Source organism: Salvia hispanica, chromosome 5 (assembly GCF_029641045.1).
Source record: "Salvia hispanica isolate PSC_SH4W2 chromosome 5, Shi_PSC_v1, whole genome shotgun sequence".
In the NCBI taxonomy this organism is placed as follows: domain Eukaryota; kingdom Viridiplantae; phylum Streptophyta; class Magnoliopsida; order Lamiales; family Lamiaceae; genus Salvia; species Salvia hispanica.
In genome coordinates this window covers 33,312,293-33,384,381 of record NC_142696.1, presented here as the reverse complement: position 1 = coordinate 33,384,381, position 72,089 = coordinate 33,312,293, and the positions used below count along the sequence as shown (strand labels likewise).

General features: G+C 37.8%; 3 protein-coding genes, 2 long non-coding RNA genes and 1 pseudogene across 5 annotated transcripts; 4 read left to right on the top strand and 2 right to left on the bottom strand.

Moving 5' to 3' along the window:
- Positions 1-12,374: 12,374 nt before the first annotated feature.
- Positions 12,375-14,557, bottom strand: LOC125186063 (uncharacterized). Its single transcript, XR_007170355.2, has 4 exons — positions 14,312-14,557; positions 14,164-14,234; positions 13,060-13,121; positions 12,375-12,602 (listed from the first exon to the last, which is right to left on the bottom strand). It is a non-coding gene; the product is annotated as an uncharacterized LOC125186063 (long non-coding RNA).
- An 11,885-nt stretch (positions 14,558-26,442) lies between these two features.
- Positions 26,443-36,329, bottom strand: LOC148926678 (uncharacterized). Its single transcript, XR_016130291.1, has 5 exons — positions 35,912-36,329; positions 35,762-35,825; positions 35,607-35,685; positions 34,069-34,129; positions 26,443-26,793 (listed from the first exon to the last, which is right to left on the bottom strand). It is a non-coding gene; the product is annotated as an uncharacterized LOC148926678 (long non-coding RNA).
- Positions 28,950-29,519, top strand: LOC148926679 (uncharacterized). Its single transcript, XM_089058408.1, has 2 exons — positions 28,950-29,114; positions 29,182-29,519. The coding sequence occupies exons 1-2, from the start codon at positions 28,950-28,952 to the stop codon at positions 29,359-29,361; spliced, it is 345 nt and encodes a 114-aa protein (XP_088914534.1). The 3' UTR covers positions 29,362-29,519.
- A 945-nt stretch (positions 36,330-37,274) lies between the features above and the next one.
- LOC125209973 (uncharacterized) lies at positions 37,275-40,409 on the top strand. The gene is made up of 8 exons (XM_089059214.1): positions 37,275-37,281; positions 37,378-37,456; positions 37,547-37,964; positions 38,118-38,472; positions 38,569-38,944; positions 39,128-39,377; positions 39,498-39,777; positions 39,877-40,409. The coding sequence occupies exons 1-8, from the start codon at positions 37,275-37,277 to the stop codon at positions 40,407-40,409; spliced, it is 2,298 nt and encodes a 765-aa protein (XP_088915340.1).
- Positions 40,410-46,771: 6,362 nt separating this feature from the next.
- LOC148926677 (carboxylesterase 20 pseudogene) lies at positions 46,772-47,813 on the top strand (annotated as a pseudogene).
- A 13,729-nt stretch (positions 47,814-61,542) lies between these two features.
- On the top strand, positions 61,543-67,005 carry LOC125189498 (RAF-like serine/threonine-protein kinase 20). The gene is made up of 10 exons (XM_048086770.2): positions 61,543-61,733; positions 62,505-65,033; positions 65,126-65,310; positions 65,382-65,450; positions 65,524-65,676; positions 65,808-65,971; positions 66,036-66,183; positions 66,289-66,411; positions 66,492-66,579; positions 66,645-67,005. The coding sequence occupies exons 2-10, from the start codon at positions 62,543-62,545 to the stop codon at positions 66,839-66,841; spliced, it is 3,618 nt and encodes a 1,205-aa protein (XP_047942727.2). The 5' UTR covers positions 61,543-61,733; positions 62,505-62,542; the 3' UTR covers positions 66,842-67,005.
- The last annotated feature ends 5,084 nt before the right edge of the window (positions 67,006-72,089 follow it).

The following is a 72,089-nucleotide window of genomic DNA, read 5'->3' as shown; positions in this document are numbered from 1 at the left end:
AAACTCCTATGCTAATAGCTAGACTTAGGCGAAATAACAAGAGAACGTTGCAAGAAAATTAACTGCTCAATCACCAGATCTAAGAAAACTACTCTGATTACCTAGACCTAGGAAACAAACTGACTGTGGGGACCATGACTGAAAAAGCAGGGTACGGACGAAAAGCTGGCAGAATAACTAACTCGGGTACTAACTAACAGCGACATCATCTTCTTCAACCAAATTGCGTAAAAAAAACTCATAAGGAAAACAACATGAAGCGTCGGGTTATGAGAGTTCCTCCTTTTCCTGGGTCAGGCTATTATCATTCCTGCCTTCTAGACAACTTCCCTCTGGACTTCGTCCAGCGTATTCCTCCTTTTTTTTTTCTTTTATATATATTTTTTTCTTTTTTCTTTTTTCTCCCTGGACTAAGTCCAGCTTATTCCTCCACTCCTCCTCTCTTCTGGACTTCGTCCAGCTTATACCTTCATAACCCAATTTCCCATTTTTTTTCTCCTTCACAGCTCTTCTCCCTAAGCATTCAGTGGTGGCCCTTAATCATGTGTTAGCTCGAAGTTATTTAAGGCTTATAACTCACTATTATAGTAGAGCTTCACAACTAAGTAAGTAAGGGCATCCTCCATCATTCTCACTTCACTCAGATTGACTTGGCTTATTTAAGAAAAAAGCTTCTAAGTTGAAATGCCTCCTATCTTCAATTACTTTCACTAAGGGAATCATGCCGTATTATATTCACTGGCTCATGTAACAAAACTTAGACCTACAGACTCTTAACATGCAGACAAAGTAATGCATTGACTCCTCTCCCCCACCCACTTCACTCAAGCTTGTCCCAAGCCATCGTCGTGAAGGGGGGAAACAGAGAGATCAATGCAAAACAACAAAACAGGTTACAAAACAGAACTTCTCACACTTAGACCAAGCATTGGGCTAAGTGGGAGAAAAACACAATAAAACAGAAAACACAAATTAAAAGTTACTTGGTCATGGGATGGTGATTCACTTCTGGGGCTGGCTCCCTCGAGAGCCAGACTGGGGTGGGATTCCGGGTCGGGTCATTCTTACTTTCTTCTTTGCTGGCTGCTCCAGCTCTTCCTCCTCATGTGCTGCTTGTTCGAGTACTGGCTTCCTCACTATAGATTTTGATTTAGATGGGGCTGGAACTTGTTTGGGAACGGCCGGGGAGATCAACTGCTTGAGCGATTGCTGCGGTTGCCTGACGGAGGGACTGCTCTGAATGGGCTGCTTGACTTCACTGCTGGACCCAGGAGTTGCCTTCGACTGGGTCAAGGGGAGCGTCTGCTGCATCCACTTCAACATTTTCATTGAAAACTCCACCGCTTCCGTCATTCGCTCATTTTGTTTGGCGCACTTCACCGCCAAATCTGCAATGTTGCCCCTCAGGGTCTTCACTTCCTCCCGATTCCCATTCAACTCCTTCCTGATTCCACCAAGTTCCTTTAACATTTCCCTCCTCATTGACTGCATTTCCTTCTTCACGTCCTGGACTTCCTTGCGTAGCTCTTCAATCCCTTCACTTGGCATGGCTTCCTCGGCTTCCTCCGGCTCTGCTTTCATCTTATCTCCCAACGAGTAGAAGAGAGTCTTGGTGCCGTGAGTCTGCAGCAACCCCTTGTTGAAAAAATAATCAACACTGAACACTTCTGGGGGTTCGCACATGACTTTCAACGGAGCGGCCTTAGCAATCTTAATCTCTATGTTTCGTTGGAGGTAGGCGCCGATGAGGTGGCAAGTATACATATGACGCAAAGGGTTGCTCGTCATTTGGTGGCATGCCTAAGCCAGCCAATATCCTAGGTGCACCTTCACGCCTTTCGCCATGCACCATGTGAAGTATAGGTCGGTAGTTGTGAGAGCTGAATTAGCGGTACCCATCAAGTTGTAACTGACAAACGTCTGAGCAAAGCGGAGAATTCGGTCTTCAATGTGGGAGGCCTTGGAGTAGCTGGACTTAAACGTCCCCGCCTTGGGGTGCGTGATCAGTTCCCATGCCGTTTGCATCTTGAAACCGGGTGTGTTCTTCGGCACTCCAACCATCCTATCATTCCATGCCCCCTCTTCATCCTCGGCTTGGGTAAACAACCCCATCCGCAGAGACCATTCCCGAATGCTCATCTCATACTCTTCATTAAAAAGCCTGAATGTTATAGAATCCGCGTCGAGATCAGTGGTGTTCTTCAAACGAAAGGTGGAGAAAAACTCCCTTGCTAGATCCACGGGCACCCTCTCCTGGCTGTGCTGTAATAACCACTCAAATCCTATCGAATGGATACAAGCGCGGAATTCCTTGTCACATGCAATCATTTTAAGCTCCCTCGAGCTGTACTGCTTCCCAGATTTGGCCATCTTCCCAGCGCTACATCTTTCCTTGTACACTGCGATCCTCTTTTGGTCGTCGAACTGCCTCATCTCTTCTAACAACTCTTTAGTCAGCCAGACTTCCGGACGTCCTGGAATCGGCTCCTCTTCAGCTTCTTCAGAGTCATAGATGGGTTCAGGGATGGGCTCATCTTGTTCCTCGACAGAGGGTTCCTCGGTTATAGGGGAAAGGGTCTCCTCGACCTCCTTGACAGAGGGAGCTTTCCTAGACCGGGTAGATGAGGTCGCCGCCGCCTTTCCTTTCTTCGCCCTTTCCATGGCCAAGCGGCGCTCCTCTGCCTCTGCAGCATCAGGAACTAAGTCATCGACTTCATCGAGGAGGCTCCTCCTGGTGCGCCTCCTTTCTGCTCTCTTATCAATCTTAGGTTCATCTTCATCCTGGTCGCGCACCAGGTCCACAATCAATTTCAGCCCTCCCTCGGGCTCCGGTACTCCAGTCTTGAGTAGATCTGCTTCTTCCAATAGCTTTTCCGGGGATTCCCCTTCGCGTTCCACTATCAGGGTCGCCCCCTCAATATAGATGGGGTTCTCCCCCCCAGACACCGCTTGGGGTCGCCCCTTCTTCCACGAACTCAGGGGTCGCACCCCTGAAATCAATTGGGGTCTCATCCCCAGTTTCCAAAGGGGTTTCCTCCTCAGCAACATTCTCTAAAACAGGGGTTTCCCCCTCAATCACACTATCCACAATAGGGGTTACCCCCTCCACAGCTTCATCCAAAACAGGGGTTTTCCCCTCACAAACTTCCCTACTTTCAAGATTAGGATTCTCAGTTTCTTGCCTTTCTGTCTCCACCATGGTTTCGTCGTTCGTCGGTCCGTCACCCTCCGGCCGTTCGTGTACTGCCTCCTCTTCCTCCGCCTTTTGTGAAGCGGTTCCTGCATGTTGAGATGTAGAATCTTGCGGTCCTTCTTCATGAAGATTCGCCGGTTGTGCAGCCGAGTCTGCCGGAATCGTCAGTGGTGGTACGACCGGCGCAGACGGCATCAGGCTAGCGGCGAACAGGGCATACACTTCTTTTGCTTTCTCAACGCTCCCCAATTTCTGCGTCAATTCCGCCAACAGGGTTGGGTCGTATACCGTGCTTTGTGAACTTCCGGAGCGTTGGGTTGAATCCATCGGTGCAGATCTGAAAATGAGAGAAAAACTGGTCGAATTTGGTTAGGGTTTCTATTTTAGAGAGAGACAACGAAAGTAGAGAGAAGGGAGAGTAAATTAGATTTCATCGATTCGGGATTATTGGAGAGAGAAAGACGACGGTTGCTTTTCTGATGAAAAGATGGTACGGTTGCAGGCATGATGTAAGCAACCGTACAACTTCCATAAATATCGGTCAGATTTTGAATTTCAAAATATCTTTTTCCCTCCTTGACCCCTTCCTCCAGGCTTCCCGTGACTTCTCCCTTCAGGTTCTTCTCTAGCTGATTCCCTTGACCATGTCCTAATAAAAAATGAAGGTTCCAGACTCCCAGGTCAAGGTTAGAGTATAAAATATCGGTTTCCTTCTGAGTCTGGTGCCTCGAAAATATTTTTGGATTTTCTAAGTTTGAAAAGTAATTAAACTATTTACACATTTTTCAGAGTATTCCCGAGATTCCCTGGTTCAGTTTGTATTTTCAAAATTGTTAACCTACTACTTGATCCAGGAATTCATCGGGAATATCCCCTCGTCTGTTTAGGCGATAGTAGGGAGTGCATGTAGTGGAACTTCGTCCACAACACACAACTCGGAATTATCCCTATAGACTTTCACTCTATGACCATTAACAAGGAAAGGGACAGAGTTCGGAGCACTTCCTTGGATCTCCACTACTCCATTTGCTCGGATGCCGATGATGGTATATGGGCCGATCCATTTAGACTTCAATTTTCGTGGCATTAGCTTGAGCCGGGACTGGAAAAGGAGCACCTTCTGTCCCACATGAAGTTCCTTGACCCGGAGATTCTTATCATGCCATAACTTCGTTCTTTCTTTGTACCACATGGCAGACTCAAATGACTCCAGCCGAAGTTCCCCCAATTCTTGCAATTGTAACTTCCGCTCTTCTTCGCAAGCTATCGGTTTCATGTTCAGTTCTTTCACTGCCCAGTACGCCTTGTGCTCAATCCCAACAGGTAAGTGACACATCTTGCCAAACACAAGTCTGTAAGGCGACATTCCAATAGGCGTTTTAAAAGCAGTTCTGTAAGCCCACAATGCGTCTCCGAGCCTCTTGCTCTAGTCCTTCCTTGACGGATTAACTGTTTTCTCCAATATCACCTTGATCTTGCGATTAGAAATCTCCGCCTGGCCATTAGACTGAGGATGGTATGGAGTCGACACTCTATGGTGAACACCATATTTCTTCATCAAAGCCTCGATGGTGCGATTACAGAAATGAGTTGCCTGATCCGAGACGATGGCCCGAGGAACTCCATATCTGTTGAAAATATTGGCATTCAAAAATTTTGCCACCTCCTTCGATTCGCATGTTGTGGTGGCCTTAGCTTCTATCCACTTAGACACATAGTCCACTGCAACCAATATATACGTGTTCCCACAAGACGATGGGAACAGTCCCATAAAGTCCATTCCCCACACATCAAAAATTTCGCACACGATCACCGGGACCTGAGGCATCTCGTCTCTCCTTGAAATTCCCCCCGTCTGCTGGCACCTCTCGCAACATTGGCAGAAATCAAAGGCATCCCTATTTAGCGTCGGCCAATAAAAACCGTTGTCCAAGACCTTCCTCGCTGTCTTCCTTGGTCCAAAGTGGCCTCCACATGCTAAGGTGTGGCAATGAATTAACACCTCTCTTTGTTCCCATTCAGGAATGCAGCGTCTAATCACTTGATCTGAGCACATTTTCCACAGGTAAGGATCGTCCCAAAAGTAATATTTAGCTTCACTTCTAATCTTCATCCTCTGGGCCCGGGAAACTTCGTCTGAACTTGGCATCTCTCTCGTGACCAAGTAGTTGGCTAAATCAGCAAACCACGGTTCTGCATTTAGTGTGCGCTTTCCCTTATCCGATTCCCCTAGACCGGTCAGAGCCAAAACTGCTTCCCAGTTAGGTGGTCTAGGAAATTTCCCTAGAAGGTACAAATGCTCCTCGGGGAAGGCATCGGGTATGGCCTCTTCTGTTTCCCCCTGATGTATTCTGCTCAAGTGATCAGCTACTCTATTCTCCGTTCCTCTTTTGTCTCTTACTTCCCAATCAAACTCCTGCAAGTGTAACACCCAACAGATTAATCTCGGCTTAGACTCTTTCTTAGACAGCAAGTACTTAATCGCCGCATGATCCGTGAAGACTATAACCCTCGACCCAAGGAGATACGGTCGAAATTTTTCAAACGAGTATACGACCGCCAACATTTCCTTCTCTGTGGTGTCATAATTTTTCTGAGCCTGATTCAGCGTCTTGGAAGCATAGAAGATCACATAGCTTTTTCCATCAATTTTCTGTCCTAGGACAGCTCCCACAGCAAAATCGCTCGCATCGCACATTATCTCGAAAGGATGGCTCCAGTCTGGTGCCCTGATAATTGGTGTTGATACTAACATGTCCTTAAGCAACTGGAACGCCCTTTCGTATCCTTCGTCAAAGACGAATTCCACATCATTATGTAACAACCGAGTGAGTGGTTGCGCGATTTTTGCAAAATCCTTGATAAACCTCCTATAGAACCCTGCATGGCCTAGGAAGCCTCTCACCTCTTTTTGGTTCGTAGGGTATGGTAATTTTGATATCACATCCACCTTTGATTTGTCTACTTGAATACCTCTCTCAGAAACCACGTGACCCAGGACAATGCCTTCAGTCACCATGAAATGGCATTTCTCGAAATTCAACACTAAATGCTTCTCTTGGCATCTCTGTAACACTAGATCAAGGCTGGCTAAACAAGTATCAAATGAGTTCCCATATACGGTGAAATCGTCCATGAATATCTCAATGCATACTTCCAACAGATCCGAGAAAATGCTCATCATACACCGTTGGAAAGTTCCCGGTGCATCACACAATCCAAATGACATTCTTCGGTATGCATAGGTACCAAAGGGGCATGCGAATGTGGTTTTCCCTTGGTCCTCTGGATTAACGTAGATTTGGAAATAGCCGCTGTATCCATCAAGGAAACAAAAGTACTGTTTGTCAGCCAGTCTTTCCAGCATCTGATCAATGAAAGGTAAGGGAAAATGATCCTTCTTCGTGGCTTCGTTCAACTTCCTGTAGTCGATGCACATCCTCCATCCTGTCACTAGTCTGGTGGGTACCAACTCATTCTTTTCATTCTTAACAACTTGTATTCCAGATTTTTTTGGTACCATATGGACAAGACTGACCCACTCACTCTCAGGAATGGAGTAGATAATCCTTAGAGCAAGCAATTTTAACACCTCCTTTAGGACCTCCTCTCGTATGTTCGGGTTTAGTTTCCGTTGTGCATCTCGATGAGCCTTCACACCTTCTTCTAAACGAATGTGGTGCATACAAAGATCCGGACTTATTTCTACCAAATATGAAAGAGTCCATCCTATTGCTTTCTTGTTCCTTTTGATGACTTCTAATAACTCCTTCTCTTGCTCCTTGGTCAGGTTGCTGTTGATTATTACCGGAAATGTCTCATCCTCCTCCAAGTAAGCATACTTGAGGCCTGGTGGAAGTGTCTTTAGCTCCTTTCTTGTTTCATTCGTCTCCTGGGGTAAGGGATTTTTGCCCGGTGATGCCTCCTTCCCAGACCCAGGAGATGTCTCTGGACTAGCCACGTGAGCTAATCCCTTAGATTTGGCTGACTCAGGACTTCTGTAGAATTCCATAATGGCCTCCGTGAGTTCTTCATCTGTCAATTCCGCTGTGTTTGCTGCACACCATCCTACAACTTCTCTGTCAATCGAATGACTCAACTCCGAGTTGTCGATTTGTTCCTGTATCAATTCCGTCTCAAGATACTCTTGGACTAAAGGGTTAATAACATCAATAACATAGAGATTCTCAACATCTAAAGGCCTTTTCATCACCTCATCTATGCTAAAGGTATACTTTTCCCCGTTATAGTCCAAGCAAATTGTTCCATCAAAGACATCGATAATGGTCTTAGCAGTACGCAAAAATGGTCTCCCTAAAAGTACCCCACTGGACTCAGCAGACTCATTATCATTCATCTTGATCACATAAAAATCAGCAGGATATAGAAAATCATGCACCTTGACTATAACATTTTCCAACACTCCTTCAGGGCAGATGCAAGTTCTATCTGCTAACTGGATCACTACCTTGGTAGCAACCATTCTCACCCCAGTCAACTTCTTATAGATCGAAAGCGGTAAAACATTTATTGACGCCCCTAGATCACACATAGCATGCTCGACCTTGATATCCCCTAGAGAGATGGGTAACGTGAACATACCTGGGTCGGTGCATTTTGAGGGCATCCTTCTCTTTTGTATAGCAGCAGACACAGTCTCCCCGATCACAATCTTCCCATCTGGCTTGGTCTTCCCTGCAATAAACTCCTTGATAAACTTGCTGAAGGCAGGCATTTTAAGGGCTTGCAAGAATGGCAGGTTGATTTCCAACTTGCTAAAAATCTCCATGAGATCCTCTGTATCATCCCTTTTCTTCTTCGCTTCCCCTCGGTATAGAAATGGTTTTGCTCGCTTTACTGCATTTGTGGAAGTCCCAGTCTGGGTTTCATCAACTCCCTTGTTTCCTTCCTTGCTCACTCCTTCCGGTTCTTGGTCCAGGAAGAATGGGTCTCTCGGTCAAGGTAGGGACCCCCCTAAATCTCTCTTCTGGAGGTCATCTTGAACAAGGCTTTCCCTGGGTCTAGGGTTATCCCCTTGATGCATCTGGCCATTTTGTCCTCCACTAACCTGCACGGGTACTTCCTCGTCAATCTCCACAGTCGGCCCTTCATAACCTCGCCTAGATCTCAAGGTGATTTGACTAATGTTTGCTCGGTCTGGCGGTTTGACGGTGGCGGGAAGTTTCCCTTCATTCCCTCGCATTTCATTCAAGGAAACTGCGATCTGGGACAGTTGCTTTGCCATCATGTCCATGGCAGCCTTATGTTCAGACTGAGCGTCTTGCAATTTGTGCACCACGTCATTGTTGGAGTGCAGGTTACTCTGCATGAACTGCTGTGAATTCACTAGATAATGTACCATGTCGTCTAAACTCCTCTGTGGTGATTGTTAGTCAGTAGAGGTGAACTGCGGTTTCGCCGTTCATTTTAAGTTTGAGCATTTTAATCTATGGATCTTGAGTTTGAAGTTATGAATCTGAGTTTAGTTATGGTGTTTGTGTTCATATGATTTCTGTTAATACTTGGTGAAGAAGAAAACGTCAAAATCAACTTTAGTTTGGACCACTTTACTTTTAAGTTACTTTTGCTTTTATTCCCTACTTTTCAGTTGTACCTTCCAGACCTGTCAGAAAGCCAACCAGCCACCAGATATACCTTGTTGTCTAAATTTCCTCTTTTAGTAACTGTCTACTTTTCATATACCTCTGAGACACCTTGTCCCCTATTTTCACGAACACAACCACATGCCTGTTATATTCACGCCTACTAGTCAGTAGAGCACCACCTTTATTTCTTGCCTAGGTAAAATCTCAACCCAAGCGTGGTAGCTAACCAAAAAACACCCAGGAATGTCACCATAGTATCCGAACGTGTCCATCCTTGTGGGATTCGACCCTTACCTCCATTATACTAGCCAGTAGAAGTGGGTTGAGGAATATTTGTTTGATACCAGGTCCTGGTTATCGTGCCAACGACTCAGCTGGGTCGGGAATCTCATCCTGATTAGTTGGATACACTTGCAATTACATACGTTGACCGAGAAAAAACCTGTGCTTTCAATACGCTTCTATGAAAACTTTTGAAAAACTTTTGTGAGTTGAGCTTTGAAGTTATGTGCTTTATGTGATCTTGCTCGAGGACGAGCAAGCAAATAAGTTTGTGGGTATTTGATGTGAATCAAATAGTACATTTTTATCCCCATAACTTTACATGATTTATATGGTTTAATCCTTGCAAAAATATGTTTTATAGTGTAGGAAGCGGAATGGATGGTGAAACGAGATATGGAATGGAGCTTGGATGGAGAACAAGGTCATTGACAGACTGCCCAGTTTGATAGATTGCCCAGTCTGCGTCACGAGTCCTGAATATGCTCAAAATGAGCCACCCGGCCGGGTGAATTTCATGCCTAATAATTCACGCGGTCGGGAACAATGACACAGTAACTGCTGAGTTCCATTTTTAAATAGTTTTGAGGCAGTTTTTGGGATATTCAGAGAGATTTGCATGAAAAATTATTAGAGGAACAGAGGAGGAAGATTGGAGGGCAATCACTCAGCTTCCGTCACCCCGGATGAGATTTTCTACCATCCACACATCAATTTCATGAGTTCTATGATTCTTCTTTATTGTTTGTGGATGTGTAACTAAACCCTTACTTTGCTCCTAATTTGTGAAAGATGTGAATTACTTTTGGATTCGATGGATTAGTATTAATTTATGATAAATTTCTACGGTGCTTTTTACATTGAATTATAATATCAGCCTGATTTATTATTCAATCATGTCTTTTAGTCAATGTCTCTTTAACTTGGTTAAAATGTGAAAATGTAGATAAAGAGTTTGAGATTTGTACTGTGTTCAGCATATGAATCTTGGATAAGTTAATTTACATGTCGTTACAATAATTGTTGGACATTTACTGTGCTTCCGTAGGAATGTTCAATTGATTTTGTAAATGAATCATGTACGTTGGAACTTAGAAGTTGGGTTAGAGCTTACCACGCTACCGTAGGAGTGATAATCCGATGAGTACGAATTTGATCTTAGTGTTCAGGAAGGTTAAATTCAAGCATCTGTGAACATGTTCAGTGTGAGTAGAATGAACGAGATATTTACAACTTTCATTACATTAATCTTTAATCCATTCGTTTATTGGTCCATTAAGTTAATTCACATCTGGAGCATATTAGGAGCAATGTTCTCACTCTCTTGGTTATATTTTGTGTTGTCATTATTTCTTCACTTGTCTTTGTTTCAATTTAGTTTCTCAATCAAAAAATTCTAAAATATACTTGCTTTCGAATTAGATAACCATACGCCTCCATGTAGTTCGACACCCTAAGTATTACAACTACAACTGTATTCTTGCAGTTAAGTTGTAGTTTAAGAGTTACTATGTTAAACTTGAGTGTCAAATTTCTATTGACTTTAAAGCTCTAAAAATACACATCACACGTCAAAATACCAAAATAGATAAAATATGCAAATAATGGACATGTAATGCAACTTGGACACTCAAAATGGACCAAATAAGGGCCTTAAAACAGTGAAAAATCCGAGCGTATCATATGTGCACATCGGGCGTCTTCACATTCTCGATTCCACCCCTCTCCTCGAGTCTCTTCTTCCACGTATCCGCTATCTCCTCCGCCTTCCCCTTGATGCTCGGCGTCACCAACATCCTCTCCTTCCCCAACACAGGATCCACCATCACCGGAATCAGCGACTCCAGCAGCAACACGCACGCCAACCCAATATTATAGCTATTGCTATTGCTCGCGCTGATGAAACACTTCGGAGACCGCCTCCAACACGAATCGCAGCGGATCGACTCAGCTGGAGAGCGCTTTCGTCAACTACGACCGGAACAACTCGATCTGTTTCTTCCGCGAGGTCACGAAGATCCAGAACTTCTTCGCCGCCATTCTGCGAACCCAATCGTAGATTCAATTTATTTAGACTAAATAATTATTTTATTTAGAATATATGATTTCAATTTGAAAATAATAAAAAATCATACTCCCTCCGTTACATAGTAATGGAGGCAAAACTTTTCGGCACGGAGATTAAGAAAAATTGTGTTAGGTGAGTTCAGTAAAGAGAGAATAAAGTGGAAAATGAAAAAGATAGAGAGATGAAAATAGAAAAAAGTAAGAGAGAGTAAAGTAGGTGTGGAAAAATGTATTGACTTTTACTAAAAAAGGAAATGACTCTATTACTATGGAACGGAAGAAAATAGAAAAACGCCCCTATTACGATGGAACGGAGGGAGTACTTAACAGTTAAATTTTGTCAAAATTGGGATTAAAAACATTGTCTGGTACAATTTGACGGAACAGTTAGTTTTGGACTGATTAATTGTGATTCGAGTTGAAAAGTTTGGGATGCAAAAATTCAAAAGATAATGTTTAGGACTAAAATCGTAAAATGAGCATATCTTCAGGACCAATTTTGACCTTTACTCTTAAATTTTTTTTCGTTGTAGAGTTTTTTTAATTAAATATATTTTTGTTTTGCCTTTAATTAATTTTATTTTATTTCATAAACACAAAAATTAAAAATAAAAATAAAAATAAAAATAGTGCTGACGTAAAAAATGGATATGAGCAGATTTATAAGACAGAATTATAAGGCACTATTGCAGGTATTGGGACTGCATAATAAAATGATGATGTGACAAAAAGAAAATGAAGATGAGCGAATTTATAGTGCATTGTTGTGAATGGCGTTATGGCGGAACGGAGGAAGTACAATTTCGGTCATTGAATATCGATTAAAAGTGAAGTTATCTTCTTACTTTCAAAAATTTACATTTCATAATTAATAATACTGTACTTTTTATTTCCTTTAAAGTTCATCAGATTTCCAAACCACTCGTATATAAATGGTTTTCAATTTTCATTGTTTTTCATATAATTTTAATATTATTAATAAACTAGTATTACATCTGATGCACAGATGAAAATATTTTTAAAAATTGAAATAATTAATGTGTATTGGTGAAGAAATTTATGAACTGATAATTTTATATGAATGATTTACATCAAATCTTCAAAACAAAATCCATATTGTCACGCCCGCATTTTCTAAGGATAGAAAATACGGTTGATCGCGACTAGGGGAGGGTTAAAGAAGCGGGAAAGAAAAGGGGAACAACGAAATATACACGACCAAAACAAAAGATTAACTAAGAAACTTAAAACAAACTCGAATACTGTCTCCACAAAACTAACTTCGAATAATAAGACCCAATGATAAAACAGTCCAAAGGAAATTTAGAATTTTAGCAGAAGCGTCAAGACATGGAAAAATGCGGAGTATGAAGACTCGACAAATCCAACAACCAAACAAGATATAATTTTCCAACAACTCTGCTCAACATCCTCCACGTCCATCGCCGCTCAATCTGCACATTAAGAAAAACAATATGCAGGGCTGAGTACTTGATGCACTCAGTGGACACATGCCAAAATACAGTTTGTCAAGCCATAAACGAGTGATCTTGGGGTTTTATTTAAATGAACCCAAGTACACTAAAAACATATTTTTCGTAAAATTCGGTTGCGCAACCATTTTCCATCCACATCCACCATCACCATATCTGAACTACATGACAAGGAACGTGGCCACGAACCAAGTCACTAGACCGGCCAACTCCAATGAGATAGCGCACGATCTACTGGGTGTACACCAGTCCGAGCAGGGTTTGCGGCCCTACTCAGACCCGAATTCGTTAACATACATGGCATAGCCACTTCAGATAGGTTCATTCAAATACAAAACATGGCAAGACAAACATTTTTCACCTCCTTTCACATAACAAAATATTTAGGACATAGTCCTTATTTAAAACGAAAGCCCACCTCACAAGCTTACTCCTCAATCACCTCATATTCCAACCGCAACCAACGTGCACAAGCTCACCCTTTTTGAAATAACATGATATGCAAAAATCAGACTTTGCAAAATAAATTAATTTAACAATGCATGCATCCTAAGCGTGTGCATAATTTATATTTTTTTTCTTATTTTAGAAAAACCACATATCTCCAACTCGTTCCACGATCAACTCGAAATTAAGAACTCTGGCTCATCAATTAACCAAAACAACATCAACAAAAATATACTCCCTCCCGTCGGCATCAGTCACACATACAAGAGACACTCATGAATTTAAAATAAAGTAGTTTCTCAACTTAAATTCCATTTAGCCCAAAACAAATCATGGCCCAATAAAAATATTAAATTTCCCAACACTTAAACTAAAGAAAAAAAGGGAACAGTAGCCAAAATACTCCCTGGCACCACACTTATATACACCTTCTCAACACAAAATGAATAAGAATAGTAACAATTAATAGATTTGTATATAAATACTCCCAATCCACCACGTATATCCCTATCCCACATGTAAATGTATTACTAGTAATCTAGTATATTCCCAACTCAACCCATTTTATAAAGGGATGGAATGAAAATAATTATATACTCCTTCTCTAAACCGTCGAATACTTCATCTCCCTCTCTACTGTAATTCATGTTTTCTCTCTCTGTACTCTATTTCTTCTGTTCTAATTTCACCAAATCATCTCTCAAACACCATGCTCATCTCTCTCCCTCTCTTTCTCACACAAATCAGAGATAACACAGAATGACCCCCATCACTCTCGTTCCAAAAATTGGCGACGCCTAACGCCCTCCGTCGAAGACCAATCGACGCTGTCCGCCGCCACTCTAGGCGGTCAGCTCCTCCGTCGGCAGCGCCGTTTCTCACAACCACTAAGTCCCTCTCCCCTTTTTCCCAAGACTAAACTTTTACATTTATTTTTCTTATTTGTTCGATTCAAAAATTATTGGGCAGGCAAGGAATTTTCAGAAATTCAACAAGAGTCTAAGTCTGATTTCATGAACTACTATGATTAAGTGAAAGCATGTCATAGAATTGAAAGCAGAGATTGTGGGTATACCTTCCGGAAGTAGCAAAATTTGCAGAAGAGAAGGTATTGAAATATCACACACTCTTGGTTTCTTGTTCACACTGTGATGTCGAGAATTTATGTTATGGAATCAAAACTATAGAGATTTTTCGTATATAATGCAATGTGGAGATATTACCTTTTGGTAAAGAAGAATTTGGCTTTGCTGGAAAACAATGGCGGATGAAAACTTGAACTCACTGCTTGGTATGAGAATTTGGGGGCTGAAGGGAGGAAGAATATATGTCTGCGTATTTATCAAGATTTGCATTTGTAGGAGAAAAATCAGAGAGTGGAGAGAATTGCGGAAACCGCCGGAGAGTTGAAGAGTGGTAGTTATTTTGGCTGAAATTTGAATTAATGAAGAATTTGGGCTTCTCAAATAAATTCATTTACTAGGGATAATTGTGCTAAATAAAAAAAATAGGCCCAATTATTTGATTTTTTTCCAAATACTTGAAAACACAATTTCTATTTTTTTTCATCAACGATACCCATCACAAACATCGATTTCTTACCTATCACGATTTGACACAACAACAACCGAATACTCCCAAAATTCTACTTCCATTGGCATTCCAAACAAAACAAGAGCGGTTTAAAAAAAAAATCAACGTCTTACGCTCACACGTGTTCAAAATAAAATTAACATAAAAAGGGTGTAAAAAAAAATGTGGGTGTTACACATATTCACCTACTTTCTCTACTTTTTCAGTTTTTGCATATATATTTTATATAAATTACTATATATCAACCCCGTCAACTTATACTTTGTGTTATGCAATGTTCTAATCAACATTAGTACTTTAATTTTTATTTTAATTAAAAGAATATAAAATTTCTTTCTTTTTCATTTCTCATTTGATTTGTTTATACTTTACACTATTATACATCAAAATTTATTTATTTAAATTGATAAATTTTCAAATAACACATACTTATTTAAGACATTAATTAGTTTAAATTAATACGGTGTATAAATTAAATAAAAAAATTAAGAAATCCCATAGCGTAACTAATTAATAAATATATAAACCAAGAGCAATAATATACTTGTGTAAATAATAGAGTAAAGGCCCAAAGTGGTCCTTAATATATGACGATTTTATGATTTTGGTCCAAAACATTATCTTTTGAATTATTTAGTCCTCCACAATTGAAAACGAACCGGATTTAGTCCTTCTTGGACGACACCGTTAAAAATTGACGGTAAATTCATGTTTAAGCTATTTTGATGGGATTAGGTAACTAAGTATGTTTTGTTAACTACAAGCTAAATTCTTATTAATCATTTATAAAAAAAAGCTCCACGCGGTGGCGGAGAGGCAGCGCACCGCCGCGTTCCCGCACCATCCCGGCGGCGGGAGGTACTTCTCGTCGTAGTTCTTATTCGAGAACATGGACGCGATGGAGAACGACACCGCACCACCGCCAATCGAGCAGAAGCAAGAGGGTTCCGACGACGGATCTCGACTGAAATCTTTGCTGGATCATAATATTGTGAAATTGAAGTTCAAATCGAAGAACAACACCAAATTAGGATTCGTCGACGGTGTCAAATATAAGAGATTCAATTCCAGAGCTCAAATCCCGATCGATTACTCAGAAATTCTGGAGGAAAACACCTCTCACGAGCACGATCTCATGAAAACAGCTGGGTGGTGGTCGTTGCTTGGCTGGGCAAACTAAGAAGGAAACTTCTTTGCAACCATTGTCTCTCCAAGTTCAATTTGTTGTAAATCTGAGCCATTTTCATTGAATTTCTATGTTCCAGTTTAGAGGAAGTCGGCCCATTTTTGTTGGATTTTTTTCTGTTCCATCTTCGATTTGGTTCGATTGTTAGGGTCGATTCTGGTTCAAGGCTGTGACGATTTCCAGTTGAATTGGGGTTCTTTCCAGTTGAATTTTTGGGTTCTAGGAATTGCCGGAAATTTCAGTGATTTAGTTGCACACAGCGTAAACGTTCATTTATCAAATCATTATTATTTCATTGCTTTTTTATTAATGAAATTAATGGGATTTTCATGATTAACAAATTAATTTAAGTTAAGGAGCGCGGTGGAGGAGATCGTGGCTTCGATAAAAATGTTGGGCGAAGGATTGTGAGGATAGAGATGGCGAGAGATGGAGGCAGCGCGGATGGAGATGGAGATGGAGATGGAGTAGAACGAAATGATGCTGGAATCCCAAAAGGAATTGTTCGATGCATTTTTGAAGGGATTGTTTCAACTCAAGAATAGCAAGAAGAAGGTGAAAAGTGAAAACAGACCCATTCACCTCTTACTGTATTTTCTTTTTTTTTTTATTCCAGCTAATTTGAAATGCTTATAATATATGGAGTTTGATGCGTAATTTAGTTTTAAATAAATTAAATATTCTAATTAAACTCCTAATCCAGTCAAAATAGCTTTAAAATGCAGTGACCGTCAATTTTTAACGGTGCCGTCCAAAAAGGACTAAATTTGGCCCGTTTTCAATTGTGGAGGACCAAATAATTCAAAAGATAATGTTTTGGACCAAAATCGTAAAATCGTCATATGTTAAGGACCACTTTTGGCCTTTAGTCTAAATAATATATTCCATTAACAACTTTAGTAATCGGTTGATGAAACTCATGTATTGAAATATATAATTAAACTCGTGTATTGAAATATATTACTAAACGAAGCGTTAACAAATAAAACCTAATGTATAAAATCGCGTCTCCATACCACAACGTCTTCTTCCAGAATTTTGCGTCCTCCCAGAAATTGATTAACATTGTCAAGGTATGTTGTTATTTTCTTATCAGCATTTAACATAAGTGGATCCACTGGAAAGGGTGCTCTCAAAGGGATGGAAGCAAACATCCGTAACAGAAGCGCAGTGGCCTGGATGCCCCCTTGCTCATTATGTTAAATAAATTGGCTACATTCAAACCCCAAAAATATATGACTCCTTATAAGAAAAATGAAACTAGCCATTATAAAAGTAACATTACATGTACAAAGAAAATCATGAATAACAAAAGACCACCTGTTACGAACTCCAACAAAAGGAATTTGTAAACTAATGAGAATTACTTTTATTGAACCTTAATTTTGAGTTAATCAAATGCTAGAGACAAAGAAACAACTGAATTCTTACCTTGATTTGACAAACATGAAGTTAATGTGGTCGCTTGAATTAGAAATGAATGGGTGTGTGAGTGAGAAAGAGGAACGATGATAATGGAGTACTATTCTTTTTGTACGATTTCTACTAACCCAAGATAAAAATATTTCGACCCAATCTGCATAAATTAATTATTTTCTTAATATCTAATTATATTGTCAAATATGCAGTAGTACTAACTATACCACTAATCCACTAATTATAGAAACTAAATAATCAAATCTTATCCGCTAATTATAGAAACTAATGTATCACAATCCAAGTAGCTATATATAATGACATTCATGTAAATATCTAATATTTGCTATATTACAATACAGTTAAAAAAAACAGTTATATTTAAATAATAATATCGATTTTAAAAAGGCATTTCCCTAAATACCCTCAAAATTCTCCTTATTTTTCCTAAATACCCTCAAAACTACCCCCAAAACTCCCCGTTTATATATTGTACAGATTTTAGAATTCAAGACAGCCGGGTTTTATTTTTTCCTTTATTATTTCGGTAACTCTGTGGCACGTTTGCATTAAAATTGGTCCTTGAAAAAAATAAAAATAAAGTTCTAATTTCAAGCCCTATTTAATTTATAATCTCTATTTTGTACCTTATGAACGTTAGCAGCTTAAGAAAAGATTAATTAGATATGTGATCTGAAAACTAATTATACAATAGCTAATACTACTAAAATTGTCTTATATTTTGTGGATGGGATCATGGGTATATGCTGTGGGTTTAGGTAAACTCTGGCCCCAGCGTCAATATTTTAGTCATTAACCATTGAATAATTCAAGGAATTAAAGGTACTATAATTAAGGACGGCCACTAAATTTCCACAAAATAAATTAAAGACATTTGCTAAAAGCGTTGAACTTAGGGGTGGCAAATCGTGCGTGTCGGGTCGTTATCGTGTCGACACGACAACGACACGAACACGATAACAACAAACACGAACACAACCCGTTAAGAAAACCTCAAATACGAACACGAACACGACCCGCTACCCTCAGACACGAACACGACACGAACTCATTAATGACACGAAAATAAGTATTGAAAAATGAAAATAATAAGAATAATAATATTAAAATATTATGTGTTAATAAGAATAATAATATTAAAATATTATGTGTTAACGGATAACACGAACACGACACGAACACGCATTGTTAACGGATAACACGAACCCGACACGAACACGATACGGACACGACACGAAATTTTCGTGTCCTTAATGGGTCGACCCGATAAGGACACGAACACGATAAGCTCTGACCCAAACCCATTAATTTCGTGCCGGTTCGTGTCGTGTTATCGTGTCGTGTCAAAAATTGTCAGCCCTAGTTGAACTACCGACGACATGCAAAGTTATCTCATTCTTTATATGTTTATATATTTTTAAATGGTTTTAAAATCCTAACTAATTTAGTAATCCATCCGTCCCACTTTAGGAGTCCCGGTTAAGTTTGGCACGGATTTTAAGAAATATATATAAAAGTTGGTAAAAACAGATAGTGGAATGTGGGTCCTACTTTTATATATTAGTTTTTTAATACAATGTGAGTAGAAAAAGATGAGTGAAATGTGGAGCCTATTATCAACTATGGAATATTCTAACTGAGACTCCTAAAGTGGGATACCCAACAGTAGTAAATCGGGACTCCTAAAGTGGAATGGAGAGAGTAGTATACTACTTGTTATCAAAAAAATTTCTTGTTTCTAGTCGAGTCTTTTTTGTTTTTCATAAGTTTCTTCCATCCAAAGGTTGTGACTTTAAATTTAAAAATAAATTAGAAGATTCGTGGTTGAGTATGAAAACTTCATGTAGAGATGTGGCAAGCCATCGTTGATTCTTTTGAGAATTTGTTTTGTAATTCTAAATCATAGTTTTTCCATGATTTAGGATTTAATTCCTTGTTTGTGCATGCATTATGTGTTTAATATTATATGAATCAATTAATCTCATAATCGTTTAAATAGATTCGTTTGTCTAATTTATTTTACATGCATGCAAGTATTTCATTGTGCATGGTTCACCGTAATCCCAATACCTACCTGATTTCTAATCGGATTGTAATTTCCAATTCTAATCCTTAATTTTAGCTGGCTAATCATCAGATTTTGATTGAAATGACATCCTTACTTAGTAACAACTATATTGATTAATGTAGGATTCGAAAGATGAGTATTATATACATGATGGAGAATAATTAACACGTAATAGTACGAAATTTGAGATTAAGAGTGAATTAGTGAACACTAGGATCTTCAATATTTTAAGAAATAGTATCACACCTTTTTGCACAGATTAATATATTTTTAAAATATTAATTTTCAATTTTAAATTAATTAAATAAAATTAGAATCAATATTAACAATGAACAATATATTATATGAGAATAAAAAATCTGACAAAAACATTGAAGCATAATAAATTTGAAACAAATTGCATAATATAATGTTTAAACATTAAATCATGGAGTAGGAAGATAAAAATATACTCCCTCCGTCCACGAAAATTCATCCCGGTTTGACCGGGCACGGATTTTAAGAAATGTAATGGAAAGTGAGTTGAAAAAGTTAGTAGATTGTGGGTCCTATTTTTATATATTAGTTTTATAATAAAATGTGAGTAGGAATGAGTTAGTGGAATGTGGGGTCCACTACCAAAAATGGTAAAAGTGAAATGGGACAAATTTTGGGGAACGGACGGAAATAGAAAACTGGGACAAATTTTCGTGGACGGAGGGAGTATCACAATATAGAATTAAACCTAATGGATAATTGCAAATCAATTTAAAAACTTCTTTATATACTACGTTAATTTTAAAATTAAAATCAAATAAGATGGACATCTAAGACTCTTGTCGTCTATTTAAGTTTTTAGTTTCCGAGTCGATGGAGGGGAGAGCAGTGGCTAGTGGGCACTATGGCACGAGATCACCCTTTTACTTCGGGAGGTCAGCTGCTTGGCTATCCTCTGCGAAATGACTCTTGTCATGAATCAACAAAATGAGTTTTAATTTCCCATACAATGTTAGCGAATCATGCTTGAGCCAAGTCAAGGGTAGCGCACACAAGGATGCAACGGATACAAGTCGTGTGCATATGATATATTATGTGAGCGATTGCTGAGCGATGAGAGCAACATGGCTCGAATGCAGAATGAGCTAGGAACGTCTGATTGTCGTGGTAACGTGGAGAGCATTCCAGCAAGTGTGAGGGACCACAAACGTAGCTGGCGCGATGTTGTAGTGCAAGCTGGAAAGAGTAAACTTACTGCAGAATCCGTTTCATAATTAGTCAGATGTTTTTGTATTTATGTGTAGCTTGTTTTTCCAGATCTCACTCAGAGTGCTATATAATCTGTAATCACTGGATGACAATTTAATTGAATGAAAAATATATTTTTAGTCTATTCAGCCTTGAACTTTCTCTCTGCAAAATGAAATCTTTCCTTTTCTTTCATGGTATCAGAGCAGGATCCTCCGGATCCTGTCTCTTTTGCCCATCTCTTTTGTTTTTTGGTTTATTCCTTTGCTAAGAACGGCGGATTCAAATGAATCAAACGCCCATTATTCATCTTCATCTTCCGCTCAACAAAATCTTGCAATTCCTTCATTACATCAAATTCCTCCCATTTCTGTGAAGCTCACTGATGAGAACTTCTTGATGTAGGAACAGCAGGTTGAAGCCACCATCTGGGGATACGGGCTGGAATCACATCTGACTGGAGAGGAACCACCTCCTCCGCAGAGGATTCCAGGATCTGAGGCAAATCAAACTGTGCCAAACCCAGAATATGTGGCGTGGAAGCGACAAAATCAGAGGCTTGCTGCTTGGTTACTGTCTTCTCTCTCGGAAAGTGCTATGGTGTTGGTTGTTGGATTAAAGACAACCAAGGATATCTGGGAAGCCATCCAAACTAACTTTGCAAATCGATCGATGGCCAAGATAATGCAACACAGGTTGCAGATCCAAACTATGAAGAAAGAATCTCTTTCAATGAAAGAGTATCTGAGTAAGATGAAGTCGTGCTTCGACATTTTGGGTTATGCAGGAAGCAAAGTAGCAGATCACGGCCAAATTTTATATATCCTCAGTGGTCTAGGGCGTGAATATGATCCCATGGTGGCCTCCATTTCGACCAGAGTTGAACCATGGACAGTGAAGGATATTGGGGCAGTTCTCTTAAGTTTTGAATCTCGTCTGTCAGCAGCAAATAGTGTTCCAGGAAGTACGGAGGGATCACAATCTTCTTTGCATTTAGCACAAAATTTAGGGTAGAAAAGGAATCCCCCTTTCCAGCAGTCCAAAGGAGGTTTCGGAGGAGGTCCTAGTCGAGGAAATGGAAGAGGTTTTCGAGGAAGAGGAGGACGAAGTTCTGGTAGCTCAAAAATCATATGCCAAGTTTGTGAGAAACCAGGCCACTCAGCTAGTAAATGCTGGTATAGATATGAGCAGAACTTCACACCACAAAGCCAGCAAGCTGCTCCTCAACAACATCAGCAACATTTCTCATCTTTTCCCTCAGTGCACCTATCTCAAGCACGACCACAATCTGCTGGAATTCCTCAGTCTGTCATTTACCCTTCTAAGCTTAGCTTTGATGCAGCTAGTACCTCGACCTGGTACCCTGATTCAGGTGCTACAAATCATGTCTCTCATGATCTAAACAACCTCAACATCAGCAATGAATATTCTGGAGGTAAGAAGCTGCTCATTGGTGATGGTTTTGGCATGGAAATAAAACATATTGGTGAAACTGAGTTGCACTCTAATACTTCCTGTTCAAGTAGAAAACTTCTTCTCAAAAATCTTCTACACGTTCCCAACATAACCAAAAACCTTCTTAGTGTTTCTCAGTTTGCAAATGACAACAATGTTTTCTTTGAATTTCACCCTTCCGTCTGTTTTGTCAAAGATCAGGTAATCAAGGAGGTCGTCCTGCAGGGAACTCTTAATGAGGGTCTCTACCATTTCTTAGTTAAGCAGTCACCAATCAAGAGAGGCAGCTGTGTCTCCAGCTTTTCTTCCAATCAAGTCACCCTCTGTGCTCACTTCATCTTTAGGATCTTCTGTTTCTAGTTCAGCAGATTCCAACCTTGCTTTGTGGCATAAAAGGCTTGGACATCCTGCTTTTGATATTGTAAAAAATATTCTTAAATATTGTAATGTTCCTTTTAAATCAATGAAATCAAATTCTCCTTGCAATGCCTGTTGTCTATCCAAATCACATAGATTACCATACTCTCTTTCCCAAACTGAATATTCCTCTCCTCTTCAGCTAATTCACAGTGATTTATGGGGACCCTCTCACGGAATGGATTTGTGTACTATGTCTCGTTCATTGATCAGTTCACCAGATTCACTTGGGTGTATTTGCTGAAAAACAAGAGTGATGTGTTTGATGTTTTTCAGCAATTCAAAACTATGGTTGAGACTCTTTGTTCCAGTAAAATCAAAATGTTGCAAACCGATTGGGGTGGTGAGTATCAAGCTCTAACCCCATTCCTCAAGCAATGTGGAATTCTTCACAGAATTTCTTGCTCACACACACCTCAACAAAATGGCTTGGCAGAAAGAAAGCATAGACACATTGTCGAAGTTGGTCTTTCTCTTTTGGCAGAAGCTTCTTTACCACAGAGATTTTGGGATGATGCCTTTGTGTCAGCAGTTCACCTCATTAATCTTCTCCCTTCTAAAACTATAGGCAATCTCACTCCTTTTGAAAGGTTACACAATTCCAAACCCGACTATTCTCATCTCAAAGTTTTTGGATGTCTTTGTTACCCTTTTGTTAGGCCTTATAACAAGAATAAACTTGAATATAGATCTGCCCCTGCTACATTTCTTGGTTATAGTCCCTCTCACAAGGGTTATAAGGCACTTCTACCTCATGGGAAACTCATTGTTACTCGGGATATTGTTTTCGATGAGTCTTCTTTTCCTTTCAAATCCAGCTCCTCTAACCAAACCTTACATGCTCAACATTCTGCCACTCACTCTATCTCTCATCCAATTTCTCTTATTCCTCCTCTCTCACAAAGTGTAAATCCCACATCACACACTTTCACTCCTGATGTTGGCTCTTCTCCTATGCACATCCCTGCCTCTCATACTAGCCATCAATCTCCCACAAATTCCCCTAGCACAGCTCCTACTGTGACACCTTCACCTTCATCTCTAACACAGAATCTACTAATCTTTCTTCCCCTGTTAGCTCCTCTACTCCTCCTACTTTACCAAATGCTGCTGTGCCTTCTCATCATATGATCACAAGGTCCAAGGCTGGTGTGTTCAAACCCAAGCTCCTGACCATAGTACTCTCTCCTTATCTCACTCCCAAGTCTGCTATAGAAGCTTTGTTGATTCCCATATGGAAAGAGGCTATGTTACTTGAATTTCTTGCTCTTCTAAAGAATCATACCTGGACCCTCACACCTCTTCCACCTGGCAAGAATCTAATTGGGTATACATGGGTTTTCAAGCTCAAGAAACACATTGATGGTTCTATAGCTCGACATAAGGCTAGAATTGTAGCCCAAGGTTTTTCTCAGCTTCCTGGTTTCGACTTCAATGAAACTTTTAGTCCCGTTGTGAAGCCTGCCACTATCCGGCTCATTCTCAGCATCGCTGTTTCATGTGGTTGGGTTGTTACTCATCTTGATGTTAATAATGCGTTTCTGAATGGTCATTTGGGGGAGGATATATACATGAGACAACCCATTGGCTTTGAACAAGGTGGTCCTCACCTAGTTTGCAAGTTAAACAGGGCAATATATGGCCTTAAACAGGTATCTCGAGCTTGGTTCTTTACAGTTCACTCTGTTCTCGTCACATTGGGCTTCTCTCAATCTCGATCAGATGCTTCTTTGTTTTTCCGAATCAAAGGGAAGGAGGTGATTTATGTGCTCATTTATGTAGACGATATGCTCGTCACTGGAAACAATTCAGCCGCTATCCAGCTAGTAATCTCCCAGCTCAATGATCATTTCTCTTTAAAAGATCTTGGAGAGGTCAACCTGTTTCTTGGCGTTGAAGTTCTAAAAACTGATAAGGGCCTTCATCTTTGCCAATCAACATACATCAAAGATCTTCTAAAGAGGGTAAATATGCAGGGAGCCAAAGGATGTACAACACCAATGGTATCAAATTGTGTTTTAAGCAAGTCAGATGGAAATGCCTTGCCCGATCCAAAACAGTACAGGAGCACAGTAGGAGCTCTACAGTATGCAGCAGTTACTAGACCGGACATCAGTTATGCCGTCAATAAGGTCAGCCAATACATGTCTTCTCCGTTGGATACTCATTGGCAGGCAGTAAAAAGGATACTAAGATACTTATCAGGAACGATAGATTATGGGATTCTTATACAAAAGTCATCTGGTAAGATCGTTGGTTTCTCTGATTCTGATTGGGCTTCCGATCTTGATGATAGAAGATCTACGAGTGGATATTGTGCGTATCATGGGAAGAATTTGATAGCATGGTGCGCAAAGAAGCAGTCAGTTGTGGCACGATCCAGTACAGAAGCGGAGTACCGAAGCCTTGCTCATATTGTTTCTGAAGTAACATGGATAAATTCTCTTCTTGGGGAGTTAAAGGTTAAAGGAAACAATCCTGCAGTAGTATGGGTCGATAATCAAAGTGCGATGGCTTTAGCATCAAATCCAGTTTTGCATGCTAGGACCAAACATATTGAAATTAATGTTCATTTTGTCCGAGATAAGGTACTGGAAAAAGAGATTGAGCTTAGACATGTTCCTACAGTAGATCAGATTGCTGATATACTAACAAAGCCTTTGTCTCGACAAACCTTCTTGCGATTGCGTGATAAGCTCGGGCTGATATCTCAATCTGCACTCGGTTTGAGGGGGCATGTTAGCGAATCATGCTTGAGCCAAGTCAAGGGTAGCGCACACAAGGATGCAACAGATACAAGTCGTGTGCATAGTGATATATTATGTGAGCGATTGCTGAGCGATGAGAGCAACATGGCTCGAATGCAGAATGAGCTAGGAACGTCTGATTGTCGTGGTGACGTGGAGAGCATTCCAGCAAGTGTGAGGGACCACAAACGTAGCTGGCGCGATGTTGTAGTGCAAGCTGGAAAGAGTAAACTTACTGCAGAATCCGTTTCATAATTAGTCAGATGTTTTTGTATTTATGTGTAGCTTGTTTTTCCAGATCTCACTCAGAGTGCTATATAATCTGTAATCACTGGATGACAATTTAATTGAATGAAAAATATATTTTTAGTCTATTCAGCCTTGAGCTTTCTCTCTGCAAAATGAAATCTTTCCTTTTCTTTCAATCCAATCTATACTAATATAAAGTGAGAGTTGTATTGAAATTAACAAGATTGCCATTCATGGCTGTTTTGGCGGGAACTATTTGTTATGTGGTCAATTAATATAATTTTTTTATTATTTCAAAATTGTTGCCCATCAAAGGTTCAATTTACAAAACAATTAAATTCAAATTCAATAATATAGTATTTATTGGCTAAGTTAGATGGCCCACTAATGAATAGGTTTAAATAGGTTTTCAAGATTCATTCCTTTCTTATTTATGATTCAGCCGTTTTTGGTGTATATATATATGTATATATATACATAGGGGTGTGTTAGGGTCCTTACAGCATCTTAGTGTAAAACACAGCACTAATCACAGCCCTTGGATCATTAGATTGGATGGTTGTGATTAGTTACATTATCATACTAAAAATCTACATTATTAGCCGAGGTACATTATTAGACTAGAAATGTACATTGTAAGACTAAAACTGTACATTATTAAACTAAAATGCTACATTATTATCCGAGCTACATTATTAGTCTAAAATTCTACATCATTAGATGACACGTGGCATTAATCTAACCGTTAGATCATAAGATCCAATGGACTGCAAGTGTTTTGAGTTTTACTTATACTTAGCGTTCTGACCTGAATACATCCCTATATACATATATTTATATGTTACATATATTCTGTAGATTATATAGATTATTCAATAATATAGTATTCATTGGCCAAGTTAGATGGCCCACTAATGAACAACCGTTTTTGGTGTATCATTTATATCATTTACCTGAGATAATTGAAAGGTCCTTATGATTGCATTTTTTTGGAACGCTGCATTATTTCATAAATGCGCTGGCCTACCTTTTCATCTATCTATAAATACTCTTCCTCCTGAAATTGTGAATCACTCAGCTACCTTCACTCTGCATTATACTATCACTGATCAGTGATATTTATTAACTTGGTTTGTAGGTAGTTCTTACCATTTCCCGTTTTGTCATCTATCATTCTATTTTAATCACTCAGCTCTACCTTCACTCTGCATTATACAGAGATCCTAAATCAAGTCATGTCACCTTTCATCACTGCTATTGATAATCTTCATCCCAGTTTCTCCAACTCCGCTATCAAGGTTTTTTGTCTCCGTTCCTATAAACACAACCCTGCAGACAAAAATGATGATAGTTTAGAAGCTGTTTTCAATGATAAAACGGTAGGTTTACTAATTATAGCATTATAGCATATTATTAAACTGAGACTTTTATTTTTGTAGAATATACAGAATAAATAAGATTAAATTATGTTTATATAATTTGTGGGATGCTTAAAGTTAGTAATTGTTTTCTATTTTACAATTTTTTATCTATAGGGTACCAGAATTCAAGCGTCATTTGGGAAGAATTTAATTCAGAAAATCGGTTGTCCGCTCATAGAAGGAAGACTTTATTGCATTAAGAACTTCTTGGTTATGAAAAATAATCTCAGAAATAAAGCCACCAGTCATGCCTATAGGCTCACAATGAGTTCTAAGACACGGATGTGTGAAGTGACAGATACCAGTTTTGTTCAATGCATGTTCTCTTTTAAAACTTTTCCTCAAATATCAAGTCATGGGAATTTTTATGATGACGCATTCTATGGTACTCCCTCCGTCCCGGAGTATTAGACTCACTTCTTTTGGGCACATGATTTAAGGAATTGATATTTAAATAGTTAAAGTGGAGAGAGTAAAGTATGAGAGAGGGAAAAAGTAGGAGAGATAAGAGAGAAAAAAGTAGGTGGAGAATAAAATAAGATAAATGCTTTTTGCTAAAAAAGGAAACGAGTCTAATATGTTGGGACATCCCAAAAAGGAAAGTTGGTCTAATACCTTGGGACGGAGGGAGTACTATTTTTAGTGTAATTTGTTTAATTTATTTATTTTTCTTTTTCTTTCCCTTTTCTAAATTGTGGTATGTGCAGATGTGATAGGGGTTATTGTTGGACCTGGAAAAGTTATAGACCAGTCCAAATTTAGGTTGATAGAGATCCAAATTGCTGATGAAAAGTAAATTTTTTCATACTCTGCTATTGGTAACTTTTTTGTGCTATCTATTATCTTTATTAACTATTTATTTATCTTGGCAGTCACAATATGCTTTATTGTACTATTTGGGATGATAATGTTGATATTTATCTCCAACAATTGGAGAAGAGTATAGGAACTGTACCAATTATTATTGTACAATTCTGCAAGTCAAACTTTTTTAGAGGTAAGAGTTTTACACTTATTTATGTCTCTGCTTTTTTTATACATAATTCATATTGTATTATTAAATTATTTATTTAATTTAATTAGTTACATTATTAAATTTGTTTTGTATCTTAGGTGAAATAAGGATATCTACGCATTTTGAGGCTTCAAATGTGCTTATCAATCCTGACATTTCTGAAGTAAAGCAATTTAGGAGCAGGTTTTAAATCTCAGATTTTTCTATTTGAGTGCCAGTATTTGTTGAGTGCCTTATTAGTTACACTAACTAAGTTAAATTTGAATTATTTCGTTCCTTAATCAACAGAATATCAGGGGATTCAAGGTTCAGAATTCTAGAATCCTTAAGCCAAGTTCCACAAATTATTACTTCTGAATTTGATAATCTTGATTTGAAGACATTGGAGAATGCTTATTGCCTTGAGGTATTTTGTGGGCTTTATGAGAATTATTTTGAACACTTAACTTTAGTAATAATAAAAACAACAATAATGTATAATCTTATGTCAGTTTGTTTCTTATTTTGATTCACAGGGTGGATCATATTGGGTAGTTGGCAGGATTGAGTCTGTAGAATGTCATTATGGGACGTGGTTTTATAATGCATGCAAGGTTTGTTATAAAAAGGTTGATGAAGTCTCTCCAGGAAAATATAATTGTTCGGTCTGTACGAATACTTATGGTCGTTCATTGAAAAGGTTTGAGAAAGCTGTATTAAACAATTTCCAGAGCTACAACATAGTTAATGAATACAAATTAATTATAGTTTCTGATATGACACGTTTGAGTTATATTGTTTGCAGATATAGGTTTGTTATAAACATTGTCGATAATACAAGCAATGCTTCCTTACTGATGTGGGACAGGGAACTTGCAATTCTGTTAGGAAAGAAAGTTTCTAACGTTATTGTAACTCCTAATGAGGTATATTTTTAGTTAATAAATCCCTAGATTATATTATACAGATTATTTGATACTATTTTTGTTTCTCAGATTCATCAATGTGACTATATTCCTAAGGAGATAGAGGATAAACTTTTGGGCCAAAATTGCTTATTTAAACTTCAGATGATACATAACTTGGAGATTCCTATGAGATATCCTTTCAAAGTCATTAAAGTTTGCAATTTGCCTGAAATTGTTGATAAGTATGTGCCTGAAAGTTTGGATTCACAGCCTGCTTCCTCTGGGTTAAAATTGTCTGACATGTTGTTTGGATCAGACCTTGCTGAGGTATTTACTTTGATTATCGTGTTTTATCTTATTTAATAGGTTGTTACTGATCATTATACTTTTACAGATTTCTGATAAAGCAGAGGTCACTCCTGATTTATCAATTATAGCTAAGGAGAGTAGTCTTGAATGTGATGTTGAAAGCCCAGTTAAAAGATGTTTGGAGGTGGATTTAGATAATGAAAATGATTCCTCTGGTGAAATGTTGAAGAAGAAGAAGGAGGAGGAGGATAGTGGTTCTGATTAGTTGGATGTTGAAACAATTGTGTTTTGCTTATGTTGGATGGCTTTAGTTGATGATTTAATATTGTATTCCCTTTTGCATTGTGTTTTCCCTTTTTGTATTGTTCGATGGCTTTAGCTGATGATTTAATTTTATATTGAAGTTTCTGAGGTTTTATTTTATTGTCCTTTTTTTTATTTCAGTTATATTTTACTTCTTATAGTTATTAGTTATGCTTCCCAGAAATATAGAAGATTTAAAAGTTAATATAATATATAACCATTTTAGCAAACATTACAAGCCATTTTAAATGACAAAGATGTAATTACACTTCTGTAGGTATTATCACCTAAATATAAATTGGTGAATCCGATTGACGGATGGCAATAATACTTTGTTTTCTTTTAGCGTAATTATATGTATTTTTTTTATGGCAGTAATATCTTTACTTATAGCTAATAATAAATATCTCTTCGCAATAACTCGATTTTAACAAATTTGGAATATGATTGTATCTCTTTCTGCAAGAATTAAGTTACTGCTCCTTTATTAAAATTATCTTTATAAGTTTAACTGGCTCCTAATATCATCTGAATAATTATCTTATAATTGAAACAATATATATATATATATATTCATTAAATTGTTATGTTCATTAATGGTACACGGTTATTAATATATATGTATACACTACTTTTTGTAATTTGTTTTATCTTTTCTAGAATGGAGTACTGTGTTGTTTTATATATGTATATATATATATATAGGGATATATATATATATTTCAGAATACTTTGATATCATAATCTATAAAACAATGTCAAGATACAGTTTCTCAAGATACAAGAGTACAAGTTAAGTATATAAACATACAGGAATTTTTCAAGCCAAGCATTTAGGAAATAATTTTAACAATAACTGATTATGTTCTAGATAAAGATTTTTAAGAATGATTTCCTACACAAAAGGGGCTATAAATAATTGAGTTCTGACTATGTTAAACCTAAATACATCTATAAATAATTGAGTTCTGACACAAATTCGTTATGTCATATATAACTGGAGATGAAATCTTAGATAAACAACTAATCTTATATGTAACTAATCATTATTTAATCAGATTCATTTAATACCTCTGTTATTGGAACTCTAAGTATTTCTTCCCTTTATAACTTCTTTTTTCAGGATATTGATATGATTAGATTTCCAATACTACCATAGCTATCAATCAATGCGTGAGAACACCTGTTCTCACTTTGTAATTGTGTATTGTGTATTCTGCATTTTGTCTCCTTCTCATTCAATGAGCGGCTACTTTTATTATGGTTTTTAAGAACCTGTTTGTATTCATCAGGTACTGCCAAATTCAATAATATTGTAATGGTTTTAATAGTACTTAATGTTTCATTCCTTTTGTGTAAGGATTCAGCCGTTTTTAGTGGGTGTGTCTCTCTCTCTCTATATATATATCTCCCTATATATTTGTATTTATATGTTACATGTATTCTAGAGGTGACATAGATTATTTTATTATTTAATTAGTTTGATGTAAGTATAGATTTTTAAATATCTTTTGTCTTTTTGACATATCTTAATATTTATTACCCCGTTTCTCTTTTACAAATCTTATTATTATTTAGGTAAGTTTGTGTTTACTTTTATTATATTTAAATTTTATTATATTTAAATTATATTTATACATTTATGCATTATACATTTATACATTATACATTATACATTAGTAATTAGTAATTAATACACATTTAAAAGATTTCTAAGAGTTTTTGTGATATATTATTTATATGAGATAATATGAGATAATGAGATAATTGAAAGGTCCTTCTAATGATTGCATTTTTTTGGGACGCTGCATTGTTTCATAAATGCGCAGGCCTAGCTTTTATCTATCTATAAATACCCTTCTCCCTGAAAGTGTGAATCACTCAGCCTCCTTCACTATCAACATTCACTCCGCGGTACACTATCTCTGGTCACTGATATTAACAATCAACTTGGTTTCCAAGTAGTTACATTGTTTACCTTCTTCTTCTTACCATTTCTTACCGTTCAGATATTAATATTCTGATTTTATTCTTTGTTTACAAATATGTTCATCTATTCTGACTATAGTATAGATATGTTCATCTATTCTATTGTTTTCATGCTTATTATCTTTCTTCTTTGAACCCATGTTTTAGTGTTTTTCTTTGTTCTGTTTAGTCAACAAATAATGCTTACATTTTCTTTAACTATTTTTATCATTCTAATTCTAATATGCTGATAATGAAAATATATGCTTTGATCATACAGAGATCCTAAATCAAGTCATGATGACACCTTTGGTCACTGCTATTGATAATCTTCATCCCAGAATCCCTAATTCCCTTATCAAAGTTCTATGTGTCCGTTCCTATCGACACAATCCTGCAGACCAAAACGATGATAGTTTGGAGGCTGTTTTCCATGATAAAAAGGTATGTTTACTAATTATAGCCGATTATTAAACTGAAACGATGATCTTTTTCTAATCATTAATAGTACAGACTAAGCATGATTATGTTATGTTAATTATATATTATATATTTGTTTTTATTCTTAAAGTAAGTAACTGTAATTTGTTTACAATTTTTTTTTTCAATAGGGTACCAGAATTCAAGCTTCATTTGGGAAGCATTTGATTCAGAAAATGGGATGTCAGCTCATAGAAGGAAGACTTTATTGCATTAGAAACTTCTTCGTTAAGACAAATAATCTCAGAAATAAGGCCACCAAGCATGCCTATAGGCTCACAATGAGTTCTAAGACACAGATGTGTGAAGTGACAGATCCTAGATTTATCTTGGCAGTCATAATAAGCTTTGTTGTACTATTTGGGATAGTAATGTGGATACATATCTCAAACAATTGGAGAAGTGTAAAGGAACTATACCAATTATTATTGTCCAATTCTGCAAGTCAAATTTTTTTAGAGGTAAGAGTTTTACACTTATTTATATGTCTGCGCTTTGTTTGTACAGAATTCATATAGTATTATTATATTATCAAGTTTAATTAGTTACATTATTAATTTGTTTTGTCTTTCAGGTGATGTAAGGATATCTACACATTTTAATGCTTCAAATATTCTTATCAATCCTGACATTTCTGAAGTAAAGCAATTTAGGAGCAGGTATTAAATCTCAGATTCTGCAATTTGAGTGACTGTATTTGTTTAGTGCCTTATTAGTTGCACTAACTAAGGTAAATTTGCGATCTTTTCATTCATTTATGAACAGGATATCAGGGGATTCAAGTAATGTTTAATCTTATGTTAGTTTGTTTCTTATTTTGATTCACAGGGTGGATCTTATTGGGTATTTGGTAGGATCGAATCTGTAGAATGTCATTATTGGACGTGGTTTTATGATGCATGCAAGGTTTGTTATAAAAAGGTCGATGAAATCTCTCCAGGGAAATATAATTGTTCGTTCTGTACGAAGACATATGGTCATGCATCGAAAAGGTTTGACAAAGTTGTATTTTACAATTTTAAGAGCTACAATCATATTTAATCTTTTTTTTTAATTATTATAATTTCTAATTTCTAATATGATACTTTTTGAGTTTTATTTTATGCAGATATAGGTTTGTTATAAATATTATTGATCATACAAGCAATGCTTCCTTACTGATGTGGGACAGAGAAGTTGCAATTCTGTTAGGGAAAAAAGTTTCTAACGTTATTGTAACTCCTAATGAGGTATATTTTTAGTTAATTAATCCCTAGATTATATTATATAGATTATTTGATACTATTTTTGTTTCTCAGATTCATCAATGTGACTATATTCCTAAGGAGATAGAGGATAAACTTTTGGGCCAAAATTGCTTATTTAAACTTCAGATGAGAGATAATTTGGAGATTCCTATGAGATATCCTTTCACAGTGAATAAAGTTTGTAATTTGCCTGAAATAGTTGATATAAGTATGTGCCTAAAAGTTTGGATTCATAGTCTGCTTCCCCTGGGTTAAAGCTGTCGGACCTATTGTTTGGATCAGACCTTGCTGAGGTATTTACTTTGATTATTGTGTTTTATCTTATTTAATGAATTAATTATTTGTCACTGATCATTATCCTTTTTATAGATTTCTTATAAAGCATTTGTCACTCCTGATCTATCAATTATAACTAAGGAGAGTAGTCTTGAATGCAATGCTGAAAGCTCAATTAAAAGATGTTTGGAGCTGGATTTTGATAGTTGTGAAGATTCCTTTGGTGATATGTTGAAGAAGAAGAAGAAGAAGAAGAAGAAGAAGAAGAAGAAGAAGAAGAAGAAGAAGAAGGAAGACAGTGGTTCTGATTAGTTGAATGTTAAAACTATTGTGTTATGCTTATAGCTTTTGTATGTTTGATTTTTTCCCTTTGCATTGTTGGATGGCTATTTCTAATGATTTATTATCATATTGAAGTTTATGAGATTTTATTACTATTTCAGTTATATTTTACTTTTAATAGTTATTAGTCATGCTTTCTAGACATATAACATTTAATATAATATATATCACCTAAACTTATTCGTTACAAACATCTTTTCTTAAATTTTTAAAGTAGTAAATGTCTTTTTTAAATTGTATATAAGCATGTTCAAGTCTAAAATATAATCTCTTATAGAATGATACAAAATCATGTCATAATTTAGAACTATAACTAATAAGTAATAAAGTAATGGAGGACTTGGTAAAGAAAGTACCTTTCTGACTTTGTGTGAAGTAATACATGGTTTTTGTACTCTAAATCCACCATACTTCTTCCTGTCATGAAAGAATATATGTATTAAATAAATGTAATTTATCTTATATACAAATTTATTCATTTATATAGTTTGAGACTAAATCAAATTATATCCAACATTTCAAACTACATGGCAATAATACCGAGATTTCTTCAATATCTCTTATTATATCCAACATTTCAAACTACAAATTTATTCATTTATATAGTTTGAGACTAAATCAAATTATATCCAACAATTCAAACTACATGATTCAATATAAGAATCATGGCAATAATACCGAGTTTTCTTCTAGCTTAACTACATGTAAACTTTTTTTGGTAGCATTATCTTTATTTATAGCGAATAATAAATATCTCTTCCTAAAAATTTGAATATCACAAAATAATTAATAAAGTAACTGGCTCCTAAAAATTTGAACATCACATATTAGCAGCATTATCTTTATTTATAGCTAATAATAAATATCTCATCCTAAAAATTTCAATATCACAAATTTGGAATTTGATTGTATCTCTTTCTGAAGAATTTAACTGACTCCTAATATCATCAAAATAATTATCTTATAATTGTAACAATATATGTGTACTTTTTGTAATTTGTTTTCATTAATTGTTATGTTCATTAAATTTTTATGGTTGAAAAGTTAATGTGTTGTAGCATATTTGTAGAATCTCAAAAGTTGGTGAAGCTTGAAAGTTTTATTGGTACTTGTGTTTTCCTAAGGAGATAAAGCTATATCACCTATGTCCTCATTTGTATCAGCATTGGTTCAGGAATTCGTTAGGTTCATATTTTTCTTCTTTAACCTTTGCTGCTGCAGGTTTCTTCTCAAAGGGAACTGTAATTGTGTTTTTAAATATCCAATTACACATTACTGTTGAAGAAGAGATGAGTGAACATTAAACTAGGTGTGTTTTTATTCCCTTCATTTTAGTTTTGTCTTTTAAAATCTACCTTTTCATTTGCCCTTACTATGCTATGTTAATATTTGAAGGCAGTAGTAGTTTTAGGATTCCATATTAGTAAAAGTAGAGTTTTATCTTTCATCTTTTATTATTCTCTATAATAGTTTAGCAGAAATAACTATTTTGTTTAGTTTTTAAAGGCCCTTAATGAATCTATCACATTATGAAATACATTTAAGATGCAATTGATAGATAATTAAGAGAAACACATAACTTAATGAAGTTTCCTATCAAAACCATCACAATACCAAATTAAAGAACTCCAGACATAAGATCAATAGTTGTACCAAAAATTTGTTTCTCAATTAGTAATGCTCCTAATTCTACAACCACATACACTATATTTTTCACATTTTGGTTAGTGTTTTGATGTTCCATGTTGTAGCTACTGTTTTATGATGTTTTAATGATGTTTTGCAGACATTATTGTACAACTTAATCAAATGAAGAAATTGAAGAAATCTACTACAATAAAAGGTTCTATTGCTTATGAAACCCCATTTAATCAATCAGGTAAGTTGTATATACCTTAGATAATGCATTTGTTGTGTAATGGCATTGTAATCTTTATGTTTCCTTTGACGATGTATTGTTCTCTTCTAGTTACCTGTAAAACAGAATAATGTTAGAAGTATATCAATTAATTTTTTTAATCTAAAAAAATCATAGGAATATTCTATTACAAATTCTTATCTGATGAAACTATGATTTTCTTTGCTTTGATTTTCATCAATTCCAGATTTATTTCTGCAGAAAAGTGGACGATTGTGAATCACATATATGCCTAATCGATTAATTGTAATCAATGAAATTTTGTTAGATTGTTGTTTTACCTTGGATTGAAAATCCTTCGATTTTTCACCAAAACCTTGGAATTAACCTTTGTCTTAGTTAGTTGCTGGATTTCTTTGAAGCTCTTCCTTCTCCCTTTCTTCTCCTTCGTCGGCCACCAGTTTTGGTGTTGGGAAATTTTATTTTTAGTTTGTAGCTGTTGATCGGAAACTTTTATAGCACTTCGCCCCCTCTTTTAATCCCGATCTTCGACCTCTGTAGCCGGTCTATCGATTTTTAGCACGATTGTCGGTGTTGGTGTCTTTGGGCAATTGAAGAGTTTCTGTCAAATCCCCAGATAGGCGATTATGTTTGGGCAATTAAGTGCCGGCAATTGGGTAGCGGTTTCATTTTTGACTCCGATTTGTGATTTTTAGAAACTATCGGCATTGCATGATTGATGGAGTGTGTGTGTGTGTGTGTGTGTGTGTGTGTGTGATTTTGTGTTTGGCGTAGGAGACGATGTTGGTCCTCTATAAAGCAAATGCTTTGTATTTGCAATTGACACACGGCTACTCCTTAAATGTTAAAACCTATTTCATTTATTAAATTAAAACTTAGTATGTATAACAGTTAACTAAGACAATATTCATTTACTTCATGTTTGCGACATTTTATAATTTGTGGTCATTTTGTAGTTTTTTGTTTTAATTTTAAAATATGTGTTGTTTACAACAATTGTACTAATGATGTAATATTTGGTGTAGGTATTGTTGATGTAACGGTTAACAGTTCTTCAGTGCGGAGCAACATAGATAGTGTTGAGCGTAATTTACTTGATGCGAATGAGAGTAGTATCGCTAGCTCAAGTTTGGTTAAAAATGAAGGTATTTTTCTCGCTTTGATTGAAATATTTTCTTTATATATTTTTAGAATTTTTAGTCATTATCTTTTAAATTATCCATTCCAATATTGTATTAGCAATATTGTAGTTTAGTTGTTAAAAAAAATGCAGTACTATTAATCATGAATATACAATATTCAAATTAGGACAAATTTTTAATTCGCTTTAATTATTTAGTTTAACTACCAACTATGTTTGCACATATATAAGGTATTTTTACATTTTTTTTAGTTTTTAATTTTATACTGCCTTATTTCTTTACAGAATTTTGGGATATTGGTGACGCTTCGTTCACCTGTTCACATTGTGGTGCATGCTTTTGGTTTGAGGAACGTCTGGGCAAACCATATAAGGCCAAAAATCCTAAATATTCGCATTGTTGTATGAATGGGAATATTCAGATTCCTAATATGATATCTCCTCCTGAATTATTACGTCAATTGATGTTTTCTAACGATCTGAAAAGTACCCACTATTTGAAAAATATTCGTTCTTACAATTCAATGTTTGGATTTACCTCAATGGGAGGTAAGGTTGATAATAGTATCAACACAGGTCGTTCACCTCCCGTCTTTCGATTGCATGGGCAAAATTATCACTTAATTGGTAGTTTATTGCCTTCAGATGGTTGCGATCCAAAGTTTGCTCAATTGTACATCTATGATACTGAGAACGAGGTCAATAATAGAATAAAGTCTGTTGGGTATGTTTTTCTGGGAGCTACTCTTAAATTTGAAGTTATTAAATTAAGACTTTTGTCATTATTTGATTCAATAATATCTCGATTTTTTAGGAGGAGTGTTGCTGACAATGATCTTCATTCAGAAATAGTTGGTGATATTCAGAATATGTTGGATGAAAACAATGTTTTGGTACAATCATTCCGAATGGTCAAAGAAAAGATTAATCAAGAAAATCAACCCAATGTAAGTTTAAGGTTGCTCGGTAAGAGAACTAGGGATGGAAGAACTTATAACCTACATTCTGTCTCTGAGGTTGTTGTTCTTGTGGTGGGTGATTTTGATGAAGCCTTGGGTGATAGAGATATTATTGTTGAGACTCAATCAAGGCAACTGCAGCGTATTAGTGAACTTCATCCTTCTTATCTTGGTCTTCAATATCCACTTCTTTTCGCTTATGGCGAGGATGGTTATAAAGAAGATATTGGTTTTTCCAATTGTAGAAATTCTTCCTCGACCCGTAGAAAGAAAGTTAGCCCAAAAGAATATTTTTCGTACCGGTTGCATGAGAGAATTGGTGAGTGTAACATTATTTTGTACTCTCGGTGATTATTTCAACAATTTATCGTGGATGCCTATACGATGATCGAGTGTGGACGACTAAGATTCATTCGATCTAACCAGAAAAAGCTACGGGCTGAAATGTATAATGGTTTGGCTGAGGCTGTTCTTCGAGGGGAGACAGATGGCTCCAAACATGGTAAACGAGTGATCTTGCCTTCCAGTTTTGTTGGTGGTGCACGCTATATGATTCAGAATTACCAGGATGCCATGTCAATTTGTAGATGGTTTGGGTATCCAAATTTGTTTATTACATTTACATGTAATCCTAAGTGGCCTGAGATAGTTAGATTTGTTGAATCCAAGGGGCTGAAGTCGGAGCATCGACCAGATATTGTTTGCAGGATTTTTAAAGTAAAGTTGGATAATATGATAAGAGATCTTAAGACAAAAAAATTTTTTGGTGCTGTCAAAACAGGTTTGGTTACATTTGTTATAATTCTATATTTGCATCGTTTAATTACGTTTCTTATTTTCTCTGATGACTAACATTGGCTTTAAATTTTTCTCGCAGTTGTCTATACTGTTGAATTTCAGAAGCGTGGATTGCCCCATGCTCATATCCTACTTTTTCTAAGCAATGAGGACAAACAACCTCATCCTCGACGCATTGATGAGATTATTTCTGCTGAACTCCCTGATCCAGTAATTGATCCCCTGTATTATGATAATGTCAAAGAATTCATGATGCATGGGCCATGTGGTGTTATTCGAAAATCGTCTCCGTGCATGGTTAATGGTCGATGTTCCAAATATTTTCCAAAGAAATATATTGCGTCCACGTCGTTTGACGATGATGGTTATCCTGTTTACAAACTTAGTGATAATGGTCGTGTTGTTTTGAAGGATGGTGTGCCATTAGATAATAGATACGTTGTTCCTCACAATCGGTTTCTCCTAATGAAATATCGTGGTCATATCAATGTTGAGTGGTGCAATCAATCACAATCTATCAAATATTTATTTAAATACATAAATAAGGGATATGATCGTGTGACAACATCCTTTTTTCAATCTGGTGCCGAGGGTGCTGAACCAAATTTGGATGAAGTCAGTTTGTATTACGATTGCAGATATATATCGTCATGTGAAGCTGCTTGGAGAATACTTGGATTTGAGATTCAATATAAGGATCCTTCTGTTGAAAGATTGAGTTTTCATCTTCCAAATGAGCAACATGTTATTTTTGAGGAATCTGAGGATTTGGATGATGTTTTGAATCGTAAAACAATTCATGAAAGCAAGTTTTTGGCATGGATGCAAGCAAATAAGAAATATCCTGAAGGTAGAGATCTTACTTATGGTGAATATCCAACCAAATTTGTTTGGAAAACGGATCACTGGTAGCCTAGACAACAACGATTTTATATTGGGAGGCTGTTTTATGTTGCTCCTGGTTCTGGTGATCTGTATTACTTGAGGTGTTTGTTGAATATTGTCAAGGGAGCTACATCATTTGAAGACATTAGATTTGTAAATGGTGTTCAATATGATTCATTTCGGGATGCTTGCTTTGCATTGGGGTTGTTGGATGACGATAAAGAGTATGTTGATGGCATTGTGGAGGCTTCTTTTTGGGCATCTGCGCATTCCCTAAGACTATTGTTTGTTAGTTTGTTGACCTCCGAATCTATTTCACGCCCTGATGTAGTTTGGCAAAGTTGTTGGAAATATTTGTCTGATGATGTTCTCTATAACCAACGAAAACTTTCAAATCATTCAGGTAACTTATAAGTGAAATCAATTTTGTTTTTGTTATTTATGTTAGGGATTTTTTTATTTATATCGTGAATTTAATTTACTATTTTTTCGGTATTTGTAGCTTTGATGCTCAATGATGATCAAATTCAGAGTTTCGCTTTGGCCGAGGTTGAGAAATTGTTGGCCAATGTTGGCAAAAGTTTGCGTAACTTCAGCTGTATGCCGTATCCAAATTCAGAGTATTTTGAAACTCCTGACAATAGATTGAACAGTGATGAGTTATGTTATGATCGTGAAGCTTTAGCAAGAGAACATTTGGAATTTGTATCCAAGTTCACTGATGAACAACTTCATGTTTATGATACAATAATGTCAAGTGTTGATTTAAATGCTGGGAGAATGTTTTTTGTATATGGCTATGGAGGTACTGGTAAAACTTTCATATGGAAGACATTGTCTGCAGGGATTCGTTCGAAGGGTGATATTGTTTTGAATGTCGCTTCCAGTGGAATAGCTTCTTTATTATTGCCCGGTGGTAGAATGGCCCATTCCCGCTTTAAGATTCCTATCAATGTGAATGAAGATTCGATGTGCAATATAAAACCAGGGAGTGCACTTGCTGAGCTCATTTTGAGAGCTAAACTTATTATATGAGATGAAGCTCCAATGATCCATAAACATTGTATAGAAGCCGTGGATAGGAGTTTCAGAGATATTATGTGTGGATGTAATGAGTTTAGTATGGACCAACCTTTTGGGGGAAAAACTGTAGTTTTTGGTGGTGACTTTAGGCAAATTTTACCAGTTATTCCTAATGGTACAAGGCAAGACGTTGTCAATGCTACCGTTAACTCTTCTTATCTTTGGAGGAGTTGTACAGTTTTGAGGTTGACAAAAAATATGAGACTATTGAGTGTTCAATATGGTGATGAAGCCTCCAAGTTAGAGGCTTTTTCCTCTTGGGTTGCCTCTATTGGAGATGGGGTTATTGGTGGTCCAAATGATGGTGAAGTATCTATTCATCTTCCTTCTGACATTGTTTTGTCTAATTCTGGAGATCCTCTTAGAACCATTATTTCCAACATATATCCTTCGTATATGAATCCCCATGAGTTAAGTAATTCTTTGCATGGTCGTGCAATACTTGCTCCTACTTTAGAGGTAGTTGATGAGGTTAATCAGTTCATGATTTCATTGGATCAGTCTCAAGGTCGAGTTTATTTGAGCTCTGATAGTATATCAAACTCTGATTTGACATCAAATGGCTTTGCTGAGATTCATACAGTTGAATTTTTGAATAATTTGAAATGTTCAGGTACTCCTAATCATGAATTGTTGCTGAAAGTTGGTACTCCAGTGATGTTGTTAAGGAACATAGATCCTTCTAATGGTTTGTGTAATGGCACCCGATTGATTATTACACGTTTAGGTGACTATGTTTTGGAGGGACAAGTATTGGCTGGTCATAATGTTGGTCTTAAGGTATTGATTCCTCGAATGACTTTAATACCATCTGATCCATCGTTGCCATTCAAATTCCAACGACGACAATTTCCATTAACTGTGTCTTATGCAATGACTATTAACAAAAGTCAAGGTCAATCGCTTTCACATGTTGGATTGTTTCTGAAAAAGCCCGTCTTCAGTCATGGACAACTGTATGTTGCTGTATCAAGAGTCACAAGTCGTGATGGTTTGAAGATATTAGTTTGTAAAGATGATATTGATAGGAGTCAAGATTCTACTATTAATGTTGTTTACAAAGAAGTTTTTCAAAATTTATAAACTCATGGTTGTTGTTGTTACTATTGTACTTTCTATTTTTCTATTTTTCTATTTTTGTGATTTTTGTTCTGGAAACTTATGATCTATTTATTTAGTTAAATTGTTAACTACTATTTTGTAATTCTGATTTTATTATATTGTAATTGTGTAAGATTAGCCCTCAAAATTCATTTTAGTTGCACATTTCCTTATATACATTTTAATCAACGGACAGATAGTTTACTTCGCGGACAGAGATTGATATTTTTCTCCATATTGTATTTATATTTATTTTAAATTTTAAACTACTTACCAATTGTCTTCATTATTGAAAATCCTATGACCCGTGCATAGCACGGGTGTTAACACTAGTTCTTCTTAAACAACACTTTTGTCTCCAAAAAAAAGATAAATAAATAAAAATAAAAACTAAAAACTTATAGCATTCTAAAGCAACATAACCCCAACAACTCCAATTACTTTCTTCAGCTGACAATACAAATGAGTCGTGACTTCTTAGCATTATTCATAGTCCAGTTTTCACTCTCAAACACAATATTTAAATGGGCTACAGAAAATAAAAGGAAATAGCAAATGTCAAATTTGCATTACAACTGATATCTACCTTGTGCCTTGAGCTCCTCGACCCATTTTTTGGCCCGATCAAAGGATGCCTACAGAATGAAAAAAATGTATAAGTAGATTAGGCATCCCTACTTCCAGATTCATCAACGTCACCTTACTTTATCAATGATGAACAACAATCGCAAAGAACTAACTGACAATGTACCATCATAGCCACTCAAAGACCTTTCACGAAACGAAGAACTAAACTCGATTTTCCGGCCCCTATCTCCCAGAAGCACCTAAGCCAAAAAACATAAAAATATTAAGTGTAGAAAAAACTCCATCAACATGAGGAATAACTGTAGCTGAGAAGCCAACATAAACAATTTTTTTTTGTAGTCTCCATAATCAATGGTAATTTTTTTTAGATGGGGTCCAATTTATATAATCAGTCGAATTTGCATTTTAGCATAAAGATAATTGGACTGAATTTATCCAATTATCATGTACTGAGTTACAAGTAGTTGAATTGCACTAGAAAAAGATGATGAGGTAGATAATAAATACATTATCACAACATTACAACAACATCATAGCAAAACTAAAACCGCAAACAATTCAGAAATTTAAAAAACCTACTTCGATGATCAATACATCTAAAATTTCTAAAATTAAACTCCATATAGGAACCTGCAATCAATATTCGGTGAAGAACTAATATCAACAACAAATAACACAAAATTAGAACAATTTTCGCTCGTCTAATGTCAACAAAGAGCGATCTGTACCTTAGAAATCATAAACAAAAATAATCACAATCACCAAAACCGGTGAATTAAATAAAAAAAAAACGATGCAAATTATATGAGTAAAATTAAGAAATGGAGTAAAACCTCCCACTCACTCCACTCATGTAAAACCTCCCACTCACTTCATTTAATCACATATTTAATGACCTTTAAATTATATACATTTAATTTAATTTAATTTTTATTTTAAATGGCAATCTTGTAAATTTCTCCAAAACTCCCCTTTTATATATTGTATAGATTGCATGGTAGTAATTAAGATAAACACATTGTCGTTGATTATAGTGTGCAATCCACGATGAGGGTGTTCGGTTTGCAAGATTGTATCCCGAAATTAAATCAGTAGTGTGTTTGATTCATGAGATTTAGTCTTCCAACTCTATCCTATATGGATAATCAAGTAGACTCACTTTTTTCGAAGATTCAAAATTATTTATGTTAATTTTGTGATTATCTTAAATTTTCAATTATATTGCGAACTATATCCCCCTTTTATAGGTTAGTTTCTTAAAAGACTACCGAATTTGTATAAAAACTTATACTACAACCAAACAAAATTTTTTATCAAAATGAAGAGTAATACACTTCAATTTTTAAAAAATATGATATTTTTGTTTATTTTATCCTTATAAAAATTATTTTTGTTTTATTATTTACTCATGTTATCAATCTTATATAAATATACAATGTTATTTTAATTTACTTAGGGTATATATTAAGAATATACTATTTAGATTTTCTATGAGAAAAGTTCATTTTTCGTTTTGTTATTGTTTATAATGTTTTAAATTGTTTATAATGTTATGAATAGTTACTTTAATCAACACATATTCTTAATTATAAACATCATTACATATTTGTTTTCGGTTTTTTAATTTGAATCCACTCACCTTAGAACTTATCTTCATTATTTGAAAATTTTATGACCCGTGCATAGCACGGGAGGTAAATCTTTACAGTTTACATCCTATATTAACTCAATTATAGTTTTTAATACTCATATATTAATTAGTCTCTAATTAATTAAACAATACTGTTTATAGATTAAATTGCGGAATAAGATCTAACTTATAAAGTTTCTATAACTTCTTAATATAAAGAGTAGTGTAAATTGTCACATTATTTGAAACAAACAAGATGCATAAAATATTATCGTTATTTTAAATGATAATTTACTTTTTATATGTATATGCGGCGGGAAGTAAGAAATTTATTCCTTACAAGATTAAAAGTTTTATTTTTTTTTTATCACTTACTTTATTGTTTTTATCTCTCTAAATTTTTCATCTATCATATCTATTTTATATTCATTTAATTCATCTAAAACAATTTCTTAAATGTCTTCGTAATGATAATGTTTCTTATTTAACAATTTGTATTTATAGCGTTGTACTATGTCATTGAAGTGTGATTCCTCTATTCATATTGGATATTTTAAAGTGTTCTAACTAATATGGAGTATATTTTAAAAAAAATTATATTTAATTAATTAAAATATTTTTTTATTCATCTAAAATACTGTTATTGTACATTTCTTATTCCAATTATCTGAGTTTTACCTCTTTGATCTTAACTCACCCATATTTTTTTATGTATATATTAATCCTTCTAACTCATACTCTTTTATCATTAGTCACACATCTTCTCTTTATCATTAATTTTATTATTTTTACTCCACTTAGATCATAAATTAAAATGGTATAAATGTTACATTTATTAGGGTGTAGTAATTTCTTAATTAAAGTGGGACTGATACGCTCATTTCGCACGGTTTTAAGGCCATTATTGGTCCGTTTTGAGTGTCAAAGTTGCATTACATATCTATTATTTGCATATTTTGTATATTTTAGTATTTTGACATGTGAGAAATGTACAAAATAGAGTATAAAAAGGTGAATTTCCGGAAGCTGGAACTGAAAGGACGCCCAGCGGCCCGTTGGAACAAACGCAGCGGTCGCTGCAAAGACTCCATAGGGCTATGACTCTCTCTAGCTGTCGCTAGACCCTTGCCAGCGACCGCTGGGAAAACGCTGCGCACGACAGCTGTTCAAACTCAATTTTCTGACGATACTGAAGTCCGATTAGGGCGTTCTACATGTCATTCTCTTCGTCTTCGAAAGAGCTTCGCCTTGGTACCAAGATCACCTCAATCGGAGTTCTGTGGAAAAAGTTATGTCTGTTCTACCAAAGTCACGCAAAGCTGTCAACTGTCGTCTAGGCGGAAATTTAAAGAAGGAAAGAAGATATTACCTTGTGAAACCAAATCTTTTCCTTCTATTATGAGGAAGGAAAATTCCATCTTTCCTATTGCTTGGAGGAGACTTTTTTACCAAATTTAAATCCTTCTCAAGCCTATATATACCTCATAACCTAATTCATAAAATTCACCCTTCCAAAGCCCTCAAAAAGGGGAGCTTTCCTAGCTCCTCCTCCAACCCTAATCTTTCACCCTTCATCTTTTTGTCAATTAATTCCATAGCATAAATTTGAAAGTTCTTCATTGTGCAAGGGGTTGAAAAATGAATTAAGAGAAGATCAAGGCTACAAGGATTCAACCTTTGGATTTTATTTGCTTTAGTTCTTATTTTCTTTATGACTTCCCTACAATCGATGTTTTTAGCTTATTCTTTCATGTGTAACTAAATTCATAGGATTTTAGGGATGTGTTAGTAACTTTTATTGGTTTATACAATTTTGTTTTCTATTTAATATCCGCTTTCTTTTTACTTCGTTTATTCTCTAAGTTGTTCTGTAATACTTCATGTTTGAGTGACACATTCGATGAAGATTTAATATAACTTGCTACATAATCGTGCGAGGAGGTTGGCGAGTTAGATCCACTTAGTAGACACTACAGTTAGCTTCCTTTAAAACGACACTGTTAATTGAGAGTGAGGATTTTTCAAGGGTCTTAGGGAGCTTTTAGGAGTTACGGATCTAGGATTGACAACCCTAGTGTTAATAATCTACGCATGTACAGCATGGGCATAAATTATGTGACTCGTTCTATCGAAGTATAAACTGTGCTAGGGTATTGTAGTTGGAATTTGTATAACCATAACTGTGAACGCACATCCCTAGAATTCTCTTATCTCTCATACTTTATCTTTGTGATTTAATTGCATTTAGTTGTTTACTTGCTTTTAATTGTTTTTATTTTCAAAAATCCAAAATTCTATTGTTTCTCTACATAGTATTTGACGCTTAGTACATAATAGTCAGTTGCAATTATATTCTCCGTGTTCGATATCCCGGTACTGACCTTTAGCTATACTAGATCTACCCTGTATACTTGCAGGTATTTTTAGTGCTAATAAAAAGTGCATCAACAAGATAAGTACATTTCTATTTTTTAAAATCTTCGCATTGCTTTGAATTTTTATTTTCTATATATTCATTATATTTTGCATTCATTATTTGAAATATTTATGTCCCGTGCATAGCACAGGCGTTAATACGATGTTAGTAAAACACAAGCATAAATTGTATAAAATAATTAATAACAGACATACCAAAAACAAAAAACTGCACACGCATATCAACTTTATTGTCATGTAGTAAGATACAATTTGTGCTAATTATTTTGTTAACGACTTTATATCTGCAAAATTCAAAATATTAATATAAATATATGGATTTACAGCTATTTCTTATAAATAATAAAAATTAAAGATCCATAATCCAGGATAAGATAATTATCAATTATGTGAGTATCCACAGATACAAGTATACAGTATACTAGTGGAGTATTAATACTGTATTAATTTAAGAAGGTGATACCAATCCCAATATAGTAATAGTCGTGAGTCTTGACATGTGCCATTGCTTGAGATGCGCTGCTGCTGCACGTTGTTCATTATTTACGATGATATTTAAGTGTACTGAGCAATGTTTAATTGCACCATAACTTTTTGTGCACAGACTGCTTCCAAAATGAATCCCATTCCCAGCAACGATCCATATGCCTACTTAGGATTCACCAAAAACGCTGACGCCTCAATCACACGCATTCCGGGCTACATTCCGACCACCGCCGCCTCCACCGACCCCGCAAATCCCGTTCTCACCAAAGACGTCCCCATCAATCCCCAAACCAACACGTGGGCTCGTCTCTATTATCCCTCCGCCGCCACTAAACTCCCCGTCATAGTCTACTACCACGGTGGCGGCTTCGTCCTCTGCAGCGCCGCCTCCTCCATGTTCCACAACTTCCTCTCTGGCATCGCCCTCGCCATCCCGGCGGTGGTAGTCTCGGTAGACTACCGCCTGGCGCCGGAGCACCGCCTCCCCGCAGCCTACGAAGACTGCGCGGAGGCGCTGCGCTGGGTCAACGCCAGCGAAGACGAGTGGCTGACCGGGCGCGCTGATATGTACATCATGGGAACGAGCGCTGGAGGGAACATAGCGTACCACGTGGGGTTAAAGGAGGCGGCGCGGATGAAGATCCGAGGCCTGATATTGCACCATCCCTTCTTCGGCGGGGTGGAGAGGAGCGCGTCGGAGATGCGGCTGCTCGATGACGCGGTGCTGCCGGCGAGCGTGACGGATCTGATGTGGAGCCTGGCTCTGCCGGTCGGGTGTGATCGTGATCATGAGTTTTGCAATCCGGTGAGAGTGGAGATTGTTGAGAAGGTGAAGGTTTTGGTGACGGGCTGCGGTGGCGATCCGCTGATTGATCGGCAGATGGAGGTGGCGAGAATGTTGGCGGAGAATGGTGTGGATGTGATCAGAGAGTTTAGTGAAGGAGGGTGTCATGGGGTTGAGCTTTTTGATGACTCCAAAGCTTTGGTGTTTTATGAGCTTCTCAAGAATTTTCTTTCTACTTAGCTTTGTTCATCCATGTATCATTGATTAGTCGATGTTTGTGGACATTATTAAACTTTTGATTATGCAAGTAAATTAAGAATAAGGTTAAATATCTGATTCGTCTCGACTTATTAGATCTTCGATTATGATTCGAAATGATTTTCAAGCAACACAAACATATATTTGCAAACCTATATTAAGTTATTAACTCTTGAAAATGATGAGTATTTTTATAAATAACTAGATCTGACTTGCCATTCTAGTTGTGTTACAATGCTAACTGATTTTAACTTGAGAACTAATTAACGCAGTATATTAAAAATGTCAACACGATTATGATGCAGTTGTAGAATATATGACTTGAGGTTAAGCAAGTTATTATTTTGGTTTTATTTATTTCATAGTTAGTAGAATTAGTAGATGGAAAAATATTAGTAATTGTTTTTTCCTTCTACTAAATTAGGTTTTCCTTTTAATTATTTTTCTTTTAGTTTTATTTTCCATAAGTTTAGGATTTTCCTTTGCCTATACAAAGGCCTCATTGTTGATCTTAAAACAAAGACTTTGATTATTAATTTTGCATTGAGTTTGTATACTCTGAAGTTATCAATAAGTTTGAGTTCTTTATCTACCAGTTCAGTACTTCTCCGTACGTTGCTGCATCATTTGGTATCTCGATCCAGGTTGATTATCAATGGCTGAACGTAGACATGGCGGAAGACGTAGCGATGCTCGTGGTGAGGGACATGGAGATATCCCAAACGAAGAGGCTGCACGATAGCGTGATCTACGCGACATCAAGAATGATGATCTGAGACAACAGGTTCGAGAACGGTGATAATGTGAATCTTCTAGATTGAAGACTCATGAATTTGCCCCGGACTTATTCTTGTAAATAAACCTAACAAATAAACAAGATAAACCAAGAAATGGAACAAGAAAAATGGATAAAAGGATAGATGATGGATTAGTGTTATGATTTAGGTGAATAACAAGAAAGAAATCCCAAAGGCACTTTCACATACAAACACCTAATGGCTCCACAAACTAGCAACACAAGAACTAGCAAGCATACCTTTACAATCAACCTTAGCCCGGCAAAAGATCGAATGCAACCCGAAGGAATTTGATAAGTCTTCAAAAGATGAAGAAGGTGAGCTCTCAAATATGGAGAAATAGTCTCTTACAAATATTCAAAAGCCGAGAATGAAAACCCTAAAATGAGTATTTATACTAAAACAAAAGTAATAGGGAAAATAGTCTTCTAAAGCTTCAAAAAACGACATTTTCGGCCAAAACGCCCGCCCGGGCATTTTGGGACCTTGCCCGGGCGTTTCTTCTGTCGCCGGGCGGTTTTCGCCCGGCCACGGTTAGTTCCTCGGCAGCTCTGCCCGACTTTCGTCAAACGGTCATATCTCTCTCATCCGAACTCCGTTTGGGGCGTGTGAGGTACCCACGCGAAGGTATTTCGACGATGAAGATGATGGTGGTCTTGGATCAGAATTTGGATACCGTCTCAGTAGGCAGATTGTCGTTTGAACAGACCCCCAGTTCCGATTTGGTGCGGGGTCGAGCCGAATTTGGTGTATTGCTCTCGAGACACCCGGGTCTTCCTTCTGGGCCTCCTCTTCGAGTCTTAATCTTGTTATGAACAGGCCTAAGGACTCTAGCATCTTCCTACTCATCTTCCTCGTCCTCTTTTGGTGTACGTCCTTGAGCGGGCTCGATGGATGATGCGTGTCGGTTGGGTTCGCATCATCCTCATCTTCTTGGGAAGGATTTGACCTCAAATCCGGCACATCTCTTGCAAACTCAAACGGGCTCAAGTCGGACACGTTGAACGTGGGGTGCACCTTGAATTCGCCCGGCAACTCTATGATATAGGCATTGTTGTTAATCCTCTCCTTGACTCGGAATGGGTCACCTCCACGTGCAGCAAGCTTGGACTTCACCTTGTCTGGGAAATGGATCGCCCGAAAGTTAACCCACACCATGTCCCCCGGGTTGAAGATCACTTCTTTCCGCCCCTTGTTGGCCATCTTCGCATTGTGCTCATTCCTTTTGTTAATGTTCTCTTGGACCTTGACATGGAGGTCCTTCACGAATTTTGCCTTTTGAGCACCATCTACATCACAAACAAAAGAAGAAGGCAAAGCCGACACCGCTAGGTCTATCGGGGTTAGCGGGTTAAATCCATAAACAATTTCAAATGGAGAATGACCGGTAGTAGAGTGCACAGTCCGTTTGTAAGCAAACTCGGCAATGGGTAGGCAAGGTTCCCATGTCTTCCTATTCTCACTAACCAAAGCCCTAAGTAAAGCCCCTAGGGTGCGATTCACCACCTCGGTTTGCCCATCGGTTTGAGGGTGCGCCGTGGTAGAGAACAAAAGTTTGGTTCCCAGTTTAGTCTAAAGAGTCTTCCAAAAGTAGCTTAGGAACTTGACATCTCTATCACTCACTATAGTTTGGGGAACCCCATGGATCCTCACCACCTCCCTAAAGAAGAGACCAGCTATGTGCTTGGCATCATTGTTCTTCCTACATGGAATAAAATGAGTCATCTTGGAAAACCTATCCACCACCACAAAGATACTATCATTCTGGGCTTGAGAAGGAGGTAGACCAAGCACAAAGTCCATAGACAAATCTACCCAAGGGTGGGAAGGGGTAGGGAGTGGAGTATAGAGGCCATAATTGTTGCTCCTAGACTTAGTTTGTCTACACTCAATGCACCCTCCCACAAAACGCCGCACATCTCTCTTCATTTTTGGCCAATAAAAATGCTCAATTAAGATATCATAGGTCTTAGCTACCCCAAAATGACCCATTAATCCTCCAAGGTGGGACTCCTTCACAAGCACTTCCCTCCAAGATCCTTGGGGAATGCACAATCTATTCCCCTTAAACTAACCCTCATGCTTATAAAATTGCTCAAATGATCTCTTTTCACATGCAACAAAGATAGATGCAAAATCATTATCATGCTCATAAAGCTCCTTAAGGTGATCAAAAGCAAAGAATTTGGACGCACAAATAGTAAGCATGCTATTTCTCAACACAAGGGCGCCACTATCATAAATACCACTTTCAAGAAGAAGTAAGGATGGCTTACGAGATAAGGCATCGGCGACCACATTTTCCTTTCCCTTTTTGTACCGGATGACATATGGGAAAGTCTCCAAGAAGGCGCTCCACTTGGCGTGCCTCTTGTCAAGCTTGTGTTGGCCACCCAAGAACTTGATTGACTCATGGTCCGTGTGGATGACAAATTCCCTATGCATCAAAAAGTGTTGCCAATTTTCCAAACATCTAACAATGGCATAGAGTTCCTTATCATAAGTAGGATAGTTCAAGTGAGTTTGGTTCAATTTCTCCGAAAAATAAGCAAGAGGTTTCCCTTCTTGCATCAAGACTCCACCAATCCCTACCCCACTAGCATCACACTCCAACTCAAAAGTTTTCTCAAAATTAGGTAAAGCAAGCAACGGTGCATGTGTAAGATCGTGTTTCAAAGTGTTAAAAGCATGTTCTTGCTCACTCCCCCAATTAAACGCCACATTCTTTTTAACAAGATGGTTCAAAGGAGCGGCTTTAATGGAGAAATCTCTAACGAACCTTCTATAGAAACTAGCAAGGCCGTGGAAAGATCGAATCTCACTCACGTTTTTGGGCATGGGCCACTCCTTGATGACCCTAACCTTCTCCTCATCTACCTTGACCCCATCCTTCCCCACAACAAACCCAAGGAAAACCACTTCATCAACACGAAACACACATTTTGGAAATTTAGCATACAATTTATGTTGTCTCAAAAGCAAAAGTGTTTCCCTAAGGTGCCTAGCATGCTCACCAACATTAGGACTATAAATCAAAATGTCATCAAAGTAGACCACCACAAATTTTCCTATCAAGGGCCTAAGCACATGGTTCATCAATCGCATAAAAGTGGAAGGAGCATTAGTTAAACCAAACGGCATGACAAGCCACTCATACAAGCCAAATTTAGTTTTAAAAGCCGTTTTCCATTCATCACCTTCCTTCATCCTAATTTGGTGATAACCACTAGCAAGATCAATTTTTGAAAAACAAGTAGCACCACACAAATCCTCAAGCATATCATCAAGTCTAGGTATAGGATGTCTATACTTAATGGTAATCTTATTAATGGCCCTACAATCAACACACATACGCCAAGTCCCATCTTTCTTAGGCACAAGTATAACGGGTACGGCACAAGGGGAATAAAACTCACGGACCAAACCTTTGGCAAGGAGTTCCTCGACTTGCCTTTGCAATTCCTTCGTCTCATTAGGGTTGGCCTTGTAGGCGGCTCGGTTTGGTAATGATGATCCCGGTGCGAAATCCATTTGGTGCTCGATTCCCCGGATCGGTGGTAGCTCATTTGGGAGCTCACTTGGGAACACGTCCTCGAACTCCTGCAAAACAATATGAATCTCATAGGGAACATGTTCAAGATTAGTGTTAGCCAAACAAATACGTCGGGGAACGGCAAGAAGCAATGGCAAGTGGCTTTGTAGTGCCCACCCAAGCTCGGATTTAGTAGCTAAAAGGCACTCTCTTTTCTCACGGGGTTTTTGGGTGCCACTCCTTTAGGGTTTGGAATTCCTCTCACCATCCCCACTCTCACATGGCTTTTTTCTCTCACTTGCCTTTTCTCTCGCTCTCTCTCTTTACTCAAATATTTATGAGCTTCAATGATGTCTCTAGGCGACAAGGGCTTCAACCGGATTTTCCGACCATGGTACACATAGGAGTAATCATTAGTGTACCCATCCTTAGATACCTTGTTGTCATACTCCCAAGGCCTACCAAGGAGCAAGTGGCAAGCGGTCATGGGAATGACATCACAAAGTACCTCCTCCTCCAATTCCCCCACTCTCATTGGCACTTTGACTTGATTGACCACCTTGAGTTCTCCACCATCACCTAGCCATTGAAGGCGGTAGGGTGTAGGGTGCCTCATCACCGGTAGTTGCAACTTGGCTACCAATTTATCGCTCACCACATTGGCACATCTCCCTCCATCGATGATCGCAAGACAAGTTTTGGATTGAACCTTGCACTTCATATGAAAGATATTAGAACGTTGCTCCAAACACTCTTCTTGCTTAGGTTGGGCGCTAAGGGTCCGAAGCACCACAAGATTTTTCACCCCTTCGGTCAACTCCTCTTCGCTAGAGTAGTCACTATTGACATGAGCGTGGTAAGAGGAGTCATCCCCTTCAACACCCGCTTCTTCTTCATCCTCACTATAGACTTGACCATCTTTCCCTATCACCATGACCCTTTGGTTGATGCACTCTCTAGCGTAGTGGCCATATCCCTTGCACTTGAAACATTGAGGTCTCCTATCACCGGCTTGAGGTGCTCCCTTGGCCAATGGTCGCGCCGGCAACGCCTTCACGTGAGGTTTTGAGAAAGTTGAGGTGTAGTGGTCGTTTCTCCCTTCCTTTGGGTGGTGCCCCAATTGCTTGAGCCCCCTCCCGAGATAGGGTGGAAACTCATCTTCCCTTTGCTAGCGACCTTCTCTTTGCCTTGCCTCTCAAATGTCTCGGCGAATCCAATGACCTCCTCCAAAGATATTCCCCTTTGGGCCTCAATTTGGACCTTGTGCCTAAGAAGCACATTGAGCCCGTGTATGAAGCGGTCTTGGGTGACATCTTCACTTTCCTCAAGCCCCAATCTCCCCTTGAGGGCTATCATATCATAATAGTACTCCATGACGGTCTTGCTTCCTTGCCTCAAATCTTGGAGTTCACCTCTCAACTTGTGGAAATACGATCTCGGGACAAAGGCGGCTCTCATGAGTTCATTCAATTCCGCCCATGACCGTACTACTCCTCGACCCGTGGCTCTCCTCCTCCTCAAGAGATCGGACCACCAAGTGTTAGCATGGCCTCGAAACTTGGTGATGGCTAGTTTGACCTTTTCCTCCTCCGAGTAGTTATGAAGGGAGAATACCTTGTCCACTTGAGACTCCCACTCTAGGTATGTGGCGGGCTCGAACTTTGCATGGAACTCCGGAATGGTGTGCTTGAAATTTCTCGAGGGGTCATCGTACCTTTCCCCCCCATAGGTCCTATTAGGCCTCCCCCCTTCATTATGATGATTGAAGTAGTGTGCCGCATCTTCTTGCCATGCCTCGAAGTTATGATACCCACCTCCATTGTGGTGGTTGGAGTAGGCATCATCATTTCCGCTTCCATCATTCCATCCGCCCGTACTTCTTTCCCGGAAACTAGGCGGTATGGCCTCATTTTGATTAATCCGTGCTCTCAACTCCGCCATACAATCATGGACGGTTGTAAATTCTTCTTGCATGGCCACGAGGTCTCCTTGCATGGTGTTGAGATTAGTTTGCATAGTGGTAAGTTCACCACGCATCCCCTTCACCTCTCCCGTAAGTTTTGTCATCAGGGTGTCGTCGGATGTGGACGCGGTGTCGTCCCCATCCTCCCTCCTAGGCGAATTGTGCCTAGAGTTCCTCGTATTTGATGGCATTTTCGGGTACCTACAAAGAAGATAAAAAGGACTAGGGATACGTCCCTTTTGTTAGTAACACAAACAACGCACACACCCAAGAATGGAGATTTTAGTGAGGAGCTCACTTCCCAACCCACAAGGTATGTCCCCAATTCCCCCAAACTCACACCCAATGTCTCTCGGAAGGCTTAGAGATTTAGTGGCTAGATACTCTCCCTCACTTGCTCTCGATGATGTAATCCCAAGAGTTGCACAAATAGCACAAACAAGATAGACAACTAGGCAAGTGAAAACTAGTCCAAGAAGCCACAAGATTAGTGAAAGTAGGGAGCTAAACCAATGGGACAAATTAACAAACACTTTGTGTGCACAATTTCACCCAACAACAATAGACCCAACAATTGATGTAATTTCGGCCTACAACTTTGTAACATTCACATAAACGTACCCAACAACACATATGCAAGTTTATAGCTAATGCCCATGGATAGATTTTGAGATATCTCTATTTTTATTTTTATTTTGACAATTTTTTAACAATTTTACTCTTTGGAGAATTTTTTTTTTCTCTTTTTTTTTTTTTTTGCTTACAAGAACAAGAACCAATGGCTCTTGATACCAAATAATGTGAATCTTCTAGATTGAAGACTCATGAATTTGCCCCGGACTTATTCTTGTAAATAAACCCAACAAATAAACAAGATAAACCAAGAAATGGAACAAGAAAAATGGATAAAAGGATAGATGATGGATTAGTGTTATGATTTAGGTGAAGAACAAGAAAGAAATCTCAAAGGCACTTTCACATACAAACACCTAATGGCTCCACAAACTAGCAACACAAGAACTAGCAAGCATACCTTTACAATCAACCTTAGCCCGGCAAAAAATCGAATGCAACCCGAAGGAATTTGATAAGTCTTCAAAAGATGAAGAAGGTGAGCTCTCAAATATGGAGAAATAGTCTCTTACAAATATTCAAAAGCCGAGAATGAAAACCCTAAAAAGAGTATTTATACTAAAACAAAAGTAATAGGGAAAATAGTCTTCTAAAGCTTCAAAAAACGACATTTTCGGCCAAAACGCCCGACCGGGCATTTTGGGACCTTTCCCGGGCGTTTTGGGACCTTGCCCGGGCGTTTCTTCTGTCGCCGGGCGTTTATCTTGCCCGGCCGGGCAGTTTTCGCCTGGCTACGGTTAGTTCCTCGGCAGCTCTGCGCGACTTTCGTCAAACGGCCATATCTCTCTCATCCAAACTTCGTTTGGGGCGTGTGAGGTACCCACGCGAAGGTATTTCGACGATGAAGATGATGGTGGTCTTGGATCAGAATTTGGACACCGTCTCAGTAGGCAGATTGTCGTTTGAACAGACCCCCAGTTCCGATTTGGTGCGGGGTCGAGCCGAATTTGGTGTATTGCTCTCGAGACACCCGGGTCTTCCTTCTGGGCCTCCTCTTCGAGTCTTAATCTTGTTATGAACAGGCCTAAGGACTCTAGCATCTTCCTACTCATCTTCCTCGTCCTCTTTTGGTGTACGTCCTTGAGCGGGCTCGATGCATGATGTGTGTCGGTTGGGTTCGCATCAGGTGATCTGCAACAACAGGTTCGAGACCTACAGCGACAATTGGCGCGATTGGAGAAGTGTCGGGGGGAAATCCAACCCGATGAGATCTAAGGCGTCAGAGCGTCGTTCGGTGGACGATCTGTTATTCAACGACGTCTACAGTGGCCAGTCTAAGCCCGTATATGACAAGGATATATTATCAATGACGGTGTATGATGAGCCTGTATGTGACGAAGATATATTTTCGATACCGGTGTATGATAAGCCCGTATATAACAAAGATATATTTTCGATACCGGTGTATGATAAGCCTGTATATGACGAGGATATATTGTCGATGCCGGTGTATGATATGCCAGTATACGGCGAGGATATATTCAATGAGCTACCTGGATTGATGAGTCAATCTTCACCACCTTCCGTGAAATTTGACGACGCTACCGAAGATGAAGGCGTTGTCGTTGATGGTGATGATATAATCGAAATTGTGGGCCAGGTAGAAGGTGGAGTTTCGTGTATTTCTCCCAGTCCAGATGGAGATTTATTTGCCATAATGACTGGTTTTGTGCAGATCGGGATCTATTGTACGAGATGCCTCTTGATAATTCACCTAAAGGTGTTGAAGTACATGGATCAACTTTTTCAGTTGATTGTTTCTTTGAGGTCTCTATTACTTGGAGAGGTGGAAGCATTCAATTTGGTGGAGAAAGGATGTGCCCTACTGCTGAAGAGTTTCTACAATACAAGGAGGTTGTAGATGGCGATGGTGGTGGATTTGGGAGTGGGAAGAGGGGATGGCCGAAGGGTTCGAAGAATGGGAATAAAATTGGTGTGCAGAATGATTGTGATGAAATATGTATTTTTTCTGTTAATGGGAGTAGTATTGAAAAAGGAATATTCTCGTTCTCATGTTGTTCTTCATTCTCATCTTTTGTGTATCGTCGTGGAATGCTCAAGTTAAATCATCAAACTAATCCTGCTGATATGTGTATGTCTTCTATAATAAAATTGTTCTTGGTATTGCATATGTTGGAATATTAAAATATAAACTTTATTTTGTAAATATCAAGATATTATACAAATATCTAGATATTATGTAAAATTATCTAGAATTGGAGGTGAAAATATCTAGATATTTTGGTAGAATTAACTAGAGATAGAATTCTATAGAATATAGATATTTAGAATATAAAATAATTAAGTAGGAGAATATCTAGATATTTTAGTAGAAATGTCTATATATTTTTAGTAGAATTCTGATAAGGCTAATTTCATGCATTGGTTATGGGGTTAAATTAAACAATTTCCTGGGTCTAACGCAGTTTTTAAGCCAGGTGTGTAGAGGAAAATGCCAGATCCAGGAAGAAGGAAGGAATTGCCTGGTAAAGGAATTTGGCAGGAATAGTGAGCAGAAAGAAGGGAAAATCGCTAGACGGAGGAGAATTCTAGAAGAAGGGCAGAAAGGAGAATTCAAGGAAGATTCTAGAAGCTCGACTCCACGTTATAAATAAGAGCACGCAACACGCCTGAGGACATCGATGATCTATTTTTAGCTCTTAGCTCACTCCTCACACTCTACACACACATTAGGGGCACCAAATTCAGGGGGTTCGGGTTCGTAGTTGGCATCATCGTTGTGTATTACGCGAGGCGAAGAAACAATTTACAGCTTTCAGTCCTAATTTCTGCTTTTGAATTCACCGAGTCTTCGCTATTCGAAACTCGGCTTTATTTTATTGAATCTCTGTTGAATTCATACTCGTTTATTATGGAAATTTACGTTATGTTTCGTTTCATGTTGTGTTGCTTGCTGTTTACTTTGGATGCTTTTCGCACTTGATCTGCTGGCGGAAGTTGAATTGTGCTGAAATTGTAGTTGATCGGTCGAATTTGGTTAGATCGGTGTGATGGGAGATGGAAATTGTTGTGGTTTGTTGTGGATGGCTTGGATCCGGAGCGGATGAAGCGTCCGATGCTTAGATCTGTTAAATTCTGCATGGGTTTTGAAGTTTAGTTTCTGTTTTCTCATTTACCTCGTCTAGCAGTAGTAGATCTGTTAGTTTTCTTAGTTAATCGTAATTTGATAGTCTAATTTGACATGTTCTGTCTCGAATTGTAGCTTACTCTGTTTACTGCATTTTGTGATCAAGAATCATTGTTGAAGATGAAGCTAGTTATTAGTTAAATTCTTGGTTAGTTATTTGCAGCTTTTCATTTGTACCTTGCTATTTTGGGAAATGGTCCCCACTGTCTGTTCTTCATCTGTCTAAGTAGTTTAGGGAAAGTAATTCGCTAGGTCTGGTAAGTTTCACTGCTGGAGTGTTGATCTGTTTACATCTATGTTTTCATCATGCATGCTTTCGTTATGTGTTCCTAGGTCTAGCTGGTAGAATAGATCATTTATATTTCCCAAGTCTAGTAGTTAAGTCTCAACCCAAAGCTGCGTGGCAGCAGCCAAAAACCTTTGTCCAAAGTCTCTTGAATGCTTTCTTACGCTTCCATCTCTGTGGGATTCGATCCCTACTTCCTTATACTAAGTTTTTAGTGTCGTGGGTTGAGGGTTTTAAAACAGGAAAGGATTGTGTGTCCAACGACCGAGGATTTCAAGGATTCTATGTGATCTAGTGGATTCTCTGGATCTGAGAAGTTGAGCAATATTTAAAGTACACATACATCCGAGAAAATACCGAGTTTCAAATTCCATAGAATGTAGTAAAATATCTAGATTTTTATGGAGAAAAATCTAGATATAAAATATTAAAGAATCTAGTAGAGAATTCTAGAATAGGAAATGAATGCCTATAAATATGACATAGTTGTACCATTTTCCATAACTTGAACAAGTTGAGAATTTGAGAAAGTTTGAGAAATAAAAGTGTTCCTTTGTTTTCCCACATCACCAACCTTTCCTAAATCATTTCACATATATTCCACCCATTCTCCACTTAAATATTTCCTCCAAACTAAATTACTCCTCCAATATATATCTTTTATATTCCAACAACATATTTTTGTAATGATTCTTATCCTGCAGCATCAAAGTACAATCAGAATATCATAATATGAATTCGACACATACGCAATTCCCTCATCATACAAATGATACCATAACTAGTAAAATCAATAGTCTTCTTGAAAAAATTTGAAGTTGAATCTTAGTCTCTTCATAGTTACTCTATAATCAGTTAAAATCAATATATCTCTACAATCCATTATGCCAAGTTATGTAAAGTAGAGAATGCAGTACAGCAGCAAGCTCAAGGATGCAAATCAATTTCTAGGGAGTTTTTGGCTACCTCATTTGGCGATCGAGCCGGTAGCCTCTCCACGCACAATCTCATCGATCAAATCCTTAAAAACGAGCCGCTCAATGTCGAGAACGACCCTTGAAACATCAGCATCAAAGCTCATCCAATTTTCTGACCGGAGCAGCAGGTCGTGGCCGAAAATGGCTTTCCACCCGTCGTCCTCTTCACCCAAACTGCATACTGGACTCCTCGTCTCGAGCTCTTCAATCTCGCGGCACAGTTCTTTCAGCAGATTCTGAGTATTCAGCGCCCGCCTTGCTAGCTTAACTGGGCTCTGCCAAGGCTTCGATTCCGGACCCAATCTTCTTGCAAGAGTCTCGTTGACAGCATCAAATATTAATCTCCTCCGCAGCTTTTCGTTTGTTTCCAATGACGACCGGATTGTGGAGTTGAAGGACTCGTATTTAGATGAAGCGCTCGCCTTTGTCTACTCCAAGATTAGGAACAACTCGGGTTTAAGGGATTGCCGGATTGATGAAACTGGAAATCCGTCAGGTTTGAGCCAATGTCCCGAAGGAGGAGGCCTGAAGCTAGTAAGATCTCGGAGATATATCTGTGGTCCGGGTTCTCGTTGTTCTTACACAACGAGGTAATGTAGTCTGTCTACGCCTCGTCGTGGCTGGAGTTGACCCTTCTGAGCTTCTGAACTAAGTTATCAATGTTCAGAAGACTTTCACTCATGTAGTCAAATGCAGAGCTGGAAACGAAGCTCTCCGTGGAGCTCCGTTCCACATCGTTCAAATCCCTCTCGTTAACTGCGGGTTCAACTAATATCTCTAGTTACTATATATGGTAAGTTACAAAAAAACACATGCATTATAAATTAAATATATTACCTTTGAGCGTCTTCCTTGTGTACTTCACAGGAGAACGAGAGTCGTGTGCAAACACTGCATTGTCAAGAACCGAGACGGGGGGCGAATGACAGAGACCATTGAAAAGTGGCGAGGGGCGAATGACCCCCTATACACGGAGATGCTGAAGGGGGTCACCGATAGTATGAGGCGCGATTTGGACCTCCCACCCCTCCCCAGGAGTGACGCCGGGACTAGCCAAGGGGACGACGAGGAGTGAGCCGGGGGCTGCGTGTGTTGAAGATTTTTGATGTATTTTTTTATGAACTATGTATTTTTTTTAATTTAATTATGTATTTTATTTTGAAATAAAACGGTTGCATTTCCCTCGTATTCGTGTCGAAATTTTAATTCCGTAAATTGCATATTTGTGAATTTGTGAATTTTTATTATTGTTCTTGTCCACCGGGATGTTCTTGGGGATGTCCTTATGACGTGGCAGGAGGTGTTTTTTGAGTGTCCACCGAGATGTCCGTCGGGACATCCGTCCCTATTGTGGATGCTCTTAGTAACCGTTTTTTCCTTCTACTAAATTAGGTTTTTCTTTTTTACTTATTTTCCTTTTAGTTATTTTTCTTTTAGTTTTATTTTCCATAAGTTTAGGGTTTCCCTTTGCCAATATAAAAGCCTCATTATTGATATTAAAAGACAGACTTTGATTATTAATTTTACATTGAGTTTTTATACTCTAAAGTTTTCAATAAATTTGAGTTCTTTATCTACTAGTTCAGTCATTCTCCGTACGTTTCTGCATCAGATCATATTAAAATGTCAACACAAATTTGTGTTGACGTTTTAAATTAATTTGTGTTGACATTTTAAATTAATACATTGTATTAAAATATCAACTAATTTTATGTTGATATTACAATGTAATCGTGTTCACGTTTTTAATATACTATGTTGATGGATGAACAGAGTTAGCAACTTTAAAAAGTTAGCAACGGATCACACCTCTATTTAATTCGTGTAGTTTTACTCTCATCTTCTCAAGGATGACCCACAATCTTACAATATTCCCAATAATTACAATTAATTAATACATCTCTACCTAAAATATGGAACCATTATTTTCTTTCTCCATCTTGCTAATTTTATTAATATTGGGGCTCATTATAAATAAACCGAATTTTTGGGAGGTTGGAATAATATTATTCAGAGTTAATTAGTTGGATCTGAGTCTGACTATGACTTGTTTTATCAAAATAGTCACATTTGTTTAAGTTCTCAGCATATTTAAAAATAAATTCATGTTTTATTAAAAATACAAATTTTATGCAATTGTTTTGTTTTGTTTTATATGTCAATAAAAGTATTACTCGTAATTCTAGGTTGGCGTGGTGGTTTAATGTGATATGTCTGGGTCAAATTCTAACCCGCAATTTATGGATATACTTTGAATTACAACTCACACTTCACCGGTTCACCCTACATACATTCTATGCACTCCTCCACGTGCTTCACCCTGACACGAACACCTCCTTATTTTAAGAACATATAAAAGCGTTGTAATTTCTGAAAAAAACTCGAATCGACCCAATCTTGCACATTTCTTCAATTTTGGGTTCTTTGTGTTTTCCCTTCAAGAAACACATCTTGGTCCCCAAAATTTTTTAGAGGAAATTATTTATATTCAATTTACAAACGATTAATGTTATGTATACATTGAGAAGAAGATAGTTAGGTCGGAAAATAATGACAGATATAAATGGAAGGGCTTAAGAGATTCCCAGCGCTTCAAATTGTGCCCTTTCAATATTTTCTTCTCTCACTTTTCATGGGAGATTCCAATTAAATATCAGGTGTTTGATCGTTTCTCAACTTATATATTAATAGTTTCCATACTGCCCATTTCATCTTTAATAGATCGAGAAAAAAGAAGTGTTAGGTCAAAATATTCTGGCTCACAATTCGAGTTTGATTAGGCTAGCAAAAATTATACTCCCTCTTTCCCATTGTCTTTTTTTTAGGCATTTAAATTAAGAAAATTGTGTGTAGTGAATTAGATGAGTTAATAAATGGAATATGTCTTTGCTGTGGATGAGTGTCCTCTTTTTTACCTCCAATGAAAACAACATAAAGAAACTTTATTTATTTTTCTAAATAGTTCTATCAAAATTGTTTCTAGTAAGCTTTGCTTGATGTCATTTTATGCCATGCATGTACCACGTCCAACACTGTCTCTTTCCCTCTCTTACTGTCACACACTCACACACCTTATAATCTCAAGAACATATTGTTTCGCCTTAAGAAATGTTATATATATATATTTCTCCCTCAATCTTACACGAGATAAATTGTTATGCAATATATAAACATTTAACTTCCCTTTCAATATTCTTACCTCACATTTTTTTACGAGAGTTACCGTTACTGAACTCAACTTAATTACTCCTTATATGTTGCACGATAAACATTTATCAGTATCTGTGTCAGGTTGCACGATATATGTTACGTTCTTTTGTGTTAATTCTTATGTCCGTATGGTTATGATCATTACTTTGTCGAGTTGAATGTGGTGGATATAAGCAGCACATATTGAATTTAAATACTGATGTATCCTTTTGTTCTAGGGATTGAAGGGCAACAATATACTATTCTTTAGTTGTGCATGATGGCCTACGATCAGAACTCAATACCCAAAGATTTGCGTCCGTTAAATCTTATGAGAACTCTGCCTGAGGATCCTAGGATTTCTCCGGCTACTTCTTCTGGAAGGCCAGTTGAAGGATACTATGCTAGCCCACCGGCTGATGGTAGCCCGGGAGCAGTGCCTCTAGTTTATTATCCTGCCACAATTCCAGAAGTTGGGTTTATACCTAAAGCATTTAACAATGCTGGAGTTGCCGGATGGATTCAACAAATTATGCCGCCTCCTCAAGTCCAACAAGGTGTTGTGAGTGGTACTGTGGTTAATTCGTCGTGTGTATATTCAACCAGTCCTAATTGTGGGACACAAAACGGGTGTAGTCCTTTAGATCATGCTTGTGATGAGGGTGGTGATCATGATTCTTTGACAGGCCGGAAGGTCAAATTCTTATGTAGTTTCGGTGGGAAAATACTGCCACGCTTGACTGACGGGGCATTGAGATATGTAGGAGGGCAGACGAGGATAATTAGTGTTACAAGGGATATTCTATTTGGTGATTTTGTTCAGAAAATGGAAGATACATATGCACATAATATGGTGATTAAGTATCAGCTGCCGGATGAGGATCTTGATGCACTTGTCACCGTTTCTTGTCCTGATGATCTTGAGAACATGATGGATGAATATGAAAAGTTGGTCGAGGCGTGTTCTGATGGGTCTGCTAAGTTGAGAATATTTCTGTTTTTGCCTGCAGATCTTGATCCGATAGGGCATTTGCAAGACGGTGGGCAGAGGTATATAGAAGCTGTGAATGGGATAGGGGATGTGTTTAATGGTAGAGATTGTATTGATAGAAAGGAGAGTATTGAAAGTACTATTTCTGTTGAGAACTCTGAGTTGAGTGGGGGTGATAACCTAAGCCATGGTACAGGGGAGGCTGCTGCCGGAAACCTTGTTCCTTTCACTACAGCACCAGCATTGGTTTATGGAGATCCTAATCCGGTGCCTTATGCCGACTCTTATGCTGCTACTTCATTAAGCATTCCAATGGCTAAAACAAGTGTGGGTTGTGTTATGAATGAGCAAGATGTAGAGAGACCTTCTGTGCCTCTCGCATCAACACCTGTTATGAGTTATCCGGCTTCTTCATCGTATTATGCAGATTCTCATCAAGAAACATCCAGTTATGCCCAATTTCATCATCCCCACATGGGATTCCCAAGTCAAATTGTAGGGACTATTATGGCTTCCCCTCAACACTTCACTTCTGCCGTCCGCATGAAAATGAACCACCCCTCGTACATCGGTATAAGGCCCAATATAGTTCCTGCTGTTGGTCAACCTCAGCAAGTTCAAATGGAGAATTATCCTTTTGATAACATCATGTCACATAGGCTTGTTCAAGGATACAATGTCAGTCAAGGGGGAGTCTATAATTGGCAACAAATTCCACATCCCGAGCAGATAGGTTTATTAGAAGGGGGCTCGACTCCTCAACCAGAACGGATCATAAGAATAGAGGACTGCCAGATGTGTCAAAAAGGATTGCCTCATGCTCATTCAGATACAGTAGTTCAGGAGCAAAAAGGAAGTCCTTCTAGCACTATGTCTGATATCAGCTCTATGTCTTGCAATATCCCATTAGATGCTCGAACCGTTCCACACAAGCCAGAAAATCAAGACCCTTCTAAGGTGACAATTCCTCACGGTGTCGTAAGCGGAGTGCAAGTTCCATATAGTGTTTTTATAGCTAATACTCATCTATCTTCCCACCAGAATGTACTTGTCCAGGCTAAACATGAAAGGTCCTTAAACAATGATTTTGTTCCTATCGGTATGCATTTGCAAGGTCGCCAATCCCCAACGGAGTACTCTCAAAAGATATGTACAGATGATTCTACTTCATCGCCATACGACTATAAAACTATAGCGGAAATCAGAAATGAAGACTCACAAGATAACAAGCCACACCAGATTCCTATAGGGGAGGTTGTTGGCAAGCACACTTACTCATCCACAGAATCCTATGAAGTGATGTCGACTCCTCCTTATTCACTAGTCGGGACCAGTCCTTTATCCTCGGATGAAATGGTTGGAGCTCGTGCAACAGAAAAAGAACATCCTGTTAATGAACGGAACGATAACGTTTTATGTTCACAGCCAAGAATAGGTAGTGACAAAGGTGTTGCTCATGAGGCATTTGTATCGGCATCCCTTGGAATTGGAGATATTCTAGAGACATCCGCGCCACAATTTATCCACCAGGATCCGTGGAATATGCGCCCTGATACCCATTACCCTCCTCCTAAACCAAGCAAGATTCAAACAAAGAGGGATCATAATGCAGGACATCGAGATCCTTTTGTGGACAACAATCTGTTCAACGGTGGAGAAACACCAACAACTAATTCTAGGGAGTTAGTGTCAGAAACTACACCTGATGATGGAGTTCACCACCTTTCCAACAATCTTAACTGGGATCTGAGTCCAGATCATAGTTCGTCCAACAAAGGTCTACAATCTATTTTTGTTTTTCTTTATAGTTAATACAAAACTTGTTCCTCTTATTTCATTAAACTATAGTCGTTTTTCATGCATATAAAGGTTCAAGTGAGGAACAAATAAAGAGAGAAATTGAAGTTGTTGCTGATGGCGTGGCAACCCCGATGTTTCATTTGTCTATGCATTCAAATCCAGACTCATTAGCGAATCCGAGGAATGATTCTGCATCTATATCCCACGAGAATTGCGATGGCCAACCTGCTAATGTAGATCCAAAGCAACCAGATGTATGTGATTTCTTAAATTTTCACAAGACTATATTTATGTAATACTTGATGTTGCTGAGTATGTTATTTAGGAAATCAAGACCAAATTATCAGAGAATACAAGTTTTGGGTTCCCTGCATCAGGCGTTGGCCGATTACAGGTTTTTTATCTTCTACTAGCGTTGTTTGATTTTTAACAAGGTTAGCATTCTCAAATCTTGTTATTCTTGGCAGATTATTATGAACAGTGACCTGGAAGAACTACGAGAACTAGGTTCTGGCACGTTTGGTACTGTTTATCATGGAAAGTGGAGAGGCACTGATGTTGCAATTAAACGTATCAATGATAGATGTTTCTCCGGAAAGCCTTTAGATCAAGAACGCATGGTTCGTCTCTTTATTATTCTGGTGAACCGTGATCTGTTTTATAGTTGCCTTTGGGAATATAGCAACTACTATTTTGTCTTGAGTGAGATTATTTTATCTTACTATACTATAATTTTGGAAAATTTAATCAGAGGGATGATTTTTGGAATGAGGCCATCAAGCTAGCTGACTTACACCATCCTAATGTTGTTGCCTTTTATGGAGTTGTGCTTGATGGCCCTGAAGGCTCAGTTGCAACTGTCACTGAATACATGGTCAATGGTTCTTTGAGAAATGCTTTGCAAAAGAATGATAGGTATCCTATTTATTTTTCCTATACATATATAGTATTTAAAATATTCTTTACACTGAATTGGCAGGATTCTTGATAAGCGCAAGCGTCTTCTAATTGGCATGGATGTTGCATTTGGAATGGAATACTTGCATGCAAAAAATATAGTACATTTTGATTTGAAAAGCGATAACTTATTGGTTAATCTCCGTGACCCACATCGACCAATATGTAAGGTTAGCGATTGAAAATATAATTTTCTTTTGTATGATGAGAGTGTGAAAGGGCAAGAAATCTCCACATCGCAAAAATGTGTTACCCCTCTCTCATATTGCTTGTAGGTGGGTGATTTGGGACTGTCAAAGGTGAAATGTCAAACACTAATATCAGGAGGTGTAAGAGGAACCCTTCCATGGATGGCCCCGGAGCTTTTGAACGGAAGTAGTAGCCTCGTCTCCGAGAAGGTCTGTTTTTTTATCCGTTTATCTATTACTCCAATAGAACATTTCTAAGTTAGCTAAGTATTTATTTTTTAAATTTACAGGTGGATGTGTTTTCATTTGGAATTGTATTGTGGGAACTTCTAACTGCGGAAGAACCATATGCAGATCTGCACTATGGGGCCATCATTGGTATGCTTTCATCTCAATAACACTGATGCTTAAATATTTTACTTATGTCATCTTCGCGTTGGTAGGCGGTATTGTTAGCAACACGCTGCGGCCTATTGTCCCGGAAACATGTGATCCTGATTGGAGAGCTCTCATGGAGAAATGTTGGTCATCTGAGCCATCTGAAAGGCCAAATTTCACCAAGATTGCAGAAGACTTGAGGGCTATGGCCCTTAAACTTCCATCTAAAGGCCAACTCCAACATTCTCACCCCAAAACCTGATTTCTCTCTCTTTCATTTACTATAATACTCCCAATTCCACCTCAACAAAAACTAGCTAGGAATATAATCCTATGCTTCATGCTTACAGTTACAGTGGTATTTTTTGGATGAGACTTACTATAGAGTTATAATCCATTTGCAATGAAATTAAGGAAAAAGTATTAGCCTCATCTAATATTCCAACGAGGTATCTTTGCTAATTAAATACACTAATTCTTATTTTTAAAATAAATATATTTTTGTTTGAACATCTATGTTATAAGTATTATGCTGCATACTAAATGCAAGCATAAATTAATTTTTGGTTTTCTAAATTTATTTAATTTTAAAAATTATTACTCCCTCCGTCCCAAGATATTAAAGCCCTTTCTTTTGAGCACAGGAATTTAGGAGATGTTGTTTAGTAGTGTAAGTGGAGTTGTTAGTAAAGGAAATTTTTACCATAAATAGAAATGACTCAAATATGTTGGGACACCCCAAAAAAGAATAAAGGTCTAATATCTTGGGACGGAGGGAGTAATTTAGGGATGTCAATGTAGCCCACAGCCCGTGGGCCGGCCCGAATAGCCCGCCAAATTTACAGGGCTAGGGCTGAAAAATTCTAGCCCGATAAAATTACAACCCGATTAGCCTGCACCCGATTAACCCGCAACCCGTTAGGGCCAGACCAGAAAACCCGATGGGCTGACCCGAAAACCTGATAAAATTTCTATCGTTCTATTTGTTTGACTCTAATTCGACACTTCATTGGTTATTTTATAATATAGATTACTAAAAAATAACTTTCAATTTTATATATTAAATATATAAATTATATATTAAATTTTTATTAACTTAATAATAGACATATAAATTAAAAACTTCAAATTCACTAAAAAATATATTTAAATTTCTAAAACATGCTTTAAAATTTCTTGATGTTTTTGTTTTATTTTGCATAAATCTCAAATATTAGTGTTTGATCATGTTTATATTTGAGTTTAAGCATATATCTCAAATTTATCATAATTAAATATTTTACATTTTATAAATACAACTAATTTTCACCATTATTTATTGGATTGGACGCGCGTTAATTTTATTGGTAGCAACCCGATTAGCCCGCTGGACTAGCCCGAAACCCGAGCTTTTAGGGTTAGGATTGAACTTTTATAATCCGAAAAAATCACAGCACAGTTAGCCCGCACCCGAATGACCCGTAACCCGAATAGAGTTGGCCCGAAACCCGGTGGGCTGACCCGATTGACATCCCTAATTTAAATTCAACTTATTCATTTTCTTTTTAACTTACCTAAAGTATGTACTACATAGCTAGAAATCGTTCATCTAATTCATACAAGCATCCAATTGTATGTAGGCGAATTCTATCAAAATTAACCAAGGAAAAGGAGTGGAAAATTCGTTGAAGCGAATATTTTCTTTTTCTTTATTTGTAATGAAATGAAATAGTAATTGCATGAGGTTATAGAAGTGGTGGGGCCGGGCCGTTTCATTTTCATTCTTCACTGTTTTCAAATATATTTTTATCTTCTTCTAAATATTCACACTTGTAAAACTATACTTTGAAGAAATAATTAGGGATCGGAAAAGTGTATTCTTATTGCTTGATTACAATGTGTGCTAGGGTTACATCCTTTATAGCCATAAGATATTTTACATATGGAAAACTAAATCATAGGAGGTCATATTCTAGTTATGGTATACAATCAATTTGGAATCAATCACCTTAATTTTGTGATTTCTTTCCAACACTCCCCCTCAAGTTAAGCAACGGATTCCCGATACTTAACTTGCTTAGTACTTCTCTAAAAGACTTCGCACTCACGGCTTTGGTTAGAATATCTGCCAGCTGATTCTCTGACTTCACATATGGGAATTCAACAATCTTGGCTTCAAGCTTCTCCTTGATAAAGTGTCTGTCGACTTCCACATGTTTAGTTCTGTCGTGCTGGACCGGGTTTTCAGAGATACTAATCGCAGCTTTGTTGTCACAGATTAGTCTGCACGATTTTGATACCTAAAGATCAAGCTCCGTCATAAGCCTCTTCAACCACAATATCTCAGTGAGGCCACTTTTGATTCCACGGAACTCTGCTTCAGCACTTGAAAGTGCTACCACCTTCTGCTTCTTGCTCCTCCAAGTAACAAGATTCCCCCCTACCACTGTGAAGTACCCTGCCGTGGATTTCCGGTCATTTGGGTTTCCTACCCAGTCTGCATCGGTAAAACCATTAATCTCCAAGTGCCCATGCTTCTCGAACAATACCCCATTCTCCGCAGTGCCCTTCAAATACCGTACAATACGTAATACAGCTTCCCAATGATCCTCCTGTGGTGAGTGCATAAACTGACTTACTATTCCCACAGCATACGCAATGTCGAGTCTAGTATGAGAGAGATAAATGAGCTTGCCCACCAGTCTTTGATATATCCCTCTGTCTGTGAGCTTCGCCCATTCGACTATCTGTAGCCCATGATTTTGTATCATTGGGGTATCTGCTGGCTTGCAGTCTACCATGCCCACTTCTGCTAAAAGATCCAGGATATACTTCCTCTGATTAATGAAGATCCCTCTATCTGATCTCAAAACCTCAATTCCCAAAAAATATTTGAGAAGACCTAGGTCCTTCATTTCAAATTCTTTGAACAAGTTCTTTCTCAATTCGCCAGTTTCTTTTTCATCATCCCCCGTGATGATCATATCGTCGACATAGACAATCAGGCATGTGATCTTCCTATTCTTTTTCTTGAGGAACAATGTGTAATCTGAGTTGCTCTGTCTGTAGTCATACTTCTTCATCACCTCAGTGAATCGGCTGAACCAAGCCCTGGGAGACTGCTTTAGTCCACACGTCTTCTGGAGTTTGCACACCTCTCTGGGTTGAAACTCATCTAAAAAACCAGGTGGAGGAGCCATATAAATGGGCTTAGGTAATTTTCCATGCAAAAGGCATTGGTCACGTCAAACTGATGGAGTGGCCAATCTTTGTTGGCAGCGACTGAGAATAAGACCCTTACCGTGTTGATTTTTTCTACCGGGGAAAAAGTCTCTGCATAGTCAACCCCGTATGTTTGAGTGTATCCCTTCGCGACAAGTCGTGCCTTATATCTCTCAACAGAGCCATCTGGTCTCCGTTTGATAGTGAACGCCCATCTACATCCTACGGCTTTGACCCCTTCTGGCAGCTTCCCCTTCACCCAAGTATTGTTTTTCATCAATGCTTTCATCTCTGTAAACATCGCCTCTCTCCAGTGTTTGTGCTTCATCGCTTCCTCAACAGTTTGTGGAATCTCTTCTTCCTCATAGAGTGCCGCTTGAAATGCACGTGTGAAAGTACGTGGGTGTGTTCACGGTGCGCACAGAAGGAATAAACAGGTTCCCTCGGTCAGCAAATCCACTAGATCACGCGGTCTAGGAACTCGTTAGTCGTAGGAAATCCTGGTCGTCGGACACACATAGCACTTCTTTCAAAAACCCTCAACCACTTTATTAAACCTAGTATAGGGAAGTAGGGATCGATCCCACAGAGAAGGATGCGTAATAATCATGTTCAAGGATTTGGACTTGTTTTTGGTGTTGGCTGCTGCCACGCATTTTTCTTGGGTTGAGGAAACAAATTAAACTTGACTTGGGAATCTTAAAACTCCTATGCTAATAGCTAGACTTAGGCGAAATAACAAGAGAACGTTGCAAGAAAATTTACTGCTCAATCACCAGATCTAAGAAAACTACCCTGATTACCTAGACCTAGGAAACAAACTGACTGTGGGGACCATGACTGAAAAAGCAGGGTACGGACGAAAAGCTGGCAGAATAACTAACTCGGGTACTAACTAACAGCGACATCATCTTCTTCAACCAAATTGCGTAAAAAAAACTCATATGGAAAACAACATGAACAAAATCAGAGCAGAGCAAACTAAATCTAAATCAAATTGATGCATAACAATGAAAAACTGAACGGATCTACAGATGCTAGACGAAGTAAAACAGGAAACAAGCAGAAAACTCAAATCCATCTAACAACTTCCTTTTCTTACTTCGGATCCAACCTCAGACGCTAAATCCACTCCAGATCCAAGCGTCCGACGCAAACTCCTCCCAACAGAAACACTTCATCACTTCAGATTTAAACAATAATCTCCAATCAGTCAATAAACCACAGATCTATCACCAAATTCCCAAATCGAGTACCACAACATCAAAATAAAACAGAGATCGACATAAAACTTGTTAAAATAAACTCTCAGCAGCAAGATCTATGTAAATCAACTCGAAATATCACAACTAAACGCAACCAACAGAAGCGAAAAGATAACGAGTAACATCAACAGCCAAGTCGACTCCCGAAAGTGAAGTTCGACGCAAAAGTGCAAAACAACCGAAATTAAAAAGAGATTGTATCTTCGTCCACACGTGGACGGTGTTGCAACTGAGACCTTCTAAAGAAATGAACCCTTCGTAACCCCGAACTGCCCCAGATCTCCCATTTCCCAAGTGTGTGTTATGTGTGTGAGCTAAAAGAGAGTAAAAAAAAAAGTGATATCCTTGTGCGTTGCATGCTCTTCTATTTATAGGCGTTGGAGTGGGATCCAGCGAGGTATAGATAGACTTTGTTGCCCTCAGCTACTGACTCCCTCTGTCACGCCTTCTTTCCTTTGAATTCTGCTCACTTCACTTCATTCCTTTGCTAGACCATTTCCTTCAGCATTTCCTCGATCTAGCGATTTTTTCACACACCTGACTTAGGAAACGTGTTAGACCCAACAAATTATAACGCTTTTCACCATATAACCGATGCATGAAATTAGCCTTATCAACGTGCCATTTTACTCAAATTCCCTTGTACAAAATTTGCAACTCCATATCTGCTCTTTGCTCCAATTTTCTCGGGAGAATATCGCTTTGGAGGAATACCCCGAGTACTCCGATATGGGAGAACATACTTCCCAGTGTCACTATCGACAGTGTTGTCTTCTTCTGCAGTGTTAGTATCGACTACAGCATGTTCCTCAGAAATTGGTACGGGGCATACCTGGGATATCGGTTGCGGTTGATCGGGAGGTGGTTGAGTAGACTCTGGTGGAAAGGCGTGCTCGGCGACAGTGACCGCAATGGTCTCTGTTGGTTCCTCAATTAAAGGGCTTGGAGGTGGCACAAACCAACTTAGACAGTCCCAATAATTAGTTCCAGGATTTTGCTCCCCTTGACTGCTAAGGTGGTGTGGATAAAAGAACTCGGTTTCCA

Bases quoted from the DNA above. Each gene is read 5' to 3' on its own strand.
- LOC148926679 (XM_089058408.1), top strand. From the start codon at position 28,950: ATGATACATAACTTGGAGATTCCTATGAGATATCCTTTCAAAGTCATT. The intron at 29,115-29,181 runs GTATTTACTTTG...ATACTTTTACAG, and splicing joins TTGGATCAGACCTTGCTGAG to ATTTCTGATAAAGCAGAGGT.
- LOC125209973 (XM_089059214.1), top strand. The intron at 38,473-38,568 runs GTTTGGTTACAT...TTTTTCTCGCAG, and splicing joins TTTTGGTGCTGTCAAAACAG to TTGTCTATACTGTTGAATTT. The intron at 39,378-39,497 runs GTTTGGAAAACG...AATATTGTCAAG, and splicing joins GTGAATATCCAACCAAATTT to GGAGCTACATCATTTGAAGA.
- LOC125189498 (XM_048086770.2), top strand. From the start codon at position 62,543: ATGATGGCCTACGATCAGAACTCAATACCCAAAGATTTGCGTCCGTTA. The intron at 65,311-65,381 runs GTATGTGATTTC...TATGTTATTTAG, and splicing joins TAGATCCAAAGCAACCAGAT to GAAATCAAGACCAAATTATC. The intron at 66,580-66,644 runs GTATGCTTTCAT...TCGCGTTGGTAG, and splicing joins GCACTATGGGGCCATCATTG to GCGGTATTGTTAGCAACACG.